The following is a 62,948-nucleotide window of genomic DNA, read 5'->3' as shown; positions in this document are numbered from 1 at the left end:
AAACAACCGTGGAAATGCCAAATATTCTGCATCAGTGTCATTATACAGGCTCATTGGTTTCTCTGTTCTTGACCTGGAGCATAAATATACATGTTCTGATCCGCCTGTACTAATGCGCTCATTTAACACTTCATCCAAAAGTGTGTAAGTGTTTTCTGCATGGAGTTCTTCCTCATTGATTTCATCACAATTATCATGTTTGCTTGTCTGTTCATCTTCAGTGCTGGTATTATTAGCCATTTCACTTGCATCATAGTTTTGTACAGCAGTGGATTTCTCTGATCCAGTTATGATATATTTATACACCAGAGGTTTTGAATAGTTCGCTATTATTGCATAAGATAATGCAATGTACGAAGTACAGACATTGTAACATTGTAACATTCTCAATGAAGTCATATTTCTTATAAAAAAAGTTTTTTCTTAAGTTCTACTGCTATTGTACCTGATGTCTACTGAGTATGCGGGTGGGAGTTAATTGTTGGTTGTACATTCACTACATTCCATTTGACTGAATTTGACCTCCTCGTGGTAACAACTGAGTACGCATAAATGGTATTCTTAATGAAAATAATCTTCCTTCTAATGGATACAGATATAATTATGTTGGTTTCATGGGAAACACCATTGTATTTGCCACAGTAGGATTTTAATTTTTCTTCTTCCTTAAGATTCTAAGCATGTATGGCATATCCATGCAATATCGTTGACAGACTTTCTGTTAGCAACATCTTTTCATATCCTCATTAATTTTCATTTTATAGCAGAAGTATTAATCATTGAATCACTAAATAATATTTGAGTACAGCATGTGCTTAAAAAAGTAGGACCTTTTAGGACTTCTTCAAATAATATCAATAAAATGTTCTATGGAAGAACCTTGTTTGTTTGTTTGTTTGTTTTTGTTTTTTTTTTTGTTTTTTTGTTTTTTTTTGTTTTTGTTTTTTTTTTCATCATTCTTTCTCTTTTTATTCTAAAAAAATTTACCATGGTTCCTATTTTTGGGCCGGTATCTATTTCTAGATGCTTGCTTACACATTCATGATAACGTTTCTTTTTGTCTGACATCATCATCCTCTATAGCTTGCTTTCCTTTTTGCTTCAAGCTCTTTTTTTTCTCACCTCATTTTCCTGTCTTGCTCTCCTTTTGGACTCAAGACGTCTGCAGATTTGTAACTTGCATTTTTCCTGAACAATCTTTCGATGTCACCTTCTTTTTGTTTTACCTAATCATCCTCTTTAGCGTTCCTTTTTGACTAATGACCCTTCTGTTTTTCTACAGATTTGTAACTTGCATTTGACCATAACAATATTTTGACGTCGGCTTCTTTTTGTTTCACTTCATCACCCTCCTCCGTAGCATTTCCCCCTTTTTTGGTAAATAATAGGATTTGTTCTTCTCTCTGCATGTATTTCTTCATGTATGCCTTACGTTTGTCAAATGTTTTGTTCTGTAATTCATCAATTCCAGAGGTATTTTTGATATTTCTGAGACTTTGGTCTGCAACATAAATATTAATTTGTCTCTGCAGCACTGATGACTCATCCATATCAATAAACTTAACAGGAACTGCAAAGCCATGCATGCTTGCATAGTATGAGTACGTGTAATTTACCAGCCCTTGAATGCTTGAAAAGCCAATAAGAATAGGTGCACCATCAACTTTGTGTGGTTAACATACTATTAATCCTGACATACCAATTGTAAATGAGAATCAAAAAAGAAATACGTGTTGCCATTGAACTTGAAACTTGATCATATATCACCCGTCGTAACCAAAACAGTGTCTACATGCTTAAATCCCTCTGAAATGGCTTCTTGCATTCCACGGAAGTCATTTTTTTAAAAGTCTGCACAGTTTCAAAATAAGTTTTATCTCCTATATCCGAAAATATTATCTAAATCGAAACACTGGTCATCATCATTTAGTGGAGCGATGGCCAAATAAGGAAATCAATTGCATGTGCATTGGTTAACTCTAGTATACGTAGAAAAGTGTGCATAAGACTAATCAAAACTTTCAAATTGCAAAAAAAAAAAATCAAAAGTATAAGACATGCCTCCTGAATGTTTCAAAGATCTGGCTCTTTTCAAAGTGCCTTCATAAGTACTATGACAATTGGATTCGTATGTTCTAGAACAAGTGTCTGTGAAAGTGTTTTTACCTGTGATTTCCGTTTTCATTTGACTAATAACTTAAGTATTCATTTGACAAGTGCTTTCTGTAATGCTTATGTATCTGCTGTTCAGGAGGACAGTACCCCCCGCCACCTTGATATGGCAGTCAAAGTCCTTTGCACTGTTGTTAGGAACACACGAAGCATTCCCTGGGCCAGTATTCCCAATGAAGTCAGTCACTTTTTGTTGTGGAAGCATAGAAAGTTTTTGAATTTAAAACCATCATATTTAGAATATTGGTCATTCTGCAATTGTTTTTTGTTTCTTTTAAAGAATTAGTGTGGTAATAACTAAAAAAACCTGTGCTATTGAATAGCTGCAAATGAAAAGTAAGTTTTAGTAATATAGTGATGCCCACAGCATGGTTTATCTAACTCTTAATACCTATTCTCAAGAAAACACAGAAATTCATGAAATCAACTGCTTTCTGTCCTTTGAGACTATTTAGTTACCTTTTGTGTATTCCAAAGTGCTATGTTACCTTTTGTGATGTAGACATGTTGACCTAACAGGTAAGACAAAAAGTAGGTCAACAATAAACAACTTCACAATAATAATCCTCATTTACTTAATTTTGGGACACTGTAAGGATCCCTCTTTTTTCTTTGAAGAATTTAAGTTTGAAAATCTATCCTTACTGTGATACCTAGATAGATATTCTATTGACTCAAAAATTATTACTCAGCTCATTAGATAACATAACAATTAGGACCAAGTCAATAAACTATTAAGTATCAGTACAGTAATGTGACTTTATTCTAAAATAATGCTGTTATCACTCATACATGTAGATGTATGTAAATTTCGAGAACCATGCAATAACTTATTTCAAATGACTGGATTGGACATCAAACTTATGTTCCCTTCAAATACACGAATATTTCTCACAGATCCTTACCGATAATCAATTCTTAGTCGATCACAAGCAATCGTCTTAAACTTTTCGCTTTCTGTAAATAACTCTTAACAAATCGTTTACATCCCCAGAAATTTATATTGATTTGCAAAAGGAGATAACATTTTGTTGACATGTAATAGTTTTCACAGTAATTTTAACATGATTATTGGTACAGAGCTTGTTTGCCACTCATAACAATGTGAATGGCATTGATAACTGATCACAAGAACCTGTATTGTTTGATATGCCATTTAATACGATTCATCTACGAATAGTTGCGAGTAATTTATGATAGCTTTTCGACGGATTTAACGGATAAATACGAATTCAAGCAAGCACTTTGTGTATTTGCCCAGGATGAAGATACAGGATGCTGTGCCTGTGGGAAAAGAGGTTGAAAGAATTTTTGTAAAACTTATCAAATGTTCAACTGAAGAATGCATGAGGCTTATATGACAAAATGCAACCTCATTGAAAATTCATAATTGTTCTTAAAGTACTCATAGCTTAACAGCAAATATTCATAATCATCTGTAACATTTGGAATAAATCCTAACAATTCACATAGCAATCGCAATTATTCCTTACAATATCAGATGCATTCGTACATTACTTGTACATTTATTTATTCACATGTAATTGTAAACCAGCATTGCAAATGCATTGAATCTATACTTAACAAAACTGTAATGTGATCGTTCATTCTTTTGATTTATGCAAGTTATACGGATCCTCTAAATTATGGAGATTCACTAGTCTTCCCAAGAAAGATTCGTGTATGTGAAGGGGGTGTTATTATAAACCTAGACAAAAATCATATCAGCAATCACATGAAAATGGCTTTTGGCCTTTGTTTAATGAGAAAGATAAGGTCTAATCGTAAAGTCATGCAGAACTCTACATGTTTCAAAAAGTACATTGAATAACAGATAATTTGAAATTTAAAGAAATAAATAATTCAGCATACCGGATCTTAGATACTGTAAATAATTCATGATGATTTTGTCTTTGTTAATGAAATCTATATTTTGATTTTAATTTCGATTAAAATGCTTCTTCACTTTGCATTCACTTCCCTGGCCCATTGCTGCGATTGTCTGTGTCTATATAATGGATAGTCAATTTGTCAGGAAAAACAAATATGCCAACAGAATATATTATATCAAGAGAAAAAGACTAATAATTCCGATGTTTAAGTGGGACATATCATTTTATGATGATTAATTAGATTCCAGCCTTTGATAAGTGTCTAATCAAAAGAGAGAAATAGTAATATTGTAAAAACATAGTTCTTTCGGAAACTGAGGTATTTCACCAACAATATATTGTTGTCTTATCCATTTATGTTCATTTTTGAGTAAATTTTGAAAATAATCTATGAAATTAAGGATTTTTTATGTAGATAAGATAAGAAATGTTTTTGTTCTTTGAATTTCTATGCAATTAACTGGCATGCGATAAGTACCAGTCTAAATCTGATTCAGACACTGCCTAACGTAAGTGTATCATGATGTAGAAAAAACCTATGGATCAGACAATGCTTTTTTGATGTTTTTTGTGACAATAGTCCTTTCTGTATTTAGATCTATACCGTTTAAAAAAATACACTACTACCTCCCGATAAAATCAGCAATATCGAACCAAATTAAGAACGATAACTCTTGCAAAGGTTTATCTCAAAAGCGCAACCCCTAATGAAAAACTAACTAACTAAATTCTTTATTTAAAGAAGGTTACACAGTTACATGTAACAATAAAATATTTTAATCTGTGGCCTTCACAAATACAAACAAAATAACGATAATGAAAAAAATAATAATAAACACAAAACACAAGTCAGTGGAGTCCGAGTTGTTCATTTGCTTTTGTTACTTTGTATGTATGACTTTAGTTACTTTATATTCTTTGTTGTGTATGTCTGTTTTCCATGTCTGGTCTTTGTCCCTGGATTACATTCTTTTGATTACCGCTATAACCTTGGTTCCCATGGTTACACATGATTATTATTCTGAAGTATATATAAATGAGACATTAAACAATACACTTACCTTCATTTTGTTGATGATTTAGTAGGTAGACATTACATTTTTTCTTAAAATTTTCTTTACTTTTTGACTGTTTTGTCTCTAAAAGAAGGGAGTTCCACAAGATTGTTCTAGTGTATGTATTCATGAAGGGGCGTTTTGGAAAAAAAATCAGAAAAAATATTCAGTGCTGAACCATTCATACATCTATACATCATGATCGCATTGAAATATTTAATTCTGTTATATATAGTCAACCATTCTAATTTTGTTTTACATTAATCTTGATGGGATATCAATATTTACATTTCAAATTATTCTTGCAGCTCTCTTTTGTACTTTGTATAATTTATCTAAATGAGTTTTGGAGGCAGTACCCCATACACTACAACAGTAATCCATCATCGTTAGTATATAACTGTTATGATAAAGTTTTAAATATTCCATGGGTATAACTTGAAATGATTCATTAAACATAGTCTGCCAACAATGATAGTACAAAGTTTATCGATTTGAACTTCCCATTCTAGAGGCCTATCAATTTCGATACCGAACAACTTCTGCATTTCAATAGTACATTTGTCCTTATAAAACTCTCCTCGTCAACCTGAATTTTTATGTAAATTTCGTTTGTCGTCAATGTTCTACTAGAACCAATTAACATGGCTTTAGTTTTATATGTATTCAAAACCATATCATTTTCTTTACACCGCTGAATCTTTATTTATCTTGTCATTTAAGGTACTAATCGATGGTGCAGACTTACAAAGAGTTGTACATATTTTTACAGCTGTTGTACTGCCCCGGAAGCATAAACAAAATGACATAAAAGGCTGAAATCGCAAAATGTAACACCCATGTTTACATTATTTTGCATCGTCAGTAGCTATTTTTTCATATGACTAATATCCCTTATTAATATAAATAGGGTCTAAAGATTGAAATAGTCAAGTCACCAAAAATGGGAAATCGGGCGTCATATGGTATGTAATTTTATGTTAACATATGCTGCTCGCCAAGTAAATATCCATTTTTTTACATGTCGAATTTCTTTTTTTAGTTGACTGTTTGTTTTGTATTATATGGTTGTTCTTTTTATTTGATATAAATTCGTATAAACTATTCTTTCATGGTATAAAAGGAACACAGTTCAGTATATATTCTTTATTTTATTTTTTTAAAATAGGATTCAACAAAAGCATCGTTTTCTAACAAATTTTCAGTGAAAAACATATCATATATATCATCAACGGACATGTTAAAGCAAATTCTCATTAGTGTGAAAAATACAACATACAATCCACAAATATCAGATGAATTAGATTTGATTTGTTTCTGAATAAAATTGTATCCGTCTCTACTATTATCATTTATACATTTTACCAGATCTCTACTGTAGAATCTGGGACTATTACCAAGACTATCACAATAATCAATTTTCAACGGGTCATGAAAATTATACATATCCAATGCTTTCGAGGGTTCGGAATCGGATCTGTAGTAATAATATACACTTAATGGAAATGATTTAACAATTTTAGCTGGAACTGTATTCACGGCTGTTATATTTATTAGTGTTTGTTTTAAGCATTTAAATCTTTGAAGTAAATAAGATAATTGTTCTACATTCATGGTTCTATAATTTTGATATCTCGAGTCTCATCATAGGTCAAAATAGCTTGCGATTGACAATAACAGAGGCAATTTATAGTCTCTGTAGTAGAACTCCAAATCTTATTTCCAAACGTGCATTACCACTTCCCACTAAATTCAAGTAATCTTCCTGAAAATCACAGGGATCCAATGAAAAAACTATAAACATGTATCCTTTACCAAAGTTAGTCAGAGTAATGTTCAATCCCATATATTTCATCCATTCATCGCAAACGCACGTAAGCAGAGGTATAATTTCTGTTATTTCCAAAAATTCTATGATTTACGATGACTCCGGGATCTAGTTTTACTCTAGCTGTTTTATAAAAGACATCCAACATTTTTATCTTATAGTTGGGAGAGCTTTCTCCTGACATCAGTAAAAATGGAATAGTCGATCTAAACAGTTTCATGTAAATGTCAACACCACTTATAAGATACTTGTTTAATTGAAGACAATCTTCCAAAATATTTCCCTCTAACTCAAAAATCCTTGATTCTTTCGTAAATTCGTATCTGTTAACAAATCCAGAATTAATTAAGACTTACGGAATCCATCGGATCATCGTCCGTCATGAAAAATTGACTCTATATTAGTTTTTAGTTCATTTTTTCATAGTTACAAGTATAGTGTATCTTAGAATCTGATATGTTAAACTTCGGGTTGAAAGGTGTTTTTTTTTACAAGTTGTTATGTACATTATTCCAAGTTATATTTCAGATACATGTATATACTCATTTTATAAGTTGGTCATGAAACATTTTTGATTAGGAATGCATATAATACTTGTAAATATGATATTCCCTCATACACATTACTATATACTCATTTTACAAATTCTAATTGTTGGTTATAAAACATATTTGATTGAAAATCCATATGATATTTGTAAAATCTTGGTACTTATTGATTATTAGTCCCCTACCGGCTTTAGCCGAAGGGGACTTGAGGTTTGTGCTCGGTCTGTCTGTCAGTCCTAAAAAAAAACATGGTTTTCACAGACTTTTTTCTACCTAAATCATTTACAGATTAAGTTTCAGTTTTGACATGGTTTATTAATTTTTGCTGAAGTTGTAGCCCTTTAAATTTAAGAATTTTATTGAAATTAAAGTTTTCCACATTTTTGTCAAAATGCTTGCTTATATTGAACTGATTTGTGGGTATGCAAGTCTACCTAGATGAGATACAGATCAAATTGAAGTTTCATTCTGCTCCATTGATTTTTGCAGAATAAAGTTGTAACCCTTAACTTTGAAAATTTTACTGACACTTTTGGTCACTGTTATACATCCAGCAAGTAGGTAGGGGACTATGTATTGTTTTGCAACACTATCAGAATGCTTGTATTCGACAGATAAATAATTGTGAAAATGGGAAAAAATAGACCTTTTAAAAACCAGTACTTAACCTGAACAGGTTGGGAACTTTACTTACATTTGTAAAATAAAAACAAAACTTTTTCAATTTTATGTTTTTACATTCCATGAGGTTATGCATGTACTTCATTTATTTAGAATATATTTAGAATTAGAATTAGAATTTAGTATGAAAAATCCTGCTTTGTTTAGATTTATATAATTGAACTTAATACTGAAATGATCAGTTTTAGTTTCTGATATTTTTTTTTTTTTTGATATATGATTATTATTAATGGTTTTCAGAGTTTTTTGTAACAGTGTATATTTATAATGTAATCAAAAGGAAAAAAAATAATCTGATACAAATGTAAGTATTGATGATCATTTTTTAAAACTTTCAGGAAAGATATTTACATTGTTGTAATGCATGTTCGTTTTTAGAGTTGATTAAAAATTGATTTATTATACACTGTGTATGTTTTCATTTGAGTAATCTTTTATGCATTGAATAATTAGAATTAGTTTACTTGTTGAACCAATAAAATAATTGAAATACGAAACATGGTACAGTGACCACACAGTTCACCAAATATAATATTAATCAGATTTGGGTATTAACAAACCCAGAATATGCGTCGGCTTTCTTTATTTAAAGATGGTACTTGTTTTTGTTGTCGCTGTTCAGACATTTGACAAAGTGTTATTTTATTCGTTATTGCGATGAATAAATCAATGAAAACATAAGAATATCCTTACAAATGTCACCGGGTATTTGGTCTATATAGTTATCTTATGTGTTGTGTGTGTCTGGTTTGTGGAGTCATGTTCATAGAGTTTGTTTAACCATTTCATTCATGCATATTATTCATATAATCATTCATGGTCGTAAATTATATATATTTGGACAAGACTATAGTACTGGAGACATTTTCATTCATGGACAGATATACGGAACGGACTATACTATGCAATATATGACAGTTATTTACTACGTGTACGCTTCGCGCGTTTAACTTATTGCATTATCACGTGCACGGCATGCTTGCACTAGTATATGTACTATTTAAAGAAATATTACTACTAAATTATGTTTAGTCCAGATTCAGTGTCACAAATATGTAGTTTGGTTAATTCCGCTACTTTTCAGATATCGTTAATATTTTTAAAGTATTTTCAAAAGCATTTATTTATTCTCAGTTAAAGATAAATTACTAGCTATGTAGAAATTATTATTCTAATTCATGATATTTTATAGTAATTCGAATAAAGTTTTATCAGTAACATTTTGGATATATTTACGGATTCATACGAAGTAAAGTTAGGTAAAGATTTTACATTTTATAATAGAAAGTTTAGTAAAGTACATTTATACTTTGGAATCGAAGTTCCGAATATTTTGAGCAAAGATTTCAGGTTTTGTTCCTGCAGAAAATATAGTATTTTCTACTTAGATCTATGTGTTATTAATGAATTGTATTTAGTTACAATTGATGATTATTGTTTTTCAGAATTTAATAAAATATCAAAAGTTGGACGGCTCATTTTCTTATAGCAGTGGCCATATTTTTCTAGATTAGTTTGTGGGGTGAATTACACTGCGACACAAACAAGAAACGACATGAGTGGACGTAAAACAAGGAGACCATGACTAGAACGAGGAATGGAGTAATAAAGACCAACAAACAAACAATAAAGACCAAGAAAACAAACAAAACACCATGACTTACTAAACGAATACACTTAGAAACAAGAAAGACAGAAGTTATAAGAACTAACATTTCGATACGGACCAATGCACAGATAGAGTGTCTTCTGCTTTTCTAGAAACACGTACAGATTAGCTATAATGTGAAACCAACGTCTGTAACTATGATCTTGTGAACAAAAAACTGTTCCTGTGGTGAACTTTTGAAGTACATGTAATGACGTCAGTTTATTGATACCGTGAATTTGTTTCAATACTTTATCACAAAAAGTGTACAATACATCACGTGTAGCTCCGGTGTGCTCTTGCATATATATAGCCTAGCTGACCGAGTGGTCTAGGGCGCTGGATTTTGTGCAGGCGGTGTTGCCATAGCGGTCACAGCGAAGGGAACGTTTTAACATCGTTGAGAATTTTTCAGACCCTTCTAAATGTTTACATTATCTTCCCTGTATCATTCTTAGACGTTGTAAATATATATAAAAATATGTATATAGCGCTGTACGCAGTGGCTGAAAGAAATATAAAGACAGGCGCTGCATCTAAATATGGTCAGGATTTGTGGTAGGCCGCACGGTGTCTGCAGTGTTGTTATAGGGATAGATACTACGATGCAAAAACAAAAACAAAAAAAAAACGAATGTAGGATTGTTAGACGGTAGAACGTTATCTGTGTAACGGAAACTAAGGTCAAACAACTCTAGCTAGTGCCATTCTTTCTTTTAAACCAGATATTAAGCTAGGATAAGCTAGAAGTCTGTCTTATAAGAATGAAGTAACGGATCGGCGAGCAGAATGACACAATATGCCGACAGTGACATTGGATACTATATTGTCGATAAAAAGCTATCGTCCTTAGTGTTTAGAAGATTAAAAACAAAATATGAATAGTTTTTGCCAATGACTACATATTCGTTTCCGGGTTTTTCGTCTTTCTTTTGGATAGCTGGTATCGTAGACAACATTCTGAAAAATATCACGTTATGACATTCCATGCTTTAGAAATACACGCTGTATCATTCGGCGTGTTTTAAAAAGACGAAGTACTCATAACGGTAATTAACATGAATTCAAGATTTCAGTCTGACAGGAAGTTACATCAAGCAGATCTGTCTGTGATTACATGTCCTATTACATGTTAAACTGACCTTATACTACTTACACTAAAGCCTTTTTGCAGATAGCTAAGTTTCTTGAGTGTTTGGCCTATATCGTTGATTTCTGTTATACTTCAGAAAGAACTACATGTACATTATACAAGGGAAATTTAATATAATTTCTATACGTGTTTATGTTGAACACATGATAAATTTTGGTAATAAATAGATATTGCACTGAAAATTATTATATAAAACAAATCAACCAATTATATTATATTTTTACCATCATCTAATCCATTAATTGTTTTTAAATTTCTGCGAGATTTTTTTTCTTATTTTCCTCCAATAGGTTAGATGGTAGTTGACGTGCTGGTTGATTACATAAATCATCGACTGTTTGTCCCATTTTTGTCTGCATTATTTCGTTATTCGGTAAACATTTACATAAGTTTTTGTTGTCAACGCAGACAAAATGTTCTTCCACCTTATAAGTTCTCCCACCATGCGTGCAACTATCTGCAATTGAAAAGAGAATATGTTTTGCATAACAAAACTTCGGATCATATTTTACAAATATAAAAGATGGCACTCACTTTCCGCTTTCAATTCGTGCAATCACTGTTTAGAAGACAATTATGTTTTTTGACTTCAATTTTCATATGTTTTTAGATAACGTTTTTTTAGCTAGTTTTATTTCTTTTCACTTTTAATTTTCATTGATAATTTTACATAGAAATCGAATTGTAACCTTGATCTAGTTAAGATAAGATAGTCGTTGTTTGTCTGGTCATCCAGTACTTGGAACTAATTAATTATTTTGATAGCGGTCAGCTGTTTAACATATTTAATGATCTGTATCAGACAGACAATGAGAAGGTAAAAGTTCAAATTGGTAATTTGGGGAGTTACATTTAGGTTAATTGGGTTTATTTGTTCAGATTCGGCACATAATTATGGTCAGTTAGAAATCAGAGTTCGATCGGTAAACATTGTATTCAAATATGTGAATGTATATATTATGTAAATAAATGTAGGATTAGAAAGATCGTTTTTAATCGAAATCATTGTCGTAGACAAAAGTTATAGTGCTCGTCGTCTAGCTTCCAAATTACATAATTGAACAAACAATAGTAAAATCGCTTCCACTGCGCAATCACTCGGCTCCATTTTCTGGTAGCAGAGCGTGGTTAATATGGACAAAACGGACTTATCGAAATCGTATCGAAATTATAATTCATAATCGGAATTAATATTGACATTTAGTGATCGTCAATCGAAAATGAGCAATTGGGAGCTAGATCTTAGAAACGAAAAAATGGAAGAGACAATGATCGAACAACAAAACGAAAAAATCGAGGATATTAAAAAGGACAAGGCAAAAGCTAAATCGGCCTTCACAAAATTGAGACATAACCTTCTCCAATTAATCGATGAACCGGACGAAATTCCAGATCGTGATATCATCAAAGAAATAAGACAAAAACTTACAAATGCAGAAGAAAATGCTATGAACATTATGGAATTATTATATGACGAATATAAGAAGAGAAACGAAATATTAAATGTACGGAAAACAGCTAATGAACTAGAACAAATGGAATCAGAATTTTCTGAAGCGATAAATGAATGTCAAAACTTTTTGATAAGTACAAAAGACGGTTCTAGTGTTTCATCGCGTGCATCGAACTATAGAGAAGAAATAGATAGACAAGATGTTCCAGTTACCGACGATAGTGGCGATAGACGTGAAATTAAAGATGACATTGGACAATTACCAGATCGGATTAATCGTGACATACCAGTTGAAGTTCAAAGTGACAATCGTATCGAAATCGGAAATGACATGTGGAAGCAGTTGAAACGAATTGCGATTCCAATATTTTCGGGTGACAAACGAAGTTATGAAGCATGGAGGGCCGCCTTCATGTCGTGTGTGGACAAAGCGCCGGCTACACCTGAATATAAACTTTTACAGTTAAGACAATACTTATCGGGAGAAGCATTAAAAGTGGTTGAAAATCTTGGATATTCGGAATCAGCGTACGTGGCTGCAAAAGACAGATTGGAGCGTAAATATGGAGGTAAACGACGACAGATCGCACGTTATATAGAAGAGTTAGAAACTTTCAAACCAATTCGAGTAGGAAATTCAAGAGACATTGACAAATTCGCAGATTTAATTGACGTAACTGTTGTGAATCTACGGGATGCCGGTCGTAGTGAAGAACTTGGTAATGGATCGTTATACAATAAATTACAGCAAAAGTTACCCGAGTCTATGCTTGCGCAGTACCATAGATGGGTATTCGAGAAACGGAGACCGGAATCAGTCGAATCGTTAAGGGAGTGGATAATTCAGGAAGCGGAATTCCAAACTATCGCGAGCGAAACTGTCCGAGGATTAGACAACTTTAACAACAATGACGTCAGGCGTCCGAGACCGGGTACAAACAGAACTTTTGTCAGTAACACTGAAAACACAGATAGAAATGCTCGTAGACGACTATGTAAAGTATGTAATGAGCCGCATGGTGTGTGGAACTGCGAAATGTTCAAAAGAATGGATTTGCAAAAAAGGTGGAATGTTGCAAAGGAGCATAAACTTTGCTATCGTTGTTTAGGAGATAATCACCTCGGACAAAGGTGTCCAAGAAGTAGAACGTGTGGAATCGATGGTTGTAGGGAGCTTCATAATAGAATGTTACATTATGAAACAATTTTAATCAACGCAGGCGAGTGGACAGTAACAATGTGCACAGACATTCAGAAATATTCAAAAGTGTTACAGAGCCGAACACTGAAGGGGAGCGTCAAAACAGAACAATGATCGCTAAAGACCGAGAAAAGGTAAATAATGTAATTTTAAGAACTGTACCAGTAATTGTCAGAACTGGTAATCGAAAGTTGAAAGTGAACGCACTACTCGATGATGCTAGTACAAAGACTTATATTAATTCGGATGTAGCCGCAGAGTTAGGTCTCCATGGACAGTTACAAACTATGACAGTAAATGTTTTAAATGATGAATGTGAATCGTTTGAAACAATGCCAGTTGAGTTCGAAATTGAAAGTGTGAATGGCAGAACAAGAAATCGAATCGTAGCTTTCACGACAAACAAGGTGACCGGGAATATGAAACCCATAGATTGGCGACAGCACAGTTCTAAGTGGGAACATTTGAAAGGCATACAGTTTCCGGACATAGGTTCGAAGCCTAAAGTTGATATGTTAATTGGTTTGGATTATGCCGATTTACATTATTCGTACAAGGATATTCGTGGTAAACCAGGCGAGCCGATAGCAAGATTAACTCCCCTTGGATGGACATGTATTGGGAATCCAGACACTGATGACAATCTGACACATTACAATTACAATACTTCGTCGGAAGTATCAATGAATCAAATGAATACGATTTATTGTTAAAGAAATTCTGGGACATTGAACACGTCAAACCTATCGATAAGAATGAGATGTTAAGTGCCGAAGATAAACAAGCTGTCAAAATCGTTGAACAATCAATGTGTTTCAAAGATGGTCGCTATGAAGTAGCCTTGCCTTGGAAGAGTGACCCTGCTAATTTACCGGACAATTATAATATGGCTTATCGCAGACTTGAGAATACTGAGAAGAGGTTAATTAAGGATGCGACTGTGAAGAACGATTACGTTAAAACTATTGAAAAGTATCTTGACAAAGGTTACGTCCGTAAAGTGCCAGCTGAAGAAGAGGTGCCGAAATCGGGAAAATGGTATTTACCGCACTTTCCAGTTGTAAGACCAGACAAGGAAACTACAAAGACAAGGATCGTATTCGACGCGTCTGCAAAGTGTGAAAATGCATCGTTAAATAGTGTCATTCATCAAGGTCCAAAATTACAGAGGGATTTATTTGATGTTCTATTGCGATTTAGAAAGAATCCAGTTGCGTTAGTTTGTGATATTGCTGAAATGTATCTGAGGATAAATATAGCTCCGGTTGATAGGCCATTTCACAGGTTTTTGTGGCGCTCAATGGAATTAAATCGAGAACCGGATGAATATGAATTCAATAGTGTTGTCTTCGGAGTTAATTCTTCGCCATTTCAGGCCCAATATGTTGTGCAGAAGCATGCCGAGTGCATGAAAGCGTCGCATCCGCGAGCTGCGGAAACAGTACTTCATTCGACTTACATGGATGATAGCATGGATTCAGTAATGAATGAACATGAGGGAATATTATTGTATAATCAATTGTCGGATTTATGGTGGAAAGCTGGAATGTACGCACGCAAATGGTTATCAAATTCAGAGGCAGTGTTAGATTTTATTCCGAAGGAAGATCGCGCGTCCGAAGTTAATCTTGATGATGGTAGTTTGCCTACTGTGAAAACCTTGGGAATTATGTGGAAAGCGAATGTAGATTTATTCACATTCAAAGCGAATCCTCCAGGCGAGGACTTTGTGTACACAAAGCGAAATTTCTTGAGAAAAGTGGCTATGTTATTCGATCCTCTTGGATTTATTTCGCCGTATATAGTGAGAGCTAAAATGTTGCTTCAAGAAATGTGGTTAACTGGATATAATTGGGATAATTTACTAGATGAAAATTTAATATGTAAAGCAAAATCTTGGTTTAAAGAGCTAAATGATTTGAATCAAATCAAAGTTCAAAGGTGTTTACAAGTTGTGGATCAAAATGAGGAAATAATTCATACTAATATTCATACATTCGTTGATTCGTCCGAAGAAGGATATGGTGCCGTTTCGTATATGAGAATCGAGTATAAGAGTGGATTAATTTCGACAAGGATTATTGCATCGAAATCGAAAGTTGCACCAATTATTGCAGTTAGTATTCCGAGATTAGAGTTGATGGCTGCTGTTTTAGGATTAAAACTTGCACTTTCCATTGCGGAGCCGCTTAGAATACCGACGGAACAACTTGTGTTTTGGTCAGATTCTATGGATGTTTTATGGTGGATACGTGGTCGAAGCAGAGACTTCAAGCCGTTTGTCGCGAACCGCATTGGAGAGATACACAGGGCTTCGAGTCCAACACAGTGGCGCTACGTACCAACGAAAGAAAACCCCGCGGATCTGGTATTGAGGGGCAGGACTGTTATTCAGCTGAAATCGGACATTATATGGTGGGAAGGTCCAGACTTTCTATCAAAACAAGAATGTGACTGGCCTGAATGTCGTATTAACAAAGGACTATCGTGCGAAAAAGAAGTTAAAAGCGCTAAATCGGGTGCTAAATTAGAGACTGCCAAGGACAGTGAAATATTTACAATGAAAATTGTGTCTGTATCGGAGAAGGATTGGCGTTTAAATCCAGAACATTATTCGAGCTGGTTGAGACTCGTTCGTGTTTGTTCATGGGTTAACAGATTCGTTGAAAATTGTAGACTTACGCGTGACTTGCGTAGAAAAGGTGGACTTAGTGTAGATGAAATCGAAGAGGCAGAGACTCAAATCGTGCGCGACGCGCAGAGGTGTGAATTTCTAGAGGATTATAATTCAATTATGAAAGAAAAACAGTTACCGTCGGGCAGTAAACTTCTAAGTTTAAAACCGAAAATCAATGAATATGGACTACTTAGATGTGACGGGCGTCTTGAACATGCAGATTTCTTGCCGTATGACACTATGTATCCTATAATACTTCCGAGGAAAAATCGCGTGACAAGACTAATCGTGAAATACTACCACGACAAAGGTAGACATGTGTGCGGGACAAATCTAACATTATCCATGATGTCATCTAAATATTGGATTATATCCGCCAGAGAGGAAATACGCGAGTGTGAAAATGAGTGTTATACGTGTCGTAAGAGAAAGGCGAAAACAGCAGAGCAAGTAATGGCTCCTTTACCGGACATTCGTTTCAGAACGCCATTACATGCATTTGCGCGTATCGCAGTGGACTATGGTGGTCCATTTATAACAGTGCAGGGTCGAGGAAAGAGACGTGAAAAGAAATATTTGTGTTTATTTACGTGCTTGGCATCGAGAGCCGTGCACTTGGAAGTTGCTTTTGGACTAGATACTGACTCCTTTCTTAATGCGTTTTATAGAATGGCCAATAGACGTGGAATGCCACAAGAAGTTGTTTCGGACAATGGAACAAACTTTATCGGTGCAAACAAGGAATTACAGGAACTAGTTTCACTATTAGATAAAGACAAAATATGTGACAATACGTCGAATAGAGGTGTGAAGTGGCATTTCAATCCTCCTCTCGCGCCTCACTTTGGAGGCGTACATGAAACGATGATAAAAGCCGCAAAGAAAGCAATTTATTCCATATTAGGAAATGCGGACATTACTGACGAAGAGTTGTTAACTGCATTTATTGGTGCCGAAGCAGTCATTAATTCGCGTCCGCTTACATACCAGTCGGCAGATTCCAGAGATGACTTACCGTTAACGCCTAACCATTTCCTACATGGACAAATCGGAGGAGCGTTTGCACCAGAGACCGTTGATACAACTGACTTTAACCCACGTAAACGATGGCGTCGAATCCAGGAATTAGTTAGACATTTCTGGCAAAGATGGATTAAAGAGTGGCTACCAGGACTAAATAGAATACATAAATGGACTGAAACTGAAAAGGACTTGAAACCCAATGACATTGTGCTTGTAATGAATCCCAATCTTCCACGAGGACATTGGCCGTTAGGCAGAATCATCGAGGTGTACTCAGGAAAGGACAATCATGTTCGAGTCGCCAAAATTAGACTTGGACAAACTGTTTTAGTACGACCAATTACCAAACTGTGCCCGTTGGAAGTTAATTGACTTAAATTTAACGTGCAATAACTATCAAGAAGCAGTGACTTTAATTTTCTCCGTTTACATGGACTATCGCTATAGTTATGAATTATAGACTATCGAATATTTTCATTTATTTCGTTTTATTTTTTTATTTTTTTTTGTTGTTGTTGATTGGCTATGCTCAATCAAGAAGGGGAGAATGTTTAGAAGACAATTATGTTTTTTGACTTCAATTTTCATATGTTTTTAGATAACGTTTTTTTAGCTAGTTTTATTTCTTTTCACTTTTAATTTTCATTGATAATTTTACATAGAAATCGAATTGTAACCTTGATCTAGTTAAGATAAGATAGTCGTTGTTTGTCTGGTCATCCAGTACTTGGAACTAATTAATTATGTTGATAGCGGTCAGCTGTTTAACATATTTAATGATCTGTATCAGACAGACAATGAGAAGGTAAAAGTTCAAATTGGTAATTTGGGGAGTTACATTTAGGTTAATTGGGTTTATTTGTTCAGATTCGGCACATAATTATGGTCAGTTAGAAATCAGAGTTCGATCGGTAAACATTGTATTCAAATATGTGAATGTATATATTATGTAAATAAATGTAGGATTAGAAAGATCGTTTTTAATCGAAATCATTGTCGTAGACAAAAGTTATAGTGCTCGTCGTCTAGCTTCCAAATTACATAATTGAACAAACAATAGTAAAATCGCTTCCACTGCGCAATCACTCGGCTCCATTTTCTGGTAGCAGAGCGTGGTTAATATGGACAAAACGGACTTATCGAAATCGTATCGAAATTATAATTCATAATCGGAATTAATATTGACATTTAGTGATCGTCAATCGAAAATGAGCAATTGGGAGCTAGATCTTAGAAACGAAAAAATGGAAGAGACAATGATCGAACAACAAAACGAAAAAATCGAGGATATTAAAAAGGACAAGGCAAAAGCTAAATCGGCCTTCACAAAATTGAGACATAACCTTCTCCAATTAATCGATGAACCGGACGAAATTCCAGATCGTGATATCATCAAAGAAATAAGACAAAAACTTACAAATGCAGAAGAAAATGCTATGAACATTATGGAATTATTATATGACGAATATAAGAAGAGAAACGAAATATTAAATGTACGGAAAACAGCTAATGAACTAGAACAAATGGAATCAGAATTTTCTGAAGCGATAAATGAATGTCAAAACTTTTTGATAAGTACAAAAGACGGTTCTAGTGTTTCATCGCGTGCATCGAACTATAGAGAAGAAATAGATAGACAAGATGTTCCAGTTACCGACGATAGTGGCGATAGACGTGAAATTAAAGATGACATTGGACAATTACCAGATCGGATTAATCGTGACATACCAGTTGAAGTTCAAAGTGACAATCGTATCGAAATCGGAAATGACATGTGGAAGCAGTTGAAACGAATTGCGATTCCAATATTTTCGGGTGACAAACGAAGTTATGAAGCATGGAGGGCCGCCTTCATGTCGTGTGTGGACAAAGCGCCGGCTACACCTGAATATAAACTTTTACAGTTAAGACAATACTTATCGGGAGAAGCATTAAAAGTGGTTGAAAATCTTGGATATTCGGAATCAGCGTACGTGGCTGCAAAAGACAGATTGGAGCGTAAATATGGAGGTAAACGACGACAGATCGCACGTTATATAGAAGAGTTAGAAACTTTCAAACCAATTCGAGTAGGAAATTCAAGAGACATTGACAAATTCGCAGATTTAATTGACGTAACTGTTGTGAATCTACGGGATGCCGGTCGTAGTGAAGAACTTGGTAATGGATCGTTATACAATAAATTACAGCAAAAGTTACCCGAGTCTATGCTTGCGCAGTACCATAGATGGGTATTCGAGAAACGGAGACCGGAATCAGTCGAATCGTTAAGGGAGTGGATAATTCAGGAAGCGGAATTCCAAACTATCGCGAGCGAAACTGTCCGAGGATTAGACAACTTTAACAACAATGACGTCAGGCGTCCGAGACCGGGTACAAACAGAACTTTTGTCAGTAACACTGAAAACACAGATAGAAATGCTCGTAGACGACTATGTAAAGTATGTAATGAGCCGCATGGTGTGTGGAACTGCGAAATGTTCAAAAGAATGGATTTGCAAAAAAGGTGGAATGTTGCAAAGGAGCATAAACTTTGCTATCGTTGTTTAGGAGATAATCACCTCGGACAAAGGTGTCCAAGAAGTAGAACGTGTGGAATCGATGGTTGTAGGGAGCTTCATAATAGAATGTTACATTATGAAACAATTTTAATCAACGCAGGCGAGTGGACAGTAACAATGTGCACAGACATTCAGAAATATTCAAAAGTGTTACAGAGCCGAACACTGAAGGGGAGCGTCAAAACAGAACAATGATCGCTAAAGACCGAGAAAAGGTAAATAATGTAATTTTAAGAACTGTACCAGTAATTGTCAGAACTGGTAATCGAAAGTTGAAAGTGAACGCACTACTCGATGATGCTAGTACAAAGACTTATATTAATTCGGATGTAGCCGCAGAGTTAGGTCTCCATGGACAGTTACAAACTATGACAGTAAATGTTTTAAATGATGAATGTGAATCGTTTGAAACAATGCCAGTTGAGTTCGAAATTGAAAGTGTGAATGGCAGAACAAGAAATCGAATCGTAGCTTTCACGACAAACAAGGTGACCGGGAATATGAAACCCATAGATTGGCGACAGCACAGTTCTAAGTGGGAACATTTGAAAGGCATACAGTTTCCGGACATAGGTTCGAAGCCTAAAGTTGATATGTTAATTGGTTTGGATTATGCCGATTTACATTATTCGTACAAGGATATTCGTGGTAAACCAGGCGAGCCGATAGCAAGATTAACTCCCCTTGGATGGACATGTATTGGGAATCCAGACACTGATGACAATCTGACACATTACAATTACAATACTTCGTCGGAAGTATCAATGAATCAAATGAATACGATTTATTGTTAAAGAAATTCTGGGACATTGAACACGTCAAACCTATCGATAAGAATGAGATGTTAAGTGCCGAAGATAAACAAGCTGTCAAAATCGTTGAACAATCAATGTGTTTCAAAGATGGTCGCTATGAAGTAGCCTTGCCTTGGAAGAGTGACCCTGCTAATTTACCGGACAATTATAATATGGCTTATCGCAGACTTGAGAATACTGAGAAGAGGTTAATTAAGGATGCGACTGTGAAGAACGATTACGTTAAAACTATTGAAAAGTATCTTGACAAAGGTTACGTCCGTAAAGTGCCAGCTGAAGAAGAGGTGCCGAAATCGGGAAAATGGTATTTACCGCACTTTCCAGTTGTAAGACCAGACAAGGAAACTACAAAGACAAGGATCGTATTCGACGCGTCTGCAAAGTGTGAAAATGCATCGTTAAATAGTGTCATTCATCAAGGTCCAAAATTACAGAGGGATTTATTTGATGTTCTATTGCGATTTAGAAAGAATCCAGTTGCGTTAGTTTGTGATATTGCTGAAATGTATCTGAGGATAAATATAGCTCCGGTTGATAGGCCATTTCACAGGTTTTTGTGGCGCTCAATGGAATTAAATCGAGAACCGGATGAATATGAATTCAATAGTGTTGTCTTCGGAGTTAATTCTTCGCCATTTCAGGCCCAATATGTTGTGCAGAAGCATGCCGAGTGCATGAAAGCGTCGCATCCGCGAGCTGCGGAAACAGTACTTCATTCGACTTACATGGATGATAGCATGGATTCAGTAATGAATGAACATGAGGGAATATTATTGTATAATCAATTGTCGGATTTATGGTGGAAAGCTGGAATGTACGCACGCAAATGGTTATCAAATTCAGAGGCAGTGTTAGATTTTATTCCGAAGGAAGATCGCGCGTCCGAAGTTAATCTTGATGATGGTAGTTTGCCTACTGTGAAAACCTTGGGAATTATGTGGAAAGCGAATGTAGATTTATTCACATTCAAAGCGAATCCTCCAGGCGAGGACTTTGTGTACACAAAGCGAAATTTCTTGAGAAAAGTGGCTATGTTATTCGATCCTCTTGGATTTATTTCGCCGTATATAGTGAGAGCTAAAATGTTGCTTCAAGAAATGTGGTTAACTGGATATAATTGGGATAATTTACTAGATGAAAATTTAATATGTAAAGCAAAATCTTGGTTTAAAGAGCTAAATGATTTGAATCAAATCAAAGTTCAAAGGTGTTTACAAGTTGTGGATCAAAATGAGGAAATAATTCATACTAATATTCATACATTCGTTGATTCGTCCGAAGAAGGATATGGTGCCGTTTCGTATATGAGAATCGAGTATAAGAGTGGATTAATTTCGACAAGGATTATTGCATCGAAATCGAAAGTTGCACCAATTATTGCAGTTAGTATTCCGAGATTAGAGTTGATGGCTGCTGTTTTAGGATTAAAACTTGCACTTTCCATTGCGGAGCCGCTTAGAATACCGACGGAACAACTTGTGTTTTGGTCAGATTCTATGGATGTTTTATGGTGGATACGTGGTCGAAGCAGAGACTTCAAGCCGTTTGTCGCGAACCGCATTGGAGAGATACACAGGGCTTCGAGTCCAACACAGTGGCGCTACGTACCAACGAAAGAAAACCCCGCGGATCTGGTATTGAGGGGCAGGACTGTTATTCAGCTGAAATCGGACATTATATGGTGGGAAGGTCCAGACTTTCTATCAAAACAAGAATGTGACTGGCCTGAATGTCGTATTAACAAAGGACTATCGTGCGAAAAAGAAGTTAAAAGCGCTAAATCGGGTGCTAAATTAGAGACTGCCAAGGACAGTGAAATATTTACAATGAAAATTGTGTCTGTATCGGAGAAGGATTGGCGTTTAAATCCAGAACATTATTCGAGCTGGTTGAGACTCGTTCGTGTTTGTTCATGGGTTAACAGATTCGTTGAAAATTGTAGACTTACGCGTGACTTGCGTAGAAAAGGTGGACTTAGTGTAGATGAAATCGAAGAGGCAGAGACTCAAATCGTGCGCGACGCGCAGAGGTGTGAATTTCTAGAGGATTATAATTCAATTATGAAAGAAAAACAGTTACCGTCGGGCAGTAAACTTCTAAGTTTAAAACCGAAAATCAATGAATATGGACTACTTAGATGTGACGGGCGTCTTGAACATGCAGATTTCTTGCCGTATGACACTATGTATCCTATAATACTTCCGAGGAAAAATCGCGTGACAAGACTAATCGTGAAATACTACCACGACAAAGGTAGACATGTGTGCGGGACAAATCTAACATTATCCATGATGTCATCTAAATATTGGATTATATCCGCCAGAGAGGAAATACGCGAGTGTGAAAATGAGTGTTATACGTGTCGTAAGAGAAAGGCGAAAACAGCAGAGCAAGTAATGGCTCCTTTACCGGACATTCGTTTCAGAACGCCATTACATGCATTTGCGCGTATCGCAGTGGACTATGGTGGTCCATTTATAACAGTGCAGGGTCGAGGAAAGAGACGTGAAAAGAAATATTTGTGTTTATTTACGTGCTTGGCATCGAGAGCCGTGCACTTGGAAGTTGCTTTTGGACTAGATACTGACTCCTTTCTTAATGCGTTTTATAGAATGGCCAATAGACGTGGAATGCCACAAGAAGTTGTTTCGGACAATGGAACAAACTTTATCGGTGCAAACAAGGAATTACAGGAACTAGTTTCACTATTAGATAAAGACAAAATATGTGACAATACGTCGAATAGAGGTGTGAAGTGGCATTTCAATCCTCCTCTCGCGCCTCACTTTGGAGGCGTACATGAAACGATGATAAAAGCCGCAAAGAAAGCAATTTATTCCATATTAGGAAATGCGGACATTACTGACGAAGAGTTGTTAACTGCATTTATTGGTGCCGAAGCAGTCATTAATTCGCGTCCGCTTACATACCAGTCGGCAGATTCCAGAGATGACTTACCGTTAACGCCTAACCATTTCCTACATGGACAAATCGGAGGAGCGTTTGCACCAGAGACCGTTGATACAACTGACTTTAACCCACGTAAACGATGGCGTCGAATCCAGGAATTAGTTAGACATTTCTGGCAAAGATGGATTAAAGAGTGGCTACCAGGACTAAATAGAATACATAAATGGACTGAAACTGAAAAGGACTTGAAACCCAATGACATTGTGCTTGTAATGAATCCCAATCTTCCACGAGGACATTGGCCGTTAGGCAGAATCATCGAGGTGTACTCAGGAAAGGACAATCATGTTCGAGTCGCCAAAATTAGACTTGGACAAACTGTTTTAGTACGACCAATTACCAAACTGTGCCCGTTGGAAGTTAATTGACTTAAATTTAACGTGCAATAACTATCAAGAAGCAGTGACTTTAATTTTCTCCGTTTACATGGACTATCGCTATAGTTATGAATTATAGACTATCGAATATTTTCATTTATTTCGTTTTATTTTTTTATTTTTTTTTGTTGTTGTTGATTGGCTATGCTCAATCAAGAAGGGGAGAATGTTTAGAAGACAATTATGTTTTTTGACTTCAATTTTCATATGTTTTTAGATAACGTTTTTTTAGCTAGTTTTATTTCTTTTCACTTTTAATTTTCATTGATAATTTTACATAGAAATCGAATTGTAACCTTGATCTAGTTAAGATAAGATAGTCGTTGTTTGTCTGGTCATCCAGTACTTGGAACTAATTAATTATGTTGATAGCGGTCAGCTGTTTAACATATTTAATGATCTGTATCAGACAGACAATGAGAAGGTAAAAGTTCAAATTGGTAATTTGGGGAGTTACATTTAGGTTAATTGGGTTTATTTGTTCAGATTCGGCACATAATTATGGTCAGTTAGAAATCAGAGTTCGATCGGTAAACATTGTATTCAAATATGTGAATGTATATATTATGTAAATAAATGTAGGATTAGAAAGATCGTTTTTAATCGAAATCATTGTCGTAGACAAAAGTTATAGTGCTCGTCGTCTAGCTTCCCAATTACATAATTGAACAAACAATAGTAAAATCGCTTCCACTGCGCAATCACTCGGCTCCAATCACTAAATTACCTAAATTGCTTACTGGAATACACATGACTTGCGTTCGCAAAGATGTATAATAAAAAAACTTTTACTGAACCGGTACTACTCGGCATTTCTCGTTTCACAGAGGAAAAAAGTCGAAAGATTTGTCCGGAATTTGTCCGATCCAGATTTTATATATTACAAGTAGTAGCTTTTCCAAAAATGTATAGCCGTCTCTTAGCTTTAAATGTTGTTTAAGAGTAGTATATTGATTTTTACGATTTTAAGACAAAATTTCTGTCGGTTACATACTTGCTATGTAATTGAAGATGAAAATGTTATTATACATGTAGTTGTCAACAACAAAAATTAAATTGATCAAGTGAAGAAATGATTGAATTAATGAAGCAGTAACAAGAGATAGCTTAGTTTTCTTTTGTTATAATAGATACTGGGATAAATGTAGGAGTCACAACTATTACTACTCAATGAGAGTTGGTAATCCCCTGAACGAAATTCCTCCTGGTGAAAGTAATAAAGTAAATATTCAACTTTACAGGTTACTTACTAAACTGATACGTTGTATTAGTTGTATTAATGTGAAAATACAAATGTTTACCTCAACAAATATGATAATTGGAAATTTATATCCAGTTTAAAGTGTCCATCATTATTATTCAATTGTAAAATGACGTTTGGTTGAGATTATGTTAGAGAATTTTGAAAGGCCTGTCTGCAGCAGTCAGTAACAGAGGAAACGAACATCTGCTTCTGTGTGGAGCTTTTGAAGGACATTAGTTGTAGAGTGTTCACAAATATCTTATGAACGGAGTGTTGCGTTACTATATCCCATCGCAATTTTGTTGGCGAGGGGGTAATAAGACAGTTAATATATTCCTATTAACACATGTTTTTTGCTTTGTATAAAGTTTCATTCAAATCCATGAAGTTGTTTACGAGATATGTTTACGATAAATGTGAAAAAAAACTGTTCTAATTTATATTTATTCACGCATATCATTATATAGTGTCGTTTAATTCAGTAAAGTTAAATTTAAACCAAGAGGTACATTGTGTATAGGAGGACTTTGGCAAGAAGAAATATTGACCAAAAAGTTAATGTCTAATTGTTTTACTTTCATGATATTTGAGAATAAGTTGATTTTCATGGGCAATTTCATATGGAGACTTTCCTTTTTTGTAAAGTTTCACTAAAATTGTGCATCAGTAAAGCCACACAGTGAGTAAAGAATGACTTACTGTATGAGAAGTGTAAAAAGTGCGCGAAATGTAGCTGTATCGTGTATTTTCGGTGTCACCGTAGATTCTGCATAGTTTTGTAACTCGTTTCTATATCGAAAATATTTTTATGATAGTTGTGTGTATCTAAGATATTCAACGTGATATTCAACTGTTAAGAATATTTTTTCTTCTGTCTTCTTATCTTTTCTATTATTCGGGTTTACCTAGTTTAAGAGCCGCCATCTTGTGCCGAGTTCGGATTCTCATCCTCATTTCAGCCAAACAAGCGACTTGCCCAATCAGCGACCGTTATTTCCTTGACTGTTACCCATGTAAAGCAACTGGTTCCCCGTGTTTAGCTTTCAATTATTTATCCCGTCTCGCATGTGTTACAAATTAGCAAAAGTTGGTATTAAAGGAAAATTATCAACTGAATTGAAGCGTAAAATACGTAACGTTAAAACATGTATACATTTCAATGGTTTTAACTCTGATTTTTCACAAATAATTTGGGTGTTATGCAAAGAGAAGTGCTGTCGCCCATTTTATATTCCTTTTATGTTAACGACTTTGAACTTGAATTTACTATAAAGGGACACTGTCCCCATGAATTTCAAGACATTGCATTATTTTTGATGAAGTATGCGGACGACATGATTTTAATATCGGCAATTATAGAAGTATGAATACCTTGTCTGAGTACAAAGACAAATGGGGTCTTACAGTGCATGTGGAGAAAACAAAAATACTAGTAGTGTTCCGTAGAGGCGGAGCCATTAAACCATATAAAGAATGGATTTATAATGATCGAAAATTAAATATTGTTTTGTATATATATATATATAATTTTGTTATTTAGGAATACTGTTTCATTATATTTGTAAATTTGTGATAACTCAAACGCACTCTGCAGAACTGGATAGAAAAGCAATGTTTACTAGTAGTTTGAGAGAAAATAAATACGTCGTCCTTATTGAAAGTATTTACTATGTTGTCGTTATTTGAGACTTGTGTAGTTAGTGTTTTAATGTATTGCTGTGAAGTATGGGGTGATCATTAAGCTCCACTGATAGTAAAGATACGGATAGTCTATTGCAAAATGTGACTAAATGTTCAATTATCAACGCCTAATGCCATGATATACTACGAACTCGGTTGATTACAACCATGGTATGAACGACATTTTAGAATAATAACTGTACATTTAATACATGTAATTGTATTGTGCAATCATGCTAAGTAAAAGGAATTAGTAGCAAACTGTATGTTATGTGATAATTCGGCAACGTGTATCAAAAATATATTGTATAATTTAGGTATGAATAACCTATGGGACAGATGAATAGCCTTTGAGACAGTCGATTTAGCATGCATTTAGATGATTCATACAGGGTTTCAATGGCCAAGCAATACAAGATGATCTTCATTCGATATTGGACACATCTCCAAAATGAAGATTATATAGTAGCTTTGTGGTTTTAGAACTTCAAGTTTATTAACAAAAATGTATTTTCCTATACATTGTAATTATATTACTAAAATTAGATTATCGTCACACAGTTTGTTTATTGTAACTGGAACAGATCAAAATAATAGATAATGCTATATGTGTGATTTAAATGTAATAGAGGACGAATTTCATTTAATATTGCAATGTTCACGTTATAAAGTATACAAAAAAAAGTATTGTTGGTCTAGGCAATCTGCATTCAAACTTGTCCAGTTACTTTCTGTCGAGAACACAAAAGATCTTTGTAACTTAGGAGAATATTTATATAAGGTATTCCATATTAGAACTATATTGTAATTTATTGATTTATGATTTATATTTCTGATCGTATCTTACTGCTGTATAACTGTATTATTGGTTGCACTGTTTATACTAATGAACTGTATTAGTTCATGGTAATTAAGATTTCAAAGTAATAGCTTTCCAAAAAAAAAAAAAACTTGCACACCGTTATCATTATCTACTTATTGCAGTGCAGGATTTGTTTTTGAACATGACTGAATGTCACAAGTTTGGTTGTATTTACTATGACCGTTTGGTCATTAAATTACCAAATAATATACATGGAGTTAAATTTTGAAGGATTTGAGAATATTCACAACTTATTATTAAGATGGTTCAAGAAACCCAGTTTGCATGGTCGGGCAATCTATTGTAAGCTTGTGCCTTATTACCAGTCTTCTAATGATTAGGAAGTTGTACATGTACACTTTTATTTGTTCTTGTTAATTAATGGTATTCAGATGTATTAGGCAAGTTTGAGTTGTTGAGTACTCAAAGTAGTGGTAAAAGACGTTTTTTGTGTATATACATGTATGCATGGCTGTCACACTTCCCATGCCGTAATGCACCTTTTATTTTGGACTATGTCATGATAGACTAAGGACCTTTGGTAGTTATCTCAGTCCCTTGACTTTAATGATGGAAAATACTACACTGGTGACATTCAAAATAATAAATTTGTGTTGCTTACTTTTACAAGCTGTGCATTGTCCTGTCCAATTATAAATATCTGTACAGTCAAAGTTACACGACCATTCTCTACAATATCTGTAACCATTTTCCACGAGACAGAATCGACTGGCTGCAAATATGTCAGGCATGGTTTCGTTAATGTGGTACTTAATACAATGTGGTATCCTTTTTCCGTATTCTTCATAGCAAACTAAAATTAAACAGTAAATATATTACCAAATATCATGTGCATGTTTTATTCTTACATAATACAAGTTGTACTGTATGATGTTTATTTTTTTGCATTGTTAGCCATCATATACTATATGCAATAGGGGGGTGTCTTTTTTACATTTTAAAACGAACTATTCTATTTTAATTACAGGTTAAGAACAATTTTAGTGCGTTAAGAATACGTTTGTGTTTCATCAAAATAGAAAAATGGAACATATGAGGTAGCAAATATTTTATGGGAAGGGTGCTGTGAGTAGGGATGGTGGAGGGGGCGCTCAAAATGACCAGGGCAAAAGGTCCATGGAACTAAAGAATCAGTTTCTTGTTAGCCAAGACCTAAATCATATTATTACTCTGTTTCATACTTACAGTTTAATCCAATCAATGAAATCCCCACAATTACCATGGTATTCATCATAGTGATAGGTTATGCTGAGAAAAAAATGATAATTTTCATATACATTTGAATAATCTACAGTTTATCATATGAGGCAGGTGTAACCTGTAAAAGGACGAAGTTGAATATATACTATTTGAACATCTTCTTGTCGCTATTTTTAGCTTTTTCCTTGAGACATATTGTCACTTTCTGCGCTAATTAGAGATATCACTTAAAGTATTTCGGAAACGAAAACAATATCTGAATTTAAATAAATAAATTATTGATGACCATATATAATATACGCTTTTTATTAAAAGATTATTTTGTGTACAAATTATTGCACATTTAACTTAGTACTAACTTACGAAGAACGATTCTCAATAAGGCTACTTCTAACTCAAGTCAATATTTGAAAAGTTTTACATTTTTGGAAAGGTTGGAATGTCCCGAGGTACAAATCTAGGTTGTTTTGATTTCATAAAACTAAAAGGATATTTTGTGACGTGTAAAATCAAAGGAACCAAGATTCTAGCGGAAACAAAAAGAATATAATCCAGGGACAAAGACCAGACTGGGGAAAATAGACAAACACAACAAAGAACATACAAATAATCAAAAATAATACGTAAAAAGCAACAAAAGTACAATGTAAATAAGCAATCGACGTCAAACATTTTATGGTCAGTTTTTAGTGTTAGGAGGAAGTAATCAATATTTGTCAAATGAGCATACGACTTGTAATAATTTATTTGACCATACAAATATAATTTAGTAACATTCCACAAATATTTCTACAATTAAAATGAGACCTATTGACAGTAAAAAAATGCCAGTTTTTTAGTCAGTTTGGTATATCCAACATATCGGTCTAGAGCATGCGCTTCTAGAGTCATTGCAATGGTAAATGAGAAATCAAAACGCTAAAGCACTGAATCAAAAATGAATTTTATGGTTAACAATTGTCCCGCATAATACTTAAATCTGTATCCCGCCAGCTCACCGTTTTAAGATCTCCAAGAAAGGGATGTTTCTAAATTTAAATACATTTTTATTCGATTTCGAGTCTTGAACTGGCATTCAGCATAGTTGAAGAAGAATCCAAGCAATGACAAACATTTTATTAAGTAGGTATCATCGATAATCTCACGTGACACCTCACAATTAGATACCGAGGCGTGTGAGCTCCTTAATAATGTCTATTTTCATAACACTTTTAAAATTTATCACAACCAAATTGAAAACGTTCTACTTGATGATGGTACAGTCTCATCGGACATTGACACTATACTTAAATGATGGCATGAGCAATACGCAAAACTTTTCTCAAAAGATACAACTGAAGTCAACGATGATTTTATAGCGGAATTAGAAGAACTGGCCGAAATCATGGACTCAGAGCTTGTTGATCAAATCGACGACGGAGAGGCAATACCAAGCAATGAGCTTAACAGTGATATAACTTTGGAAGAAATAGAAAAAGCAGCAACTGCCTTGAAGTTGGGTAAATCAGTCGGAGTCGATAATATTCCAATTGAAATTTCTGAAACAAATCTCTCCATCCTATTCTCGAACAATTGTTTAACGGCTGCTTTAAATTAGGAATCGTACCAGGACAATGGAACAAAAGTATTATTTGTCCGATTTTGAAACCGAGAAAAGACTGTCGTGACCCTTATAGTTACAGGAGTATTAGTTTAATGTCAAAGAGTAATCAAGGGAACCAATGTTATAGCGGTAATCAAAAGAATGTAATCCAGGGACAAAGACCAGACATGGAAAACAGACACAACAAAGAACATGATGTAAAATCATACATACAAAGTAACAAAAGCAAATGAGCAATTCGGACTCCACTAAAAACGGGGAGCATGGACCAGGTGCACCGGTAGGGTAAGCGTCCTCTGCTTTTCTAGAAACACCAGCCAAGTTATCCGTCAACCGTTACCAATTTATTTAATTCTTTGTTGAACAATCGCTTGGTGACATTCTTGAATCAAGAAAACGTTCTACATGAAGAACAAAATGGCTTTCGAAAATTTAGATCGTGTATCGATCAGATATACTCACTTTGCACAATTTTACGAAACAGGAAACTTCTAAAGCATGATACATACCTAAGTTTCGTTGATTTCTCAAAGGCCTTTGACTCAGTGGCATAAACTTCAAAAATGTGGAATAAATGGAAGATTCTTGAAAACTATAAAAGGAATGTACTCCGATTTGAAAAGTAGTGTCCGAGTCAACAATTTACTTACAGATTGGTTTTCAGTAGAAAATGGAGTACGACAAGGTGACAATTTTGCACCCACATTGTTTGCATTGTACGTTAACGATCTTATCCCGGAAATGACTTAGGATGCGGAATTGCATTTGTAGGCGAAACTTGTATAAGTACTTTACTATATGCTGATGATATAGTTATTATGGCAAGCTCCGCAGATGGTTTACATTATCAACTAGATAGACTTGATCAGTGGTCAAAGAAATGGGATCTAAGTGTTAATATAGACAAAACGAAAATCTTACACGTTCGTAAAGCTTCCAAGTCTAGATGTGAAACACAGTTTAAACTCGACATTAAAAATCTACATTATGTGAATAGTTACCGCTACCTAGGTTTAACTCTGTCAGAAACACTAGACTTCAATACTTCAGTGGATAAATTAATCACAGCAGGGAGCCGTGCTTCTGGTTCATTAGTTTCGAAGTATTACAATGCAGAAGGTCTTGACTATGACACATATACTAAGATATATGAATGTACTACAAATCCTGTAACCAACTATGCTGCTGGAGTCTGGGGACTGAAACATTTCGAATCACTCGATAGACTTCAATATACAGCTTTGAGAACGTTTCTTGGAGTAAGAAAAACAACGCCAATTCCGGTACTCTCTGGTGAAATGGGACGGACACCGTCACATATTAGAACACAATCCCAGGCAGTTAATTTATGGTGCCGAATTATAAATATGCGTCATACTAGAATACCGTCACGAATATTCAGATGGGACAGACACACTTCAAGAAACCACGACGATACTTGGTATAATGGTGTTAAGAAAATTATGAATGTGGTCTGATGGAATCAGTACTAATTTTCTTGCAAAGTTTTTTGTTATAGAACTTTTAATGCAGAAGCATCAAATTACGTGGAGTGAGAGTGTCATGGGCATGCCAAGATACGAACTTATAAGGACATAAATGACACATTTTGCGTGCAACCATATGTTAAAACAAACATGGTTAGAAAGGATAGATCACAAATAGCTCGAATTAGATGCGGAGTGTTCCCTCTGGAAATAGGAAAAGGTCGAGATAGGGGCGTGCCGGCTGATAGACGACTTTGTAAGATGTGTAACTTACGCCTAATAGAGGATGAAAAACACTTTCTGTTACACTGCCCAAAGTACTCCGATGGCAGAGCAAATATGATTTCGCTATTTGAAGCCCGAAGCCAATGTGATTTGACCACGCCACCAGATGAACAAAAACTACAACTCCTACTCAGTGTCGATACGAAAATTGTCTCCAAGTTCATCAGTGAAGTCGTTAAAAACAAGGCACAAACTATCTGAAATTGTATTAGATTGATCTTCCTATAAAACTTTGGTTTAGACTTTAAAATATATTTGCTTACAATACCTTTTTTTATTGAAAGTGTTCGAACATTGATATTTAGCTAGTTTTGAAAAGAAAGTACATCGTAAGCCTGTGAAGACTGGCTGACTTTTTAAGTAATGCATTGTTTCATAATATGTTCTGGTTGCTATAAAATAATAAATACATACACACATACCAATGCTCAAGTGTTTTGACAATATTCCCAGTCAGGCTAAAATTATCCAAAAAATTTCTAGCAATTGTCGTATTTCCAAAAACGGTAATAATAAAGTTGTAAGCAGATATTTAAGACACGTTGATGGCCTTGAGCTGCTTTTCATCCTTGTAGGTTTTTTATCTCTTTGACATAATCACCATATCTCTTCTGACTTGTTATAATTTCATTACATTTTCTTTAATATAGCATTAATGTATGGCCTTTTCAATATTGGCCCAGTAACATGCCCGAGGCCATTATTAATACAAAGGGCATGTTATGGGGCCAATATGGAAAAGACCATGCATTGATACTTTTATTAACTAAATTTATTGCAGGACATAGTCAGAATTTATTATCAATACATATGATTTCATATTAATTAAAAATACGTTCATATCTCGATGAATCATATATTTATGAAAATAAATATCATGAAGGTTTTGTTGCTTTTCCAATAATCCCCCTAAAAATCGTAAATTTATAGACAAGTACAAGATTAATCATACCTAATAATTTATATGGAGAAATTGTGATCACCAAAAACGAATATTCATGAGCTAATCAATCACGTGACCAGTCGACTGATACCCGACAAAAACCATGACTTTTCAGATATCTATAATTTAGGGAGTATTGTTCCGTCATTCTCCTTACTAATAGGTTTATTGATACTGTCCTAGTATATGACCCGGGAAATTAAAAAAAAAAAACAAATAATTTGGTCATTTTTTACGTAAAAACCGTGTTTTAAGTGCATTTTGATCCGGAATCAAGCTATTTCTAAATGTCGTTTGACAGAGGAGCGCACAAGGTAGGTGAGTAGAAGAGATAAACAAAATTACTTTGAAGATTAATTTCTTGCAAAACAATGAGATTTGACTGTATGACAAGCCAAAATGGATATTCATTCTTTAATTCCTCAAAATAGAGATTACATGAATTGCAATTACATAATTACAAATTAATTAAGACACAAATAGGAAATATTAAATAATAATAATAATGAATTGTATTACTAATTCATATCTATATACAAGTAAAGTGAGCAAGATATGTTCGTGTACTGGTGACATGCATTAGCTACAAAAATGTATTGCAACAACGTAAGCATCTTAAATATTCGCCTGTTGACTTTACAATATGGATGTAGCAGAGTTGTCTGAATTCATCTATATCGGAATCACAGAGTTCAGTGGAAGTTTTTTTTTTAAATTCGGACAAGCGATTCATCATCATACTGGCTTAGTTCTACGTACAGCTTTAGAGGAAAATGTTCAATTATAAGGTCCATCCAAACATTAAACAACCCTGAAGTACTTGTACAGTTTTTGGTAGCATGGACAAGCATATCGGTGAATATTTGATCACATAATTTACATCATTGTTCGATTAGGTTTGGTACAGAGGAAATATATTTAGCAATAATGTGAGCGGTACGCAAATCAAAGCAGTTTGTAGAGTACTTCCAGATGTCAGCAACAGCAATGGAATTGTGGATTTCTCTGAATCGACTAAAGCCACTATGTGAGTCTATACGTGTTTTCCAGTCATTATCAAGTTTTGCATGAACCGCATTTACCACCATGTGTTTCCATTGTAATTTAAAGGAAAGTCACCGTCTCTGATAAAGATCGCAAGGGATTCGTACAGGTTAAATTTGATTAAGAGATCTAAAATATCTGGAATAAAGCCTATGCGATTTCGATTGTCTGTTAGGCATGTAGTTTTCGCCAAGCAGCTATTATCCAACTTGCAAAGTTTGCCGAAGAAATAAAGTTTGCGTTTTTCGATTTCACTTGTTATGCTGCGTAACCCAACCATACTTTCGCAAATGTCCGATCGTGTGAGTGTGCTGAACTTTTGTGCATGTTTGACAACAAAATGTTGAAATCTATTTAGAAGTGCTAGCTCGGTATTCGTTAAATTGTTCCATACTTCACAACCGTATAGAACGGTGGGTATAACAACAGATCTATATAATTTCATAAGCACTGACGGATTTATGTTTCCACATCTGATATTGGCAATTGCAAAATAAGTGTTTCTACCTTTCCTACAAACGTTCGTTGTTCTTGAGAGAAACTTAAATTTACCATTGAGTTCAATCCCTAAATGCACATGGCTTTCTAAAATTGGAATTATATCCTGGCTAACTGTCCATTTTAAGTCTGATTTTACGAACCATTTAGAAAATTGTATCACATACGATTTCTTGCCATTAAACTGAAACTGCCACTTATTCGCATACTCGGTGCATACATCAAGCATTCGTTGTAATGCTTTAGGTGTTGTAGCAATGCATGTAATATCGTCAGCAAGCGAAGGGGCACAACATTTTATACTATTTACACCTGTTACCTGATTAACTTCATTTTGAAGAGTTGTTACACATTCTATATGATGAGCTATAGAAACGTCCAAGCAATAACCTAAACTGGTTGTTAAAAATGAACTCTACAGTATTGGTCTTGGTGATATCTGGTGTAACCAAAATTTTTTCATAGATAACAAAATCTGTAATGACTTTCTATTTTTGATCAAACAAAGACTATATGATTGTCAAAAGCAGTATTTTGACGGTTTGTTAAGTACTTCAAGTAAATGTTCTAATTATCAATATATTGTTCACAATTTTTGTCTGCAATTTTATCTTTCTAAACCATTACTAGATGTTTATAAGAAATGTATTACACAATTAAGGCTTAGTAGCCATAATCTGACTGTGAAGAGTGGTCGGTTTTCTGCAATGCCTAGACAAAACAGATTATGTAAATTTTGTAAGGATGACATCGAGGATGAGATGCACTTTGTATTGAAATGTCCAGTATATCAGGGTTTCAGATCGTATTTTATTAAACCATATTATTGGAAAAAAACATCAATGTTTAAGTTTATACAGTTAATGAGTTCTTGTAATATCAAAGAGTTATTGCATTTGGGTAAATTTATATTTCGTGCTATGAAGTTACGTCCTGACATGTGATAATTTTACACAGTACCTTCTGCTTACTAGTATCAGCTAAAAATTATTAGCACTTATGTATTATAGTGTAACCTATAGTTGTATATGTCTTTGGTTAATAAAGATTATAAACTAGATTAGAATTACACAGCTCATTGATTAAATCATTAATAAACACAAGGTATAAAAAACCAGATAACACACCACGTTGCCGTACACCTTCATTTACTTCAAAATACTTCGATTTGCATTGATTTACAATAACCGAACTTTGTATATTACTATATAACATATTTATACAGGACCAAGCTTTACCTTTAACACCTAAGTTACAAAGTTTGACCATAAGTGCTTTGCGCCATACCGTATCAAAGGCTTTTCTACTGTCTAGGAATGCGGCAAATACTTTACTGTGTTGTTCAATGTTATTATAAATTGTTTCAAGAAGACAATAGGACGCAGTCAGACAACCCAGACCTTTCTGAAACCCGTGTTGCAGTGGATTTGGAAACGTTCCTGGTATTATCACGAATGTTTGTATACGTTGGAGTAGGAGTTTTTCAAATGTTTTCAATTTGGGTTGTTTCCGTCATTCTCTTTAGGTTTATTGATACTGTCCTAGTATGTGACCCGGTATATTAAAAAATAATTTGGCAATTTTTTACGTAAAAACCGTGTTTTTAAGTGCATTTTGATCTGGAATAAAGCTATTTCTAAATGTCGTTTGACAGAGAAGCGCACAAGGAAGGTGAGTAAAAAGAGAAAAAAAAATTTACTTTGAAGATTAATTTCTTGCAAAACAATGAGATTTGACTGTATGGCAAGCCAAAATGGACAAAAATCAATATTTTGTAATATTAGAAAAGATTTCTTAATATTAGAAATTCATTTTGTTATATTAAAAAATTCATTTTTTTTAATATTAGAAAATATTTTTAATATCAAAAATTCATTTTATAATATTACAAATTCCTGATTAAGTAATATTATAAAACATCACACATTTTGTAATATTACAAATTGAATTTGTAATATTAGAAAATGAATATGTAATATTAGAAAATGAATTTGTAATATTAGAAAATCACTTTGCAATATTGCAAAATCAGTCACATTTTTTAATATTACAAAATGATTTTCTACTATTAAAAAATCATAATTGAATACAACAAATCCATCTTCTAATATTAGAAAATCAATTTCTAATATCAAAAAATGATTTTTTAATATTAAAAAAGTTTTTTGTGATATAAGAAATCAAATTTGTAATATTAGGAAATGAATTTGTAATATTAAAACAAATAATTTTTTAATATTAGAAAATAACCATTTTTGTCCACCTTGGCTTGCATATTTCGTCTTTGAAAACCACTAAAACACGAAAGTCGCCTTTTTCCTTTAGCATTTTTGTATAGAAAAGTATTTGCTCCCGCTTCGAGATTTCATTTTTGTTGCTTTTTCCACTACCCCTTCAAATCGTAAATTTAAAGCTCAATACCTAATAATTCAATATACTTAGGCTCAGTACCATTTTTCAGCTTTAAATATCCTAATCTAATTAATTGAAATATTAGGACACTCTTAATTAAAGTTGTCACTTATTTTAAGAAACGTACGCCATTTTTTATTTAGTTCATAATGGCCCCGTATTGATGCCCTGTTTTGAAATTCGTAATGCATGGCTGTGATTTCGTATTGACCGGCTGTAGGAATTTCCGGTTCGTAATGACCAGTTGTCGAAAGTTTCGGTCCATAAAGGATGGGCATTTCTATACATATTGTAGTAAGTTGGTTAGTAATGTTCATTTAAAACTATGAATTGTAAATTATTTTTTAAAAATTGTCTGATATGGCAAGATACCAAGCTTAATTATCCGATCATGGCAGCTAGAAAATCGGACAAAGAATTAATATTGTGAAGTGGTATACTGAAAGTCCTTTCCAGTACCACAGCAGTGTTACTCTTGGAAAACGGTATGGAATCGTACGCATATTATGCATTTTCTTATCACGTGCATCAAGTTTATCGAAGGGTTTTGTTAACCCTGTTGTTCTGTTTGTGAATCCAAACTGCCCATTATCCGTGTAATACATGTAGTTTGGCATCCAATAGCTTATATTTCAAGCGCCTAATCGAACAAGACTCTAGTTCCAAATTGTTGTACTTTAAGTGCATAATTAATCTAGTCACACAAATTCTGTTGTAGACCCTAAAAATTCTAACCTTCATTAGATTGTTCTTTTAAAGATGGACCCAGGCCCGGCACAACGGATGAACATCCTCTGAGTTATTAAAACACGATGACGATGAGCAGCCCATCTTTGTTTTTGTACTGAGTCGTGTTACACAGTCATAGTCTATTTTAATCCCAAATTATGAAAACATAATTTTAGACCTACACTAATTGTTCCATTTAGTGTCTTCGTGTACTTCCTAACGACACTATTTTCAACTGTCTCAGAGACCTTTCTACTCAGCAAATCAGAATTGCCCACAGCACACTGCCTATTGCATAGGAAAATAATTTGGGACCATAGTAAGCTAAAGCAATGGAATACTGTCCCTAGCTACATTAGTAGCTCAAGACATTCTTGTTGTTGACATTTCACGGACAATCTGTTCTAGAATTTCATTTTTTTTTTCGGTGAGCTTTGTAAGCTGTTCATTTGACTTTTCAAATATCAAAAATGTAAATTGCACCGGAAGACTAAGGTTCTTTTCCAGTAAGACAGACGACTAATCCGGATAGAGGACAGTAAAATTAATGGTGACGAAGATAACGATAACAACAACGACGATAATGATAATGATAAGGATATTTAAAATAACTATTTTCCATAGAAAATCCTACCTGCGTTGTAGTTGAGTAGTCTGTTTATATCCCATTTCACAGATGTCATCACATCGATGCAAGTCCTAATCTCCTTATGCATGTAATTCAATTATATAAACAATTCAAATGACATTTTCTTAAGTTATTTTTTTTTATGTTTTACCACAACTGAATATAATCCCGTATTACATGTCGAAGGTGTGTCGACCGAAATGAAACAACAACAAAAATGTCAATCTAACAATATCGGAATTAACAACAAAAAACGACACTTACGTATGCTAATGTTAAATGAGAGATTATTGGACGTAATTTCGGAGAGGGAGCACTGGCTGGCCCGAGATAGGGCAATCTCAAGTTATTTCCAGTAATTTTCTACATAATCAGCCAAACCTTTCCAAATCGAGCATAATCTCTTCCACCATCCACATATAGAATGTAACGGCGCTCGGCATCACCATCTTAAAACAATCTAAAAGGGTGACATCAGATCTACCCTCGACTATATTTATCGATATGGATTATGTCAACCAGCCCGAAAAATGGATATGAAATCTACAAGAACCTCTAACGATACGTATAAACATCGACCAAAACATAAACTGTATAATGACAGGGGATGGAACTCATCGTCAATACGTAGTTTCAAATTTTAAATTATAATGTTTCACAAAATCACTAATACCCACAATATCTGAATGTTATTCCACCCAAGCAGCTTCACTAGCTTCATGATTTAACACTTGAAATTTCTATGTTATTCAAAATAATACTTCAAATAAAAACTCTACTGTCTTTTATACCAGAATGTCCAGCTACAACAAGAATATGATAAAATTCCAAAGCATTATAAGAAGATTATAATGGGAGATTTGAATGCATAAGTAGGTTCAGATAACAAAGACTTTCAACGAACTCTAGGGAAACATGCATGTGGTACAAGGAATGAAAATGGTTCAAGACTTGAGGAATTCTGCTCAACGAACAACTTGATAGCAGGAGGCACTTTATTACCTCATGAGGAAATGCAAAACAAACTTGATACTCGCCCAATATGAGAGATTAAAAAACAGATGGATCAGATACTAGTAAACATGTGGAGAAGATCATTACATGATGTACGGGTGAAAAGAGGAGCAGATGTACATGCAGGTGGTGACCATCAACTAGTAACAGCAATTATCAAACTAAAACTGAGGTCTGTAAATCTAAGAGCTCAGGCAAATGAGAGTTTCGATCTCGAAAAATTTCATGACAACAAGGTTAAAAGGGATTTCACTTTGTGACTAGATAATAGATTTAAAGTACTTAAATACCTCCAGGAAGAAATTGAGACAACTGATGATAAATAGGTAAAAAATTCTTACATCTTCACAAAGACCGAGGAAGACTGTATTGGCTACAAAGAGCGAGTAAACAGGAAAAATTGAATAACACCTGAAACGTGATTTAGGATTGAAGATAGAAGAAAAGTAAAAAATAGAGTGAAAGAGGCAAATCCGAAAATCCGAAAATAAATACCAAAAGATGTATAATGATATCCATCAAGATGGAAAGAAACTTGCTAGAAAAGACAAAAGAAACTACATTGACATGATTGCAGAAGAAGACGAAGTTGCAGCAGGAAAATTACAGCAGTGACAGCTATACGAGGCCACAAAACAGTATTTACATGTAGAAACAGAATAGCCATCACCTAATATACCGTCAAGGACAAAATGGAAATATTATAATATCTGAAAAAGAACAAGGATGTAGATGGACTGAATATCTTAAAGAGATTCTAAATAAACCACCAGTAAATAAGCCAGTCTTACAAGAGCCAGAGACTGATTTAGAAAGAGTAATCAAGGGAACCAAGGTTATAGCGGTAATCAAAAGAATGTACTCCAGGGACAAAGTCCGGACATAGAAAACAGACATACACAACAAAGAACTTGAAGTAACTAAAATCATACATACAAAGTAACGAAAGCAAATGAGCAACTCGGACTCCACTAAAATCTGGGAGCATGGGCCAGGTGCACCGGTAGGGTAAGCATCCTTTGCTTTTCAAGAAACAAAGGCCAAGCTGCTCATGAAAAGTCAAGTCCGAGGTAGACGAGAGAGAAAAGGAAAACTATGAGACGCTGAATAAATCAGTTTTCATGGCGCAGATGGATACACCATAACGATCAACGAGTTCATGATGACGACCATAAAACTTCTGTAGTTATGACTTCAATCGTGTAGCAACATAACCCTGTTTCAGAAGCCTATTTGTTAGAATTCTAGCGCAATACAAAAAGTCTGCGTAGTTTCGGCAAGCTCTGGCATAACGTATAAGTTGTGATATGAATACTCCATAGGTAGGTATAGACCCCCCTGGTACAGATGAAATCATCTCTGCAATTAAAGATCTTAAAAAAAATTATGGGGCGCCGAATGGGGCTCTTGTGGTTTTGTTCTCAACATTGAATTTTGTTCAACAAAAATGAATCATACTACAAATTTTCAATTCTGTGTCACTAAATTCAATTTTGTGTGACAAAATTCAATTTTTCACAAAAGTCAGTTTTGTGTCACAAATTTCAATTTTGTGAGACCAAATTTCAATTTTGTGTCACAAAAGTCAATTTTGTATGCAAATTAGTCTACAGAATCCTTTGGATATTGCAAATGAATTCTTTCATCACGATTTTGTCAGAAGGTTTCTCATTAGATATAGTAACCACGGGTCAATGGCAGTAGTGATCTATACTTTCCTCTGATGTAAGACAAGATTGTGTTATATCATCTAATCATTTCATTATTGTGATTGACTGGGTTATGCGACGGACAAGAGGCATCCCACAATGAATCAGATGGTTAACTTTTACAAACTTGGAAGAATTGGACTGTTGATGATTTGGTTTTACTCTCCCGCACACACCGATATATTCAAGGGAAAACCAACAGACTACAACATTATTATGAACAAGTAAGATTAAAGATTAATGCAAAAAAGACAGAAATAGTACAAATACAAACCTTGTACAAGTCAATGGAGATAATGTCAAGAGATATGATACTTTTACTTGCGAAGTACTGTTAATACAGATAGAGGAGCCGAAACAGACATCAAACAAAGATTGGCCAAAGTTAGAACTGCGTTTAATAATTGGAATACAGTCTGGAAATCTGGTCAATACACATCGAGAACAAAGCTTAATCTGTATAACAAAGTTACTCTATAGTTCGGAATGTTTGCGTATGACCGAAGCTATCAACATTCCATACCAATAGTCTGCGGAGAATCTGAAAAATATGTTGGCCCAAAAAGATCATAAAGAATTTCTATCGAGGTATGCTGTGAGGAAAATATGCCAACAATTATACTGAGAAGGGAATGGACAGCATGACTAAAATAGCTTTATTCTGGACCCCGCAGAGAAAATGTCGCAGAGGAGACCCAAAATTACCTGCTGTCGCACAGTAGATACGGAGATGAAGGATAACAACCAAATACGAGTGACGCTACTGAAGCTTGCCAATGACCAGCAGAAATGGAAGGACTTTGTTGCTGCCCCACACGCCAGAGGGCGTAATGGGCAGTAAGTAAGTAAGGAACAAATTGCCGACTGACGTCAAATCTTTCAATTCTGAATAATTCGCACCAAAACAATTTCTGAATCCAAATAGTGCAACTGTCAAGTTTTTAATTTCATGAGTTTTAATATAGCAGTTCAGATTCTTCATGTCAGACTCCGTTTTCATTTGTATAATTCTCTTTCAGATTCCCGACTTTGAGTTTTAAGCAATGGGAAGTAACTTTCCAACCAGACAGCCTGGTTTACTGTCTAATTGGAGCAATGGCCAGTAACAGACTCCAAATTAAAATATTCGATTTATTGGAGCTGCGGTATTTGGATACTTTAAAATGACTTATTTCAAACCACATACATGTACGTTCTTTCCAAATGAGAATAGTTTAAGTTTCCAATAAAAAATGTTTACAATTCTATTTCCCCCCAATATGTGCACCAACGACACGTACATGTAGTTTGTTGTACGTTCTTTTGAAAAAAAAACTTGCAAAAAATTACTTCCATTCCGTAATTATAATTATGAAAAAGGATGATTTCAATTCTTTTTATGGACGCCTCTTTTAAAGACATTTAAAGGGAATCAGTGATAGATAAATTGAAGAAAACAATTCTTAATATCATGTAACATTGTTACATATACTGCCAGTCAAAGGAAACATGTTTGATTTATAAAGATGTGACATTTTTTGTAAATAGGCATTGAGGAACAAAGAACTGATCATCTTTTCAGACTGCTGAAAGACATTTGTATATCCTATATACAAACTCGTATATACATGACAATCATAAAATAGATGGAGTTTATTTCTTTAAAATTGAAACTATTAACATGTTTTTTTTTCAAAATTAGTGATATAAAAACTATTTCTTCTTGATAAAATATTGCTGCATGTTTTGGCAGCTATATTAATCATATTTTCAATGTTAAGTGAAAATTAAACCATTTCATTTTCTGATAATAGATTGAAATGTTCATTTAGATGTGTTGTATCATTTAGCCTAAGATTTGCATATACAGTGCATTGTACAATGTATAACAACATGTAACTCGTCTTCAATATCAATCAGTACTTCAATTGACACCAGTTCTTTATAAAAATTCTTCTAGTTTCTATTCTAAGTTGGACAACTCCACGTCTTAAACGAGCAAAAGCACTTCTATGTTTAATACAAGAAATGTTTTTTTAAGTATCATGTCTCAGTACAAAATTCTTGTTTAAACAATTTATACGTTCTTAATTTATAACCATCAGCAAATGATCTAACTCTTAACAACAAACTTTTTTTTTTAATTTTACAAACATATATTCCTCGAGTATTTTTACAATATTTGTATGCATTAGAACAAGTAATTATTTTATAATAATAATAAAAGTGACCCGTGTTAGCGTAAATGATAACTATGTCACATTGAATAAGTATAATGTATCAAATACCCGGCCTTTTGGACCTTTAAGTCACCTTATATTTAAATCATTTATATAGAAACAGTAAAATAATCACGAATTGTCAATAAAACATCTTTAATGTAATGACAAAAAAAGAAAAAAAATGACGGAATTTGAAAATAGAAGTATTAAACGTTATCAGTAAACCAATTACTTCTACATGTATATGTGAGAACGTCTTATTAATATACTAAATTGAAAGCTCGGACAATAAATAATCATTTCTAACTTCCTTCCATGTTCAAACATTAAAAGATTCATCTTAGCATTATATTTATTTCAAAATTACAATATTGCTCATAAAATTACTGTTTTAACATTTCCATTACATTACAGCTCCAGTTTTTAATTTTGGTATTACAATTTCGTTTTGATCCTTTTAAAAATATTTAAAATGTATTCTATTTGGGTCCATATTAGAACATCATACTCAATGTCTCAAAATGCATGTACATTGCTTAACATATGGGAGTTTCTAACCCATATCCCCAGCCACATGTATGACATCATTGGGAGTGTATTTACCAACTGCCATGAAAAATCTCATGGCCCTATTTTGGACAGCATTAATACATGAGAAATCCCTAGTTCTTCAGATACTGGCACCATAGCTGATTACTGACCAAACCATTACATCATACATTTGTATGATTTTGAGAAAGTATTGTACTGGAAACGTCCATAAGCTTTGATTTTCCCAATAAAACAAACCTTAAGCTTTACTAGCTGATTTGGCCTTTGACATTAATGGATAATCCAAAAAAAATACTGTTAGCAACAATGCTAAGTATTGAAAATCATTAACACATTCCTTTACCTATCATCAATTGAAAAATTAAAATTATTGTGGTACTGATGAATTTCTAAAATGCATGATTTTTTATTTATTTATTTGTAATATTAACACTGAGCTCATTATCAATACACCATACACGGAGTTAAGCTAACATTTTTTAATGATATAATCAGCATATAACAAAATTCCTAATTTGTGATCATCTTTATCAATACCAATATTCAAAGCGTTTATTTTTATATCAAACTATAAATGTAGATATTAAACATAACACATTAATAAAATGTTATAGGGTTGAAATGATTTCTCATAAATGAAATCTAGGTGCTTCATTTTTTGCAGTGTATTTTGTGCTGAATTTTCAAGTCCATAACAACTGAACTTTAGGTCAACTTTTGCTGCATGACCATATACTTTTTTTTCTGCAAATAAAAAAAAGTATGCTTTTCTAGTTTTAGGAACTGAAACCCATTTTCTGCTAATTTGTGTGGTTTTCTTGAAATTAATTTTCAAACTACATAGGTACCCTATGGGAAATGCATTACAAATAATTGCGCTCTTGTATCCTATGAAGCTATGACGATAAAGATGGCACCGATCAGCAGCTTAATGTGTAGTAGTAATATACAATTATGCAAATCATATGTGAATGTAAATTACTGAAATTACATATGCAAGATTATTAGCGACTTAAAAAATACATGTATGACACCTATTTTGAAACAGACTAATCAATTTCATGGTCAGTGAACCCTTTGTCTTTTTCGATTATACAACTGATTGATAATTGGTAATTAAAAGTGGGCAAACCAAGATTAAACCAGGATTTGCTGTAGCCCACATTCTAGAACTGTACGACGAAGAGGGAAAATAGAAATTTTCTATTGAACGTGACAAACACTGGCTTTGTTTACTACGGTGATGACACTATTCACCTTGACCAAGTAGCCTCACAGGTAGCCTAGGTGTCTAGTCAGTTACATAAATAAGACTTTTTATCAGTTCTTTTAGGTTATATAACAAAGATAATAATTGCATAATACCGTAACTATATAATTTCTAGACAATAGAAAGTTACTTCAGTCGATCGTTAATGATGGTATGGATAACATTTTTTATTACGCTTGTTTGCATGTTTGATAGTTTACTTCTTACTGAACCTGATCCGGGATTTGATTTGTATTTTAAAACTAATACAAAGGAATTGTTAGATGCACCCATTCAGTTTGAGAAACCACTTCAGATGTGGCTGCAAGGAACTCTGGTACAGTATATTTCTAAATGATGATTTACAAACGGTAGTCCATCGGATGTTTTGATATGAAATCTGACCATTTGAAAGGTAGAATGTTAACTCACTAGTACCATTAGTTTTGTCAATAGTACATCATTATCTTTTGAAACCGATACCAGTGTTTAATAAAGTTCGATTTTACTTGATGTAGGATTTGTGTACGCAGCAGACTTGTACAACCCATCGGAATTTTTAACTTTTTATTGATCTTTCAGATTAGAAACGGATTTGGTATGTTTGAAAATGGACAAAGGAACTTCACTCATTCATTTGACGCCTTTGGAAAGCTCTCTAGCTGGAAATTCTATGGCAACGGTTCCGCATCTTTCAGCACTAAGTTTTTAAAATCGAATTTTTACAAAGACTCTTTGTCGAGTAACGATATTGCGCCGTATTTAATGTTTGAATCTGTCCAGCCGCCATTTAACGAGTTTCAAAAGATGGAAGCACTAGTGCGTGGCATTGACAACATGAATGTAAACGTCTACAGATTCTTCAACAAAAAAGATAAAACGTTTGAATATGTTGCGTTAAACGACTTCTGGAAAATCTATCAAATCACACACGATTCACTCGATACAATATCCAGTATAACCACCGTCCTGCCTCATCCTGGGCATTCAGGGGGTTTTGCTTTTTTAAGTTTCTTATCGTCTGCGCATCCATTACCTGAATATGGCACAACCAATCATTTTACGTTTGTCAGTAGTGTGAGCCTCATACCTGATATGAAAAGTAAAATTTCATTAGTTAGAATCAAATCGGCAACTGATCGTGAAGAGGTTGTACAGTGGCCAGTGAAGCGCGTTCCCTATATGCACTCATTTTCCGTAACGGAGAACTTCGTCATAATTTTCGCAGCACCATTTTTTGTGAACGTTTTCAACATGGTAAAATATGCCGCTCCAATCAAGGGTCTTGACTGGATGCCTGATGAGCCGACAACTGTGTATGTTATCAATTTGAAAACAAAGAATGTCGTTACTATAGAAACTGACAATATATTTACAATGCACCATATCAATGCTTTCGAAAATAATGATGAAATAATTGTAGACATTTCTTCATATCCTAGCCCCGATTTTGTGAAAAACCTTGAACTGTCTACATTAAGAGATCCCGTTAAGAGAAACTCCTTTGATGCGCATGCTCAATTAAGACGATATTTAATTAATGTAAAAAAGCGCACCGTTATGTACAAGCCGGTAACCGTAACCCCGACCGTGCCATTTGCAAATTACTTGGATCTGCCTACTATAAATGAACGTTACAGATACAAGGACTACTGTTTTGTTTACGGAAACGTTTTGAAAATAGATAATGTCACTCTATGCAGAATGGCAATTGTTAAAAAAGACATGTGCAGCGACAATGGGGACAAATTCTGGCATATACCACATCACTATCCTGCGGAGGCCTGGTTTGTACCGAAACCAGGAGCAACGTCAGAAGACGATGGTCATCTGCTTGTACCAATCTTAGATGGTGAACACAAACAAAGCTACTTAGCGGTTATAGACGCCGTTACCATGGAAACAATAAATAAGGCAATTTTACCAACGATTGTACCATTTAATCTTCATGGCAGATTTTTTGAAGATATTATATGATTTATCCGTTAGTTAAGTCGCCAAAACGGAGTTTTGCGACTTATTGTTTTTGCTCCGTTTCTTATTATTCTTATTATTAGTGTTCTTCTTATCAAGTCGCCGATCACGAAGTGGCGCAGACTTATTACTTTTACTGTTTTTCTTCTTATTATTATTATTTTAATTATTATACTTCTTCTTCTGCATTTAGAGATGTCCTGGCGATTTCTCGGAGAACGTTTATTTAATTTATACCAAACTGGGCTCAAAATGCAAGCTTGCTCAGGGAATGTGCAAGCTACTTCCGGAATTTCAAAATGGCTGCCGATTTCAAAATGGCCACCAAAACAAAACCCGGAAAATGAAAAAAAAATCTATAAAATTAGTGGAACTCATTAGATGAAAAAAATTCAAAACGCTATTCTCGACTTTCTGACGTCATAGGCATAAAAAAAATTCTAGGATGCCGCCATTTTTTTCAAAATGGCCGCCAAAATCGGAAAAATTTCAACAATGTTGGATTTCAATGAAAATTGATATCAAGGGTTAACGTGACATTCTGAATTCAATTGCGGCTCCAGATTTTGTCTAATAGCCGCCATGCTTTTTTCAAAAAGGCCGCCAAAATCGGTAAAATGTCAACTTTGTTCGATTTCAATGAAAATTGATTTCTAGAGTAAACATTGCATTCTAAATTCAATGGCGGCTTCATTATTTGGCTAAATTCGACTACTTGCCGGTTTGGCGACTTTTGTGTTTTGCTTGCAAACGCAGTATCACTTCTCATCACTGTTATCATCCAGTGTCCTCACGTTACCATAGATATAATAATGGTATGATTAAACTTGGTGTCAAATTACCTATATAGCTATTAACAATGTTATCAGGTATAGATTTCCTTAGTCTTATTTTCTTAGTCTATATTGGTTTAAATTACTGAGGAACTCCAACTGTATGCCGAAAAAATGTGATAATTACTCAATAAAGTGACAAAGGAACAAGTGTAATGTGTTGTAAATAAAGAATCTCTTGCCATATACCACAATCTAATACTCTTCAAAACTACCTGATGTATTTCATAAAAGCAGCGTTCAAATATGATATTTCATTAATGCCCAGTTGCATGCACTTAAAATGTTTTAATTACTTAATGACAAGTTTTGCCGCCTACAATCTTATTTATATTAACCAATGCCTAATGTTTATAAAAGTTGTACAACGAAAATGTGATTAATCAAAGTACTCATGTACTGCATCAATTTATATCGATCGTTTGAATTTTTAACGCCTCAGACAATCGTCGAATTTCAAAAATAGGGTATAAAAGAAAAGTTCGGGCAACGAATTTAAACGTATCACATAAGCTTATTGTTGTAAATGGTTACTATCATACTGAATTCTTTGATTTATTTTTAAATTGATCATTCTGATTACGAAGGACATTAAAAACAACCACACACACCAAAATTCACGATGCATCGTTGCAGTGCACCAGTCTGCGTTATATTCAGGTTTGATGTCGGTTTACATGAAACACCTTGATAAATAAACACAAACTCTTTGACATATTGCATATTGTAATTGAAATACATGGCGTAATACCACCATTTAATGTCTCCAATACTTTCTATGTTAAATTCAGCTATTTATAAGGCTTATAACAAATTTTACATGAGTACAGATGGTGCTGGGGGTTTCATCATGATGGGCACCCTTTATGTTCACTCTCATAAAAATATTGACATACCTTTGAGTTATGTGCCTTCTAAGAAAGAACCGTAAAGTTAAAGTAGCCAGATTCAGAAATCAGTATTTTCGTTTTGAAATTTAGTCATTTCAAAGGCATAGAGTTTTTGTCCAAAATTATTTACCATACACTTAGAAAAGGACTGAAGTTTTAAGACTACCGCTGACTCATTCAGCTTTCAGATGATACTAAGTTTTTATATCTCTACTAACTATGAGAAAAATGATATGCAATCTTAGGACTACTTTATGTCATTTCGAACTACTTTCATATATGTGCAGGCGAATGGTTCCCGAAACAAGGGTATTACACCTCTAACTACTAGTTGGCCTTTCCTGTATAGTAAATTTTCAAGTCGAAATTCATTTTATCGACCTCCAGGTCGAATCTGTCTGTCAAAGAGTAATCAAGGGAACCAAGATTCTAGCGGAAATGAAAAGAATGCCTTCCAGGGACAAATATCAAAAATAGAAAACAGACACACCAAAATGATACATACAAAGTAACAAAAGTAAATGAGCAACTAGGACTCCACTAAAACAGAGAGTATGAACCGGCAGAGTAAGCGTCCTCTGCTTTTCCGGAGACAACCGCCGAGTTGCTCATAAAAAGTCAAGTCCAAGGTAGACATAAAAGAATGGAAAACTATGACACGTTGAACAAATCCGTTTTCATCATGCAGGTCATTCATCATTGAAATAGATATGTCCTAATATACAGTCCCTCTCAACTAGCTACATTACTCAGTCGCTAGGCTTTATAGCCCTAGTGCTACAAGTTCTCGCATAGACACCTATGTGTCATGTAAAAGCGCTTAGTTTCTCGTCACCTACTTCCAGCGATACATACATTAGAATGATTATTTCGAAAAGCAATATCACCAGACCACAGACTAACATAATTTCCGAGAAATGCATTTTCGAAATTCCTATGCCATCTTCTAAGCAAAGTTTTAATTTTATTTGTCATCTCCGGGTTTCTGATGTCACGAGGCGGTAACCGTAATAAAAATACACGATACAATGGGTCATACATCAGGATAGTTTCGGGGGTTATACGACCCTTTTCTTAAAAGATTGTCAAAAATGAGCGGCACATAATAGCCTGGAACAGGACGTGTACTCCCTGCCTGGAACCTCTTTATACAAGTTTCTTGATCGGAACCACTGCCACATTTTTGTAAACACTTAGTGTATGGATCCACCAAGGCTTGCATGAAATATCTGAAAATAGCTCTTCCAATTGGTACTCAGCATACCTCTTTATATTTCATTTCTATGAACGATGAATATTTATAATCTCGCAGGGTTTTCATTTCTAGTTAAACATCAAAAGGTCAAAAGGTCAACAAGGATTTATATATTTAACAGCTTGGCGTCTTTAACTAAGAATAAAGCATTTATAGCAATTTTGAATATGTCTACAGTGAACGATTGGTTTATTCGGGTAAACGCATAGAAATAAACAGGTACTGATAAGAGATTAGATGTCAACTACTTTTAATTGAATCATTGTCAATTCAAACCAAATTAATCAGCATATTTAGTTCGCAGTAAAAGTTGTTTATTGGCGTAAATAGCTTCGAATTAATTATGATGTATTAGAAATACCTATAAAGTGGACCAAACCATCTGCATTTGAACATTAATGAGGTAAGCCAATGGGACTATTTTCCGGCGGTAGTGCAAGATAATTGCAGATGCAAACAGGCTTTACAAATTTAAAGGTTCTGGCGACTGCTATATCAATTCTGATCTTCGATCTAAATTGATAAAAAGCAAAAAACCTAGCTATAGAAAATAGAAAATTTCATGTTATAATAAGTAATAGAAAATATATACGTTTGTTAAAATAAGAGAAAATGCATGTTATTTCATTATCAAATGTCCATATCTTCAAGGTTTTCGAAAAGTGTTTATTCAGCCATTTCGTTGAAAAAGAGACATCGATATATAAATGTATTGAACTAAATGTCAACAATGTCATATAACTTTGGTATCTATAACTGGCCATGGTTAACTGTAACTGGTTAACTGTAACTGTAACTGGTTAACTGTAACTGTAACTGGTTAACTGTAACTGTAATGGGTAACTGTAACTGGCTCATTGTAACTGGGAAAATCTAACTGTAACGGTAAATGTAACTTAAAAAATGTAACTGTAACTGTAACTGGGTAACTGTAATTGGATAACTGCATCTGGGTAAATGTAATTTGGATAACTGTAACTGGATAACTTCAACTGGGTAAATGTAAGTGTAACTAACTGGATAACTGTAACTGGGCAACTATAACTGGGTAAATGTAACTGTAACTGGATAACTGTAATTGGGTAAATGTAACTCGGTAACTGTAACTAGATGATTAACTGCAACTGAGTAACTGTAACTGGATAACTGTAAATAGATGATTAACTGCAACTGAGTAAATGTAACTGGATAACTGTTATTGGGTAAATGTAACTGTAACTGTAACTGGATAATTGCACCGGGGTAAATGTAACTGCATAACTGTAACTAGATGATTAACTGCTACTGAGTAAATGTAACTGGATAACTGTAATTGGGTAAATGTAACTGTAACTGTAACCGGATAATTGCACCTGGATAAATGTAACTGCATAACTGTTACTGGGCATATGTAACTGGTTAATTGTAACTGGGAAAATGTAATTGTAACTGGGTAACTGTAACGGTAAATGTAACTGGAAAAATGTAACTGGAACTGGGTAACTGTAATTGGAACACTGCAACTGGGTAAATGTAACTGGATAACTGTAACTGGATAACTGCAACTGGGTAAATGTAAGTGTAACTAACTGGATAACTGTAGCTGGGCAACTGTAATTGGGTAAATGTAACTGGGTAACTGTAACTGGATAATCAACTGCAACTGAGTAAATGTAACTGGATAAATGTAATTGGGTAAATGTAACTGTAACTGGATAACTGGATAACTGCAACTGGGTAAATGTAACTGGATAGCTGTAACTAGATAGCTGTAACTGGATAACTGTAACTGGGTAACTGTAGCTAGTTAATTGTAACTAGATAAATGTAACTTTGTGAATGTAACTGGGTAACTGTAACTTGGTAAATTCATTTCTAAATCTCTCAAATTTTGAACAGCCTTATAAACACCTTCTGCTATTATGTTGCAAAGGATGTAGTTGAATTTATAATTGATATTAACATTCAAGTGAAATGTAAACCAACAGTCCGTATTGACTTTGGTAATGAAGATATACAAAGTAAACCAACTGTTGTTTATTTATTTAAGTTGAATGAACGGTCACCACCTTCAAGGTTATTATTTTATTAGTTTCAAGCCTGATTACGAAATGCTTCGGTTGCTTGTATGAAATTTACACAGACAAAACAATCTAAGATATTGTACTACATCAAGCTGTCACGTGATTTATTTGTTATAAATTACTGAATTAAATGTTGAATTGAAGTTGGAGGTACAATTAGCAACTGTAACAATTCCTACTAAATTTTAGTTGGATCTGGAATTACATTAGACTTAATGGTCAGTGGGATTCTACTAAAAGTTTTGAAAGTAAAATATTAAGCTCATGATTTATGGAAATGTTGAATGCAGTAGGACATATAAATATTCAATGAACTACATTTTGAACATATTATATTTAATAAACTATAGTTTATAAAATTTATAACATCAAAGTACAAAATTTTATTATGAAAAACTAAAACAGTGCATATCCTTGACCAACATGGGAAGTATAAAAAAAATAGTGCGTTTTCTTTTTGTCTCTTTTCAAACTAATAACTCTCTGAGGGACAAATTTGCCATTCCAGAAACGGCAAATTTGACACGCTTACAGAAAAGTGTAGAAGGATTTTTTTTGCTGATCATGTAGTACTTTAGTAGCCTAAGCATACCTACATGCAAAGAGATGAAAATACTATCAAGAAAAAAGTTATTTAGAATTTAAGTCAGATTTCCCACGGGAAAATTACTTTCCCCATGGGAAAATATGGAGTTCCTACGAGGAAGTCATACATTTCCTATGGGAAATATGCATTTCCCATGGAAAGTGTTAAGTTCCTATGGGAACTTGTTTTCCCATGTGAGGATTCAATTTCCCCATAGAGACTTTTGTTCCAATTGGAAGAGTGGAGTGGGGGATAAACTATATTAATCATTCTAAAAATCCATTTTTTCTATAATTTCATAATTACAAATAACAGTTGATTTCTTCAGATAAATTTGTTTTAACCAAGGGAGGTAATTTTGCTGCATTCAACAAAGGGGAGATAGTTTTGATGAAATATTATACATCTTTTTTTTAAAATATCACAACTTGATAGTATCTTCAATTCTTTTACTGTTTTAAGAAGATATCTAATAAACCTTATCATGAGTTTTGAAAAATTAACAAGAACAAGAACATTTTAATTACAAGAACATTTTGCAAGAAATTGAAACAAACAATTTTTGTTTAATGTGTATTATTTCTTCGAACAGTAGTATTACTGTTTATGTAATATCTGCAACAAAATACTTTGAATAGAATGATATCAAAAGGTATAACAATCACACATACCACACATAAGAGCATTTTTTCTCAGTGATAAGTTACAACTGCATTCCATAACCTTATTGACTGAAATGTGTTAGGCTTTAAGCTTAAAGACTAGGAAATAAGCCTAATGACTGAAAAAAAGAGACAGGCATTAGGCCTGGTGCATATTTTTTCTTTAATCTTGGCCTTTTAAAATAAACCAAAGCTCACGGAATTAAATTATTGACAATTGAACACATTTACATTATAATACAGAAATATATAAGGCTAGTGCTTTTGTCACTTATTGTCACATGTGTTGGAAGAATGGCATCTGCTGTTACATAACTTTCCCATTTTCCTGTATTTACATCTGTTTGTGTTGCATTTTGTCGTGCAGATACAACGTTGGAAACCCTGGCCACCGGAAATTGATTGTTTATTTGCGGCCTCTCTAACACTTAGAGATGTTTCATGACTTGTATCATTCTCACTAAGCAATGTCTTTTTACACACACTGAATTCATTTCAACCGTATTTCCCTTTCAGCTCCCCGTACTTGGTGGCTATTCTACCGAGACCATGTTCGTCTACCTGTTAAAAATTGCTTACTTTTGAAAAAAGGATAATGTGTTAGTCATGTCTTTTAAATGCATATTTTTTATATAAAATGTAGTTTCATAAAATTGATGTAGCATTTTCCTGCTTCTGTGTCAAGGAAGGGTGTGGCTTATACCTCTGTGTCATATATCTCTAATATAGTTTGTCCTGTTTGTCCTGCCAACAGTTTTCACAATATGCGAGAAAAAGCTCTATACTATCCCTCGAGACATTAGCATACCCCTCATTGACTTTCTTGAGCATTCTGTCTCTCCCCCATGTCCAGTTTCTTTATGGGCTTTCTCCAAAACACCGAAAAGCTCTTCGAGATACGCGAACAACTTAAATCCCTGCTGATCACCTTCTGATACTTTGGTTATTAGACGCTCAATCCCAGCCACAGAGAGAACATCAAATCTGGTAGAATAGTAATATTCAGTCGACAATTTCTTTTTAGTTGCTGCTGTCGATTCCTTTTTCAAAAGTTCCAAAACTCACGAGAATATATATTCCTAGTTTTCCCCTTCTCATAGCGATTTCTCATTTCTGCGTTAAATTTTTCCTCGAATTGAGACATGTTGACACGACTACACAAGATGAGCAAATGAAAACCATTTAATGTGAGTAGTGAAAAGAACATTTACTAAATATTACTTGAAAACAACTCAGAACCTTATTAACTTATTTAGTTGTACATTGGTGTGTGTAGTGGCCTTTGGCAATATCTGATGTTCTCTCTATAGTTAAGGATTAACAGTATTAAAAAAATAATAATTTATATGGAAAAGAGTGGAAATGGGAAATATGTTAAAGAGACAACAATCTTTAAAAGATCAAAATGCAATGTTTTCTTTCTTTCATTATTTATTATTGTCTAGGAAATTAATCCTGAGGTTTATAAAACTTCTATTACAAAAATATGCCATAGTAGTCATAATCTCGCAATTGAGAGTGGTAGATTTAATGGTATTTCAAGAGAAAATAGATTATGTCCTCTTTGTAGAAATGATATAGATGATGAGATGCATTTTATTCTTAAATGTTCTGTGTATCATGGTTTTAGAAACTGTCTCATTAAACCTTATTTTTGGAAACGTCCATCTATGTATAAATTTATACAATTATTAAGTTCAAATAATATCAAAGATCTGTGTGATCTTGGTTAATTTATATTCAGAGCTATGAAGCTAAGATCTGATTTATTGTGATGTAAGAAGCTCTTTATTTATGTCAACACAACCTTCTGCTATTGTACCTATAGTTGTATATGACTTTGGTAATAAACATATATATATAAGTAGATTTTGACCACTATCATTTCAGGGAATAAGCCTAAAGCCTGATTTTTTTAGGCAATTAGTAATTGACTAGTCAATAGCTTATTGACTAGGCTTTAGGCTTAATGCCTGATTTTGCTTATTGCCGCTAACATATATGTACTTTTAACATAGTAACAGTTGAGATTGTTCTATGATTTGTCAAGTTCAAAAACAAGACATTTTTAAGAACAAGCAACCCAAGATAAGTTCATTACTGGTATATCTATGTTGTTGCAGTGAATTTCAATTTAACCCTTTCTCTGGTCTTATCAGAGTATCAGTTATATCAATTGAGATATGACTTCTAAATATTAAAGTTAACATTTATCATTCATGAATCACGATGGCAATTTCCATTAAAAATCTTCATAAACTGAATGTAAAAAATGAATGCTTGGAACAATCAACGACACCTTGACAAGTTATCCCATTTCTACTGATACGTATCTTCCTGGCATTTTGCATACAGCTATATATTTTTTTGAATGTTGTGATATTTAAGAATAAATGTATTGTGTAATATTAATATAGATAGTATTCATGGTACATAACTGAGTATTTTAATTAAAAGATGGCATATAAATACTGCTGTGCTTTGTTATCTTTTTAAAAATTCAGTTATATATGGATATTTATTCTCACTTACATTTGTACAAAAGTTTGCTATCCTTTACAGTAGAAATTCTATCAATTTATTCCAATAATCCAAGAATGTTATTGACCAGCATGCAACTTCACATCCTGTATCCGTGTGATGTCAAATACAAACTCATCCATTTGTTTGAACCTTAATGGAATATATGACAATACATGTATTTACAATCTTCCTTAAATTGCATACATGTACATGTATACAATTCATCATGATAATTACTTTGATTTGAAATATTGATCATCTTTCTAAAGTAGATGAATTTTCGAGATAGAAAAAAACTTTCATTCACAAAATTGGGATGTTCTAATAAAAATGCACCACGTAAAGTGGAACAAATTTGAACAGGTACAGCATCTAAATACCTGAAATTCTAAATCAATCAAGTAGAAAATGTAAATACACACCATTATAATATCAAAGTGGATATATTTAAATATATAAAATTCTTAAGCATCATTAACATTGAAAGAATAATCAAGTAATCAAGGGAACCAAGGTTATAGCGGTAATCAAAAGAATGTAATCCAGGGACAAAGACCAGACATGGAAAACAGACAAAGAACATAAAGTAACTAAAATCATACATACAAAGTAACAAAAGCAAATGTGCAATTCGGACTCCACTAAAAACTGGGAGCATGACCAGGTGCACCGGTAGGGTAAGCGTCCTCTGCTTTTCTGGAAACACCCACCGAGTTGCTGATAAAAAGTCAAGTCCGGGGTAGACAAACGAGGAAAGGAAAATTATGACCCGTTGAATAAATCAGTTTTCATGGTGCAGATGGATACACCATAACGATCCACGAGTTCATGATGACGACCAGAAAACTTCTGTAGTGATGACTTCAATCTTATCTTGTAGCAGCATAACCCTGTTCCAGAAGCCTATTTGTTAGAGTTCTAGAGGATACAAAAAGTCTGCGTAGTTTCGGCAAGCTGTGGCAGAACGTATGAGTTGTGATATGAACACTCCATACGCAGGTGCTGAAGGGATGTTGCCACAGATGAAAGGAAAGTTGACAATTCTGAATGAAAAGTCACCACGTTTGTCATAAAGTTTGGTCAATCGTTTTCCTTTACCATTGATTTCTAATTGTAGGTCAAGGTACGAGGCTGACTTCACAGTGTCTGTAGTATCCTTTATCTCAAGTTCTTTTGGGTAGATGCGATGTATCAAATCTCCGAAATTAGGATTGTTTAAAGATAATACGTCATCTACACAGCGGAAACTAAGATTAAAGGATCTAGCTGAACAATATCCTTTTTTTCGGATCAGATCAGCTATAAAGTCAACCTCATAAAAGTGAAGGAAAAGGTCAGCAAGTAAAGGAGCACAATTTGTTCCCATTGGAATTCCGACCGTTTGTTGAAAAACACGTCCACCACACTGGGCAAATACGTTGTCGATTATAAATTCCAGCATTTTGTAAACATCTTCATCTGCATATTTGGAAGATGATTTGGAATTATTTCTTACAAAGTATGAGGAATCTCTACCAAGAACTATATATTTGTATCTAGGCGTACCATCTCTTTTGGAAAAACAACGATGTATAATATTTTTAAGTTGGGATTTTAATTGAGTGTGGGGAATAGAAAAAATAGTAACATATATAAAAGGTCTGATTTTTACCAAAATAACTTTTTTCAAGAACTGGTATTTAGTCTCACTCTTAGCACATGTTTCACAGGATATAATAAAAAAAAACTCAAAATAGGTCCCATTGAGTCCTTACAATTTGTCTTCCTTGTAAAAATTGTTTATGCTTCTCATTAACATGAACATGATAGAGTGAAAACAAAAAAAAAATACATTCATAGCTATATTTTTTTCAATAATTTCCATGTGCATGTAAGTTTAGAAATATGGTAATAATGTTAATTAACCAGTTACGATGTAGGTAAAAATTGACATACCTAAATGTTCCGGGACTCTACAGATGGAGCATGGTGAATAGAAAAGGCCACAGTCACAAAAACCTGTGAATCTTTGAGACCCTGTTTAGAGAAGAGAAATATTTTACAGGTATTGGTAAATATTCTCATAGACATAAGAACAAGATCATTATAAATTGTAATACAAACTAAAATATGACTCACATATTTACAGCATATAAAAGCCTTACTTGCATTTTTATTTAAAATACCTCACACTGTGAGCAATCTCTGTGAATGTCAATGGCACTTGCAGTGTGTGGGAGAAAATCTTACAAAAAGGTTTTACATGCTTATGTTTGGTAATTTAATTAAACATTTGAAACTCTTTTGTTAGATTATCTCCCACCTCAAGCATAATATTGCAAGCAAGTTTCATCAAATCCATTGAACAGGTAAGGAGGTTATGCACTTAAAAAGTATACTGATAGTCAGGAAATGTAAAAAAAAATGATTGCAACATGGTAATAACCTAAATAAAAAATAATAATAATTCTAAATACCAGTACCACAGTTTCAAAATTTAAATTTCACAAAAAAGTGTGACAAAAAAGCTCTATTTTTCTGTTAATTAAACTTACACGTTAAACATCGAATAGAACCAAATATAGAACATCTCTTTCTATCTACGACAGAATGTTTGATGGACAAACTGACAAACTTGGTGATTTCAATATAATACCACCCATTTGTTGATGGTAAAACAACTTCCACAAACTTAAAATTGCAAATGCATTTTGTTAACTTTCACCTCCTGGTATGCTAGGTGTGGTATGGTAATTACTTGCAATTACACAGGTAAACCATTACAGGTAAATCTTCCTGTATAATGGGATTTGACAGGTTATGCATTATCTAGGCCATAAAGGTATATCAGCTACATATGTACCAAATTTCAAGAAAATGATAATTACAAGAACATGTTTAGGAGAGCAAAGAATGGAAAAATAGAATTGATAGACAGGTTTTTGTAACTGATCTATGTACAACAGAGCTAAAAATCAGGATAACAGGTATTTGAAAGTCTTTGATTATCAATTCATACATATGGGAAAGACAATATCATGTAAAAAAGCCTAACGATTTACCTTTATGTAAAGACAAGTCCCTGAAGATATTGATCATATGATTTGATTGTTGTTGAAGCACATGTACCTAGTCCAACATATTTAATATAAGATAGACCATGACCGAAAGGTGTATTTAGCAGGCCATCAAAAATTGTTTAAAAACTTTACTTAAGGACAGTTTTCAATTGCTGGTGAGATTATGGGTTATACCAGACCTCGGGTTGGTTTACTCTAAACAAACCATGAAGCGGTTTATGTCGCAGTAGTGTAAACCGCCCCAAAATTGATTATATCCCTTAATTTAACCCACAATTGAAAACAGATCTTATATTTTAATTCAAAAACACCAGAAAACAAGAAAAAATCACTGAATATTGTTTATATAATATAAAATCCACATTTTTTTTTAAATGGGTGTCAATAAGTGCTGTCAACTGTCCATGAATTGTACCATTTGTATTTTACATGCATGCTTTAAATGTATTGGGATACCTCACTGAAGTAATTTCATAGTTAAGTGGGCTGGCTAAAATACTTTTCGGCAGAGGAAATTTAGGCCTTGGACGTTTCGGACAGGAAATTTTGAAACGGTGGATGTTTCAGCCAAAGTATATTTATTTCTCTCTTTTGATGATTTAAAACAGACGTTTTTTATCATTTAAAATAAAATAATCACCAGGGTTGATGCATTGTTTGATTAAACTGACAATGTAATAATATGTACATGATAGTATACACAGTAACTACTCAATAATTCAAACCATTTATAACTCATTATCTAGTAATTTCCACGAAAGAATTGAAATAAATCATTTTTTTTTTATACTTGAAAAAAATATTTGTATTTTCAATCAAGTTCTGACACTAAGGTTGTCACGAATCTTTTATCTAGTCATTTTGTTTTAAATTTCTAATGCAAGTTTGCTCTGAAGTAAAATTTCGTGCAGTTTTAAAGTGAGTAATAAATTTGCTTTATTTGAAATCAAATGAAAAACCAAATACTGAATAAATTTTATCTGCAAAGAATAGCAAATAGTACTTAAGTTATATATTTTCAGGCGAAACGGCCGTTTTCCGAAAAAAAAACCACAAAAAAACCGGAAAATCGTAGGCCATGCTGAAAAATCCTAAAGACTGTAAAGTCAACTAGTCGAAATGTCTGCCCACCCAATTATCTCCCTCTGGAGTTCACCAACAGTAATAATAACCACATTTACATGTAATGCCTACTCTTCGTAAAATAATTACCAAAATCCCATACGCAGTTTATACCAAATAAAATTTAAATTGTATATGGTATTTCAACATTTAGACCGACTTTGAAGCGAGAAAATGCATAGCCATTGGCTATCTTAATGAGAGTGCTTGTTTTGTTTTGACTACCAAATCCATACATTTTTGTCTAGATTAACATGGTTGCAAGATTATATAAACCATTTACGCAGAAAGCTTTTCTCAATTATCAATATTCTTACCGAATAAATTGCCGTTTTCATCTTAGTTATTATGCAAGAAACGAGAACCGGACGTAAGAAAGGGGAATGGAGCAACGTGTAAAGTTAAATTATTCTTTGTGAATAGCGAAGGCCCTCTCCCCACTGGCGAGTATCAGCCGTTTGACAATAGTTTTCAAAGAGGCTGTACATTCCCGAATCATGAATCTTTATTTTACATTGATAGTTTTTGGTCAGTATCGGATCTCCCACGGACGTTCTTTTTTCGTTTGTTTGTTTGTTTTTAGTTTTCGAACTATTTTAACATTTTATAAAATAAAACGATGACTACAATGTATCATAAAGCTGTAATTAGTTTTATTAATGTATACAGTTCCTTTATAAATTGATAGAATGATGAAAAAATGTCAGTATGAGCAACAAGGGATATTTGGAGAAGTCAGGAGATAAATGCTAAATGTGAGATAGTAGTAGCAAGGACTCAGAATTGGAAGTAAGTTAGATGGTCACAATGTGTAAAGGTATGGATCGGAGTCAAATGGGAGTATTATATATCAAAAACAAAGCGAGATTCAAATTTGTAGGTATTGATAGTATGAAAGGTTCGGTTGCATGTCTAAAGTTTATGAATAAAGCAAAGAGTGCATGTAAATTTTGACTGCTTGTATTTTCAAAATGCCCTTCTGGTTCGAAAATTTTGCTAAAACCATGCAAAAGTTTGGCAGATATGAGTAGATTATAGCATATGTTTTTGAACCCATTTCCAAATTCTCTGGATCTGCGCCTGGTAAATAAATTATACTTCGATGGGATGTATTACATGTAAGACATCCGAATATGTTGATATGGTATTTGTAGTTAATTAGTATGAAAACCAGTCATAGACGTACATATAGATCACTTATAAACCTCTTTGTACCACCAAACCTCTTTCAAAACTTTTAACTTCTATACTCACAACTGTCAAAGAGGGTCTACAGTCCTACCACAACACTTGTTACTCCCGTAGTGGTATTAATTCAATGTGGATCCTGAAAAATTCAAAAGATTTTTTGGAGACAATCAGTTAAAGACTATTATCTGAATATAATAGCATTAAAACCTATAATTTTTCAACACTGTATACTTCCATTCCCCATGCTCAGTTAAAATCCCGACCTAAAAATATTATACATCGTTGTTTTTTCCAAAAGAGATGGTACACCTAGATACAAATATATAGTTCTTGGTAGAGATTCCTCATACTTTGTAAGAAATAATTCCAAATCATCTTCTAAATATACAGAGGAAGATGTTTACAAAATGCTGGAATTTTTAATCGACAACATATTTGACCAGTGTGGTGGACGTGTTTTTCAACAAACGGTCGGAATTCCAATGGGAACAAATTTTGCTCCTTTACTTGCTGACCTATTCCTTCACTCTTATGAGGCTGATCAGAAAGAAAGAATATCGTTTGGCTAGATCCTTCAATCTCAGTTTACTTTTGTTACTTTGTATGTATGATTTTAGTTACTTTATGTTCTTTGTTGTGTATGTCTGTTTCCCATGTCTGGTCTTTGTCCGTGGATTACATTCTTTTGATTACCGCTATAAGGCTAGAAACCACTAATTCCACTTCCCATAGGCTTCTATGCTAATTTCACAATATTCAATGGCTTCTCTGGACTTTACCTTAACTTTAACCTGCAGAGGACTATATGTCAGCATGATTCTACATATGTCAGCTCACAATCCTCAGAATGGCATGTGGGGTTAGCAGACTTGCAGTGCAGTACTGGTCACCGGAAGTGAAGGGTCTATAAATAGCATGGGAAATCCCAGTGTTTTCACAAGATAGGGGTATATATAGAAATCATTATGGAGATTAGGCTTCACATCACAAGTAGCAAAATGCACCTATAAATTGTACAGAAATGTTTTTCCTTTCAGAAACTGTTTAATTTTTTAAAATAAGATGAGAATTTTTTTCACAGCACTATGAGGAACAGGGGTAATTTCTGCGTAGGACTATTTTTGCGTAAGTTCCAAATGCTCATTGGTTGAATTGGTGGTCTGTAACCTATATAACCTTAGTTCCCTTGATTACTCTTTAATGACCTTTTTCTGTTGTAAATGTGCACTCGAGCGGAAAATCTGTGAGTGTTAGTTTTCAACATAGCAAACACCTGGTTGTGCAATGTGATGACTAATGATCTAGTATTGATCGTCATATGACCTAGTTTGACCTTTTGATGACAGCTTGTCTAAGACTAAGTGACTGGGAGATGG

General features: G+C 33.9%; 4 protein-coding genes across 4 annotated transcripts; 3 read left to right on the top strand and 1 right to left on the bottom strand.

The window, feature by feature from the left end:
- Window positions 1–11,178: 11,178 nt before the first annotated feature.
- Window positions 11,179–38,847, bottom strand: LOC148603883 (uncharacterized). Its single transcript, XM_088552598.1, has 4 exons — window positions 38,696–38,847; window positions 29,046–29,108; window positions 28,462–28,653; window positions 11,179–11,434 (listed from the first exon to the last, which is right to left on the bottom strand). Exons 2-4 carry the CDS (start codon window positions 29,092–29,094, stop codon window positions 11,226–11,228), a joined length of 450 nt encoding a protein of 149 aa, XP_088408724.1. The 5' UTR covers window positions 29,095–29,108; window positions 38,696–38,847; the 3' UTR covers window positions 11,179–11,225.
- Window positions 18,267–20,087, top strand: LOC148603885 (uncharacterized). The gene has a single exon (XM_088552264.1). The coding sequence runs from the start codon at window positions 18,540–18,542 to the stop codon at window positions 20,085–20,087; it is 1,548 nt and encodes a 515-aa protein (XP_088408390.1). The 5' UTR covers window positions 18,267–18,539.
- LOC148603884 (uncharacterized) lies at window positions 22,864–24,585 on the top strand. The gene has a single exon (XM_088552263.1). The coding sequence runs from the start codon at window positions 22,891–22,893 to the stop codon at window positions 24,043–24,045; it is 1,155 nt and encodes a 384-aa protein (XP_088408389.1). The 5' UTR covers window positions 22,864–22,890; the 3' UTR covers window positions 24,046–24,585.
- Window positions 38,848–45,552: 6,705 nt separating the features above from the next.
- LOC148603882 (beta,beta-carotene 15,15'-dioxygenase-like) lies at window positions 45,553–48,372 on the top strand. Its single transcript, XM_088552867.1, has 2 exons — window positions 45,553–45,751; window positions 45,997–48,372. Exons 1-2 carry the CDS (start codon window positions 45,581–45,583, stop codon window positions 47,389–47,391), a joined length of 1,566 nt encoding a protein of 521 aa, XP_088408993.1. The 5' UTR covers window positions 45,553–45,580; the 3' UTR covers window positions 47,392–48,372.
- Window positions 48,373–62,948: the final 14,576 nt, after the last annotated feature.

Source organism: Perna viridis, chromosome 11 (assembly GCF_037379345.1).
Source record: "Perna viridis isolate PV_CMFRI_1.1 ecotype Kerala chromosome 11, ASM3737934v1, whole genome shotgun sequence".
Taxonomy (NCBI): domain Eukaryota; kingdom Metazoa; phylum Mollusca; class Bivalvia; order Mytilida; family Mytilidae; genus Perna; species Perna viridis.
The sequence above is the reverse complement of the archived record's forward strand: the minus strand, read 5'-3'. Positions and strand labels throughout refer to the sequence as shown.

Excerpts from the sequence above, each read along its gene's own strand:
- LOC148603885 (XM_088552264.1), top strand. The coding sequence starts at position 18,540 with ATGAGCAATTGGGAGCTAGATCTTAGAAACGAAAAAATGGAAGAGACA.
- LOC148603884 (XM_088552263.1), top strand. The coding sequence starts at position 22,891 with ATGTATCCTATAATACTTCCGAGGAAAAATCGCGTGACAAGACTAATC.
- LOC148603883 (XM_088552598.1), bottom strand. The coding sequence starts at position 29,094 with ATGATGAATACCATGGTAATTGTGGGGATTTCATTGATTGGATTAAAC. Across the intron at positions 28,654-29,045 it reads TTCATTGATTGGATTAAACT|TTTGCTATGAAGAATACGGA; the intron begins GTAAGTATGAAA and ends GTTTAATTTTAG. Across the intron at positions 11,435-28,461 it reads ACAATGCACAGCTTGTAAAA|ATAGTTGCACGCATGGTGGG; the intron begins GTAAGCAACACA and ends TTTCAATTGCAG.
- LOC148603882 (XM_088552867.1), top strand. The coding sequence starts at position 45,581 with ATGATGGTATGGATAACATTTTTTATTACGCTTGTTTGCATGTTTGAT. Across the intron at positions 45,752-45,996 it reads TGTGGCTGCAAGGAACTCTG|ATTAGAAACGGATTTGGTAT; the intron begins GTACAGTATATT and ends TTGATCTTTCAG.